Source organism: Odontesthes bonariensis, chromosome 10 (assembly GCF_027942865.1).
Source record: "Odontesthes bonariensis isolate fOdoBon6 chromosome 10, fOdoBon6.hap1, whole genome shotgun sequence".
Classification (NCBI taxonomy): domain Eukaryota; kingdom Metazoa; phylum Chordata; class Actinopteri; order Atheriniformes; family Atherinopsidae; genus Odontesthes; species Odontesthes bonariensis.
In genome coordinates, this window is record NC_134515.1 from 823,003 (window position 1) to 887,426 (window position 64,424).

The following is a 64,424-nucleotide window of genomic DNA, read 5'->3' on the forward strand; positions in this document are numbered from 1 at the left end:
CTGAGAAGAGAAAGAAAAGGTTTCAGTTTAGTTATGTGACCGGTCTCAGTCCTCTGTGGTTCTGTTCACCTGTAACTGTGGTTCTGTTCACCTGTAACTGTGGTTCTGTTCACCTGTAACTGTGGTTCTGTTCACCTGTAACTGTGGTTCTGTTCATCTGTAACTGTGGTTCTGTTCACCTGTAACTGTGGTTCTGTTCACCTGTAACTGTGGTTCTGTTCATCTGTAACTGTGGTTCTGTTCACCTGTAACTGTGGTTCTGTTCATCTGTAACTGTGGTTCTGTTCACCTGTAACTGTGGTTCTGTTCATCTGTAACTGTGGTTCTGTTCACCTGTAACTGTGGTTCTGTTCACCTGTAACTGTGGTTCTGTTCACCTGTAACTGTGGTTCTGTTCACCTGTAACTGTGGTTGTTACTGATCGTTGTTCTGCTGTTACTGATCATTATTCTGCTGTTATTGATCATTGTTCTGCTGTCACTGATCATTGTTCTGCTGTTACTGATCATTATTCTGCTGTTATTGATCATTGTTCTGCTGTTATTGATCATTGTTCTGCTCTTACTGATCATTATTCTGCTGTTACTGATCGTTATTCTGCTGTTATTGATCATTATTCTGCTGTTATTGATCGTTATTCTGCTGTTATTGATCATTATTCTGCAGTTACTGATCATTGTTCTGCTGTTACTGATCGTTGTTCTGCTGTTATTGATCATTGTTCTGCTCTTACTGATCATTATTCTGCTGTTATTGATCGTTATTCTGCTGTTATTGATCATTGTTCTGCTGTTACTGATCGTTGTTCTGCTGTTATTGATCATTGTTCTGCTGTTACTGATCATTATTCTGCTGTTATTGATCGTTGTTCTGCTGTTACTGATCATTGTTCTGCTGTCACTGATCATTGTTCTGCTGTTATTGATCGTTGTTCTGCTGTTACTGATCATTGTTCTGCTGTCACTGATCATTGTTCTGCTGTTATTGATCGTTGTTCTGCTGTTATTGATCATTGTTCTGCTGTCACTGATCGTTGTTCTGCTGTTACTGATCATTATTCTGCTGTTATTGATCGTTATTCTGCTGTTACTGATCGTTGTTCTGCAGTTACTGATCGTTGTTCTGCTTTTACTGATCATTGTTCTGCTCTTACTGATCATTATTCTGCTGTTATTGATCGTTATTCTGCTGTTATTGATCATTGTTCTGCTGTCACTGATCATTGTTCTGCTGTCACTGATCATTGTTCTGCTGTCACTGATCATTATTCTGCTGTCACTGATCATTGTTCTGCTGTCACTGATCATTGTTCTGCTGTCACTGATCATTATTCTGCTGTCACTGATCATTGTTCTGCTGTCACTGATCATTGTTCTGCTGTTACTGATCATTATTCTGCTGTTACTGATCATTGTTCTGCTGTTACTGATCATTGTTCTGCAGTTACTGATCATTGTTCTGCTGTTACTGATCATTGATCTGCTGTTACTGATCGTTGTTCTACTGTTATTGATCTGCTGTTACTGATCGTTGTTCTGCTGTTATTGATCTACTGTTACTGATCATTGTTCTGCTGTTACTGATCATTGTTCTACTGTTATTGATCTGCTGTTACTGATCGTTGTTCTGCTGTTATTGATCTACTGTTACTGATCGTTGTTCTGTTGTTATTGATCATTGTTCTGCTGTTACTGATCATTGTTCTACTGTTATTGATCTGCTGTTACTGATCATTGTTCTACTGTTATTGATCTACTGTTACTGATCGTTGTTCTACTGTTACTGATCATTGTTCTGCTGTTACTGATCATTGTTCTACTGTTATTGATCTGCTGTTACTGATCGTTGTTCTGCTGTTATTGATCTGCTGTTATTGATCATTGTTCTGCTGTTACTGATCGTTGTTCTGCTGTTACTGATCGTTGTTCTGTTGTTATTGATCTGCTGTTACTGATCATTGTTCTGCTGTCACTGATCATTGTTCTGCTGTTACTGATCATTATTCTGCTGTTACTGATCATTGATCTGCTGTTACTGATCATTGTTCTGCTGTTATTGATCTGCTGTTACTGATCGTTGTTCTGCTGTTATTGATCTGCTGTTACTGATCATTGTTCTACTGTTATTGATCTGCTGTTATTGATCATTGTTCTGCTGTTACTGATCGTTGTTCTGTTGTTATTGATCTGCTGTTACTGATCATTGTTCTGCTGTTACTGATCATTGTTCTGTACCACAGTTTTTTACCTGTACTCGGCAGTTCTACTGAGATCTGTCCGGTTCGATCTTCGTCTCCCCGTTTGGTTTATCTGTAAACGATTGTGCAGCCTGGACGACAGCCTGCAGCAACACAACAGTAAATCAACACAGTTCCTGTCAGCCAAACAGCAGACGTGCAGCAGCAGACGGATTCGGACCTTGACGCTCCTCTTCCTCTTCTGGACGTTCTGCTCCGGGTGGAAGATGATCACGTAAACTTTGGGCATGTAGAGCATCCCGAGTGAGACGGATGCACTGAGGGACATGGAGACCGTCAGAGTGGCCGTCTGGATGAACATCTGTGGAGACCAAGAAAGCCTCTGTTATAATGTCGATGTCGCATCACAAAGTCTACGTACATCCTGAAGAACCAAGAGTAACTCCATGGGAGTCATTGGGTATGGCAGCTGCCACACCTTGGCTCCAGGGGAAAATGTAAATGTTCATTTTTCTTGTGTCAATTTGTATTGATTATTCTATTATTTAATACATATAAATGAACTACAAATGAAATTCTGAACAACACAATCAATTGATCTAAGTATCATCTTCCCTTTTGAAATGTGGTATCTCCCAGCCCCCCCCCCCACGAGATGACGGAGTCTGGAGGTCAAAGCTGATGTTATTAGCGGGATTTGTTGTTTGCCAATTAATGTAAAATATGAAAAGAAAGCAGAAAACTTTAGATTTATTCATAACCAAAAAAAGGGCAGGTGATGATGGGTCCAATGTTGCCCCAGCGGCGGAGGAAGGAGGACCAGGTAGTGAAGGCGGGACTCAGGCTGTTAACGAGGCTGTCCACGTCAGCACCTCCGCCGCTAATGCTAATGCTAATGCTAACAGGGAGACGAGTCCATTGTTATGTTAGCGGCTATGTGAGTGAGACTGCATTTGCACACAGATAAGCTACATAGCAGACTTTTGTGGTGATTATTGTATATTTATTGATTTCTTGATACTGGAGTCATGTGACTATAGTGACCTTGCCTTAGCTTAGCTTTGGCTGAATTGACGCCGCTGATTAACTCCACAGTGCATTTCAGTTCGGCTGGTGTTCTGACTCACATCATGTTCTGTATAAAACCTCCAGCGCTGTACAGTAATGTTGCATCTGTGATGTATAATTCACATCCAGAACACACGTTCAGTGCTAATCCTTCTGCAGGTGTTTGTGTTCTGTTATTATTTTCTGCTCCAGGACTCGTGTGAGGGGGAGAAAGACTGAATGTTATCAGGGAGCCACAGGACGGGAAGGTGGAAGGATTTTAATTCTATTTTTAGGGACCGAGCAGTGAAACTGCAAGGACCCTATTGTATCTGTAAGCTTTCTTATTATTCCGTCTTCCGTCTTATTCTTTGCAAAAGGTGCTTGAAAACTCTTGAAATTTTGCGAGCGCCACCTGCCAGTCGACGACATGAAAGAATCTAAACTTTATATTTTTGGGAGTCGCTCATTGACTCTGTAGCGCCCCCTATAATGCTTAAAAATGGTGCCCGCAATGGGGTTAGTTTTGCGTGGGACAACGAAATTCAGTACACTCATTCATCTTGCCCAGACGCACAAAAAAGTCTCATGCCGCCATGGGCCCACGTCCACAGGAGGTGGCCATTTTGAATGGAAAGTGCATTTTTGCATTGTCATTGTGCATTGTTATAGTGACATCCACCTATAGCGCCACCTGCTGGTGGTTGGAAACGTCTTTTTTTTCCCACAACTCGCATTTGATCGAACTCCTCCTACAGATTTAATGCTACAAGCTCCAAACTTGGCCAGGTTACTCTTAAGACATGGGGGGAAAAAATCATGGAGAAACTTTTCCAAACTCTGCACGGTGTGGGGGTGGCCAGGCAGTGAAAATCGTGTGATGGCGTTTGTGGTTTGAAAGCCTTATCATCATCTCAAGGTAATGAAACTTGGCACACACGTCCACCCTGACGACCTCGTACGTATGTAAAGGGTATCGTGTGTGGGCAGAGCAAAATGGCTCAGTGGCGCCCCCTAGAAATGTTCAAAAACCCCTCCGCATTGGGGTTATTATGTGCTCGTACGTACGCAGAGGGTATCGTGCGTGTGGGCAGAGCTGCGCGGCTACGGTGTCCAGCGCATGCCCAACGTGCGCACATCTGGGTCCCGCATACAGCTGCTTGCAGCTTTCTAGTTTATAGTTGTTGTTCCCCAACAGTTTCTGAGCTGCTTTAAACCACAACTGAGGATCAAAATAAACTGAAAGAATCAGATTTAGTTGGTGCTGTTTCTTTGTTTCAGGGGTTAAAGGTCACACTGAGGTCGGATGTCCCCTGTAGACTGAGCGGTTCATAAAGTGTGAGAAATAACCGAACTGTAAACTTTCTGTTGGCAGGATAGTTTAGAGACTTTGAACATGGGATTTACACATTTTACCGAACAGTATATTCTACATGATTATTTTCTTAATGTGACTGTGAGAACTGTTTCTGAACATCTGAATGAAGCCTCCTGAAGGTATTTTTGCAGGTTGTGGAGACGATACGCTGAGTCCTAAATGAGATTTAATCTTAAAAACGATTAAATAGGAACACGTGAGGATGATCTGCTCTGTATGTTTTCATTTTGCCTTCCAAAAGCCTCTTATCTGTCTCTGTTCGCTGTTCTCAGTTAAATCTGTTTCTGTCTGACACTGCTGTTTCCTTCATGATATTTCTGGCTTTTATTGTGTCTTCCACGTGTTTGTTGGAGCTCTTTTGATTTAGCTACAAACAAAGTTGTATAATTACTGCCTGCGTTGGTTTATAGTCTGTTTAATCCATCTGTTCTCCACTCTCAGACTAATTCTGCATAAACATTAAAGACTCGTTTCTCCCTCAACTCAAACTGAACCACACACACCACAACCTGCTTTTTTTTGGCTGCCTCAGTTTTCTCTTAAAAACAACAGAAACTGAGCTCCGTACTTGTTACTCTTGCCGGTTGCCCAAGTGTTAGGGTTAGGGTATCCCTACCCTACCAGAGCGGTGGGGGTTAGGTTAGGGTATCCCTACCCTAACCCCCACCGCTCTGGTCGCCCTCCCCATCCCCAGAACAGGATTGAAGCCGTGGCTCTCAACACATCCACTGACTGATCATGTGGTTGTATTGTTGTTCTGGTTCATCTCACTGTGGGTTTGCCTGGTTCTTACCTTCTCCGTGGACTTCGCGGTACCAAAGAAGATGGGCACGAAGGCCAGCCAGACAATACAGGTTGTGTACATGGTGAAGCCGATTGGCTTTGCTTCGTTGAACGTCTCTGGAACGCCACGACTCTTCACGGCATACACCGTACATGTTACCTGGCCACAGAGGAAGCAGGTTTTTCTGGTCAATGAAGGGTTTCTTTGCAACATGAGACAGGTGTTCCTAAACAACACTTAAACTCCACTTTGGGAGCGATACCCCCCCAACCATGAATGAGGAATCAACCATTTTCTGACTGAATACCATGTTTTCAGGTGTTAATTCTCATCCCAGGTGCTTCATCCATCACAAGCTCCAGTGCCTGCTTGAGGTCTCTGCTCAACCAACAGGACCAAATCACCTGAAAAAAAATTAAGATGCAATCCTAACTAGGCATGGGAATTGATAAGATTTTTACGATTCCAATTCCATTTTCGATTCTGCTTAACGATTCGGTTCTTTGTCGGTTCCCTTATCGATTCTCATTCGGAGAAAAAGGACAACAAACCGGTCGATTAGCATCAACTTTGTTTAGTTTAGAAGTAACACGAGCCATGACCTCACAAACCCAACAACGGTGAGGTCCACATTGGTCTATCCTGGCCTGGGTAATTTAACTCTTCCTGCTCTGGTGAAAGGAGAAGCTGGAGGTAGAGGTGAACTGGGGGTAGTACCACCAGCCTCTGGCTCTGAGCCAGTCAGGCTCTGTCTCTCATGATTTCATCTAAATGTAATGCCTGAGAAGGCATTCATTTAACCTTAACCGTTACTAACAGCAGCTTTTACAATCAGGCAAATGGTGCTAACATGATAGGCAGTGTTTGTTAGTTAGTTACCTGCAGTGTTAGCCGAGGACATGCTAACGTTGCTAACGTTGCTAACGCTGCTAACATTGCTAACGTTGCTAACGTTGCTGGGTTCAGATTCACCAACGTTAGTCCGGAGCAGATCGAAAACGCGACATTCATTCATAGTTATTGCATGTTGGTAGTATTTCCTCCCTTTGGTGAAATATTCACTTTGCAAGTTTCCCTGTTGTCGTCTTTTTTAGGGATGTGTAATAGAGCCCTGCACTCCCGCGGGAGTCCCGCAGGACTCGCGGGACCCAATGCAAAGCAGTGCGGCGCGGGACACATTTTGAAAGCTCAATGCGGGCGGGAGCGGTGATAAGCTGCAGTCCCGCTAACTAAAAACGTGTTTAATATAAAAGCTATAAATTATTAATTTATGTCTATCACATAGGCTATACAGTAGGAATGCTTTACAAATGCTGGGTTAGCCAAATGTTTTGTATGGCTGAACAATAAATATACAAAATTTCCACTTGGAATTACGCGCTGTCTGTCTTCCCTTCCTCATATTACTACTACTACTATTATTAGGCTATTATTATTATTATTATTATTATTATTATTAGAGAAACTGCCGAATGCATAAGCCAAGACTTTGATCTCCTGCTGCTGAAAACAACTGAGAAGAAATAAAGCCTAACTAAAAGAAGTTCAAAAGCGCGATCCATCCTCTCCTTTCATTCAGAAGATGCACATTGCACAACGGCGAGGGACAGGGCATGGTTAACCTACTTAAATAATAATTGGATTACATGTTACATTTTCAACATTCTGGGTTTAGAAAAGGTAGGGTAATTAATAAAACATATTGTTTTCATTCCTATTGTTTGCATTGTCACAGGCTCAAAGGCTGCAACAAAAATGGGAGACAGACGAAAGCTTCCAAATTTCAAAACAACTTTTATTTACAAAATAATCTAAACTAAGGAAACGTGTAAGTCAGTTGTCAGTAGTGTATGCATGCCTGAGTGTGTGATGTATAAGCGATCAAAAACCAGACAAAACAGCAGCCGCGCTGCAAGTCAGGAGGGTCGAAACTAGCAAGAGGGGAGCGTTTACAGCACAAGCCCCAGGTGTGGCTCAATCAGTCTGACGAGCCTCACCTGGTGTCGTCACAGCATTTAAATCAATGTAACATGAGCTGTAGGGTTAGATATTTATGCTCAAATCCACTCAAAGTAGGGGGCGGGGCTCCATCACGCTGTGTTTAAAATCATATTAACTAAAAATATATACTTTTACTTCCAAGAATGGAAATGTGAGGAGTGGCATATAACATATGTACAATGTATTATTCTTAATATTCACGGTAGATTTTGGTAGGTATGTTGGGCTTATTGCTGTAAAGCCTCAGCTGCTTGTGCCATCTGATGCGCTCCTGCACTATGTGCCCCACGTGAAGGATCGGACAGTGGTGTGCGCAGCTAAGATCATGTTTCTTTCCTCAAGCCAATGACAAGAACTTCCGTGAGAAGTAACGCGAACGTCTGAATCATGCGGGAATTGCGGGCAGGAGCGGGACAAAAAATTCTGTCCCGCGCAGGCCTCTAATGTGTAACCAAACTTTCGAGCGTTTGTACCACTTGGGCGCCATTCCTGTTGGCTGCTGGCTGCGCTGGACTCGCCACGCAACGTTGCGTGGTGACTTCATTCGCGCCCACTGGAATCGATAAGGGAATGGTTTGCAAAATCGCCAAAACGATTCCAAGCAATTGAAACACTGGGAACCGGTTCTCAATAAAAACCGGTTCTTGATTCCCATCCCTAATCCTAGCCCAACTGAATTGGATAGCCTCTGTTCAAGTACAGCCAAACTACCTTCATCAACACCAAAACGAGGCTGGAACTCAGCTCACAGGAAGCAGCAGGGGGTAAGAAGATGTTCATAAATTATGTTGCTGATATGGGATGTCATACAGCTTCATGTCAAAAGAGGCGAACTATCCCTTTAAATCAAGATCTGCTGCTGCCAGCTGTCTTCAGAAGTCTCATAATTAAGTCCACCTGTGTCCAGTCTAAGGCTGTGTTCGAAACCGCGTTCTTCTCCTACTACTCCCACTACTCCTACTAACTTTTTTTAAGTTCCCGGATGCATACTAGATTCTCCTAAATGTTGGGTATGCATCATGAGGTTCCTACTCATACTCAAACTACCCAAGATGCAACGTAACGTGACGTCGCCGATCGTCATTTCTTGTCAAAACGGCAGTTTCAAGCTAGCTACAACGAGGGTAGGTTCACTTCCTGTTTTCAAAACAAAAGCACCAATTGTATGGTAATGGCTTTCCCTGTGATGAAAGGCAACGGGTATTTTATTTTGTGAAAATAACAGGAAGTGCGTTAGCTAACTGCGGCTAGCTTTAGTAGCGCCAAATTCGTGGGAACAAAATTGTAAACAGCCGGTATTTTGTCAGGTTTTCAACACGTTGGGGATCTAAACGACTACTTTCTCTCCTGAAAATGTTTCAAATGTTGCTAAAGTTTACAGAGTTTAGAGCTTAAGGGAAATCAGCTTCAGGCCGGCTGATTTCAGCTCGGGCAGGAGCCAAATGCATTGTGGGTAAACACTCTGCATACTGTCTGATCGATGAGTATGTAGTATTTAGTATGCAGTATGTAGTATGTAGTATGCAGTATGCAGTATGCAGTATGCAGTATGTCGTTTGTAGTATGCAGTATGTAGTATGTAGTATGTAGTATGCAGTATGCAGTATGCAGTATGTCGTATGTAGTATGCAGTATGCAGTATGTCATTTGTAGTATGCAGTATGTAGTATGTAGTATGTAGTATGCAGTATGTAGTATGTAGTATGTAGTATGCAGTATGCAGTATGCAGTATGTCGTTTGTAGTATGCAGTATGTAGTATGTAGTATGTAATATGCAGTATGTAGTATGCAGTATGTCGTATGTAGTATGCAGTATGCAGTATGCAGTATGTCGTTTGTAGTATGCAGTGTGTAGTATGTAGTGTGTAGTATGTAGTGTGTAGTGTGCAGTATGTAGTATGCAGTGTGCAGTATGTAGTATGCAGTATGCAGTGTGCAGTATGTAGTATGCAGTATGCAGTGTGCAGTATGTAGTATGCAGTACGCAGTGTGCAGTATGCAGTATGGTGTATGCAGTGTGCAGTATGCAGTATGTCGTATGCAGTATGCAGTATGCTGTATGTAGTGTGCAGTATGCAGTATGCCGTATGTCGTATGCAGTATGCAGTATGCCGTATGCAGTATGCAGTATGCAGTATGCCGTATGTCGTATGCAGTATGCAGTATGCCGTATGCAGTATGCAGTATGCCGTATGCAGTATGCAGTATGCCGTATGCAGTATGCAGTATGCAGTATGCAGTATGCTGTATGCAGTATGCAGTATGCCGTATGTAGTGTGCAGTATGCAGTATGCCGTATGTCGTATGCAGTATGCAGTATGCCGTATGCAGTGTGCAGTATGCAGTATGCAGTATGCCGTATGCAGTGTGCAGTATGCAGTATGCAGTATGCAGTATGCAGTATGCAGTATGCAGTGTGCCGTATGTCGTATGCAGTATGCCGTATGCAGTATGCAGTATGCAGTATGCAGTATGCCGTATGCAGTATGCAGTATGCCGTATGTCGTATGCAGTGTGTAGTATGCAGTGTGCAGTATGTAGTGTGCAGTGTGCAGTATGCAGTGTGCAGTGTGTAGTATGCAGTATGCAGTGTGCAGTATGTAGTATGTAGTATGCAGTATGGGGTATGCAGTATGTAGTATGCAGTATGCAGTATGCAGTATGCAGTATGTCGTATGTAGTATGCAGTATGCACTATGCAGTATGTCGTATGCAGTATGTAGTATGCAGTATGCAGTATGTAGTATGCAGTATGTAGTATGCAGTATGCAGTATGCAGTATGCAGTATGTAGTATGCAGTATGCAGTAAGCAGTATGCACTGTGTAGTATTCAGTGTGCAGTATGCAGTATGCAGTATGTAGTATGCAGTGTGTAGTATGCCATATGTAGTATGCAGTATGAAGTATGCCGTATGTAGTGTGCAGTATGCAGTATGCCGTATGTCGTATGCAGTATGCAGTATGCCGTATGCAGTATGCAGTATGCAGTATGTCGTATGCAGTATGCAGTATGCCATATGTAGTATGCAGTATGCAGTATGCCGTATGTAGTGTGCAGTATGCAGTATGCCGTATGTCGTATGCAGTATGCAGTATGCCGTATGCAGTATGCAGTATGCAGTATGCAGTATGCAGTATGCCGTATGCCGTATGCAGTGTGCAGTATGCAGTATGCCGTATGTAGTGTGCAGTATGCAGTATGCCGTATGTCGTATGCAGTATGCAGTATGCCGTATGCAGTATGCAGTATGCAGTATGTCGTATGCCGTATGCAGTATGCAGTATGCCGTATGTCGTATGCAGTATGCAGTATGCCGTATGTAGTGTGCAGTATGCAGTATGCAGTATGCCGTATGTCGTATGCAGTATGCAGTATGCCGTATGCAGTATGCAGTATGCAGTATGCAGTATGCCGTATGTAGTGTGCAGTATGCAGTATGCAGTATGTAGTATGCAGTATGCAGTATGTAGTATGCAGTATGCAGTATGCAGTATGCAGTATGCAGTATGTCGTATGCAGTATGCAGTATGCCGTATGTAGTATGCAGTATGCAGTATGCCGTATGTCGTATGCAGTATGCAGTATGCAGTGTGTAGTGTGTAGTATGCAGTATGTAGTGTGCAGTGTGTAGTGTGCAGTGTGCAGTATGTAGTGTGCAGTATGTAGTGTGCAGTGTGCAGTATGTAGTGTGCAGTATGTAGTGTGCAGTATGCAGTATGCAGTGTGTAGTATGTAGTATGTAGTATGCAGTATGCAGTATGTAGTATGCAATATAAAGTATGCAGTATGCAGTATGCAGTATGCCGTATGCAGTATGCAGTATGCCGTATGTCGTATGCAGTGTGTAGTATGCAGTGTGCAGTATGTAGTGTGCAGTGTGCAGTATGCAGTGTGCAGTGTGTAGTATGCAGTATGCAGTGTGCAGTATGTAGTATGTAGTATGCAGTATGGGGTATGCAGTATGTAGTATGCAGTATGCAGTATGCAGTATGCAGTATGCAGTATGTCGTATGTAGTATGCAGTATGCACTATGCAGTATGTCGTATGCAGTATGTAGTATGCAGTATGCAGTATGTAGTATGCAGTATGTAGTATGCAGTATGCAGTATGCAGTATGCAGTATGTAGTATGCAGTATGCAGTAAGCAGTATGCACTGTGTAGTATTCAGTGTGCAGTATGCAGTATGCAGTATGTAGTATGCAGTGTGTAGTATGCCATATGTAGTATGCAGTATGAAGTATGCCGTATGTAGTGTGCAGTATGCAGTATGCCGTATGTAGTGTGCAGTATGCAGTATGCAGTATGCCGTATGTCGTATGCAGTATGCAGTATGCCGTATGCAGTATGCAGTATGCCGTATGTAGTGTGCAGTATGCAGTATGCAGTATGTAGTATGTAGTATGCAGTATGTAGTATGCAGTATGCAGTATGTAGTATGCAGTATGCAGTATGCAGTATGTCGTATGCAGTATGCAGTATGCCGTATGTAGTATGCAGTATGCAGTATGCCGTATGTCGTATGCAGTATGCAGTATGCAGTGTGTAGTATGCAGTATGCAGTATGTAGTGTGCAGTGTGTAGTGTGCAGTGTGCAGTATGTAGTGTGCAGTAAGTAGTGTGCAGTGTGCAGTATGTAGTGTGCAGTATGTAGTGTGCAGTATGCAGCATGCAGTGTGTAGTATGTAGTATGTAGTATGCAGTATGCAGTATGTAGTATGCAGTATGCAGTATGCAGTATGCCGTAGGTAGTATGCAGTATGCAGTATGTAGTATGTAGTATGTAGTATGCAGTATCCAGTATGCAGTGTGCAGTATGCAGTATGCAGTGTGCAGTGTGCAGTGTGCAGTATGCAGTATGTAGTATGTAGTATGCAGTGTGCAGTATGCAGTATGCAGTATGTAGTATGTAGTATGCAGTATGCAGTGTGCAGTGTGCAGTATGCAGTATGTAGTATGCAGTGTGCAGTATGCAGTATGCAGTATGCAGTGTGCAGTGTGCAGTATGCAGTATGCAGTATGCAGTATGCAGTGTGCAGTATGCAGTATGCAGTATGCAGTGTGCAGTGTGTAGTATGCAGTGTGCAGTATGCAGTGTGCAGTGTGCAGTGTGCAGTGTGCAGTATGTAGTATGCAGTGTGCAGTATGCAGTATGTAGTATGTAGTATGCAGTATGCAGTGTGCAGTATGCAGTATGCAGTATGCAGTGTGCAGTATGCAGTATGCAGTATGTAGTATGTAGTGTGCAGTATGCAGTGTGCAGTATGCAGTATGTAGTGTGCAGTGTGCAGTGTGCAGTATGCAGTATGTAGTATGCAGTGTGCAGTATGCAGTATGTAGTATGTAGTATGCAGTGTGCAGTGTGCAGTATGCAGTATTCAGTATGCAGTGTGCAGTGTGCAGTGTGCAGTATGTAGTATGCAGTGTGCAGTGTGCAGTATGCAGTATGTAGTATGCAGTGTGCAGTATGCAGTATGCAGTATGTAGTGTGCAGTGTGCAGTGTGCAGTATGCAGTATGCAGTGTGCAGTGTGTAGTATGCAGTGTGCAGTATGCAGTATGCAGTGTGCAGTGTGCAGTATGCAGTATGTAGTATGTAGTATGCAGTATGCAGTATGTAGTATGTAGTATGCAGTATGCAGTGTGCAGTATGCAGTATGCAGTATGTAGTATGCAGTGTGCAGTATGCAGTATGCAGTATGTAGTATGTAGTATGCAGTATGCAGTGTGCAGTATGCAGTATGCAGTATGTAGTATGTAGTATGCAGTATAAAGTGTGTAGTAAAGTATGTAGTATGTAGTATGTAAGTATGTAGTATGTAGTATGCAGTATGCAGTATGTAGTATGTAGTATGCAGTGTGCAGTATGCAGTATGCAGTATGTAGTATGCAGTGTGCAGTATGCAGTATGTTGTATGCAGTCTGCAGTATGCAGTATGCAGTATGTAGTATGTAGTATGCAGTATAAAGTGTGTAGTAAAGTATTTAGTATGTAGTATGTAAGTATGTAGAATGTAGTATGTAGTATGTAGTATGTAGTATGTAAGTATGTAGTATGTAGTATGTAGTATGTAGTATGTAAGTATGCAGTATGTAGTATGTAGTATGCAGTATAAAGTGTGTAGTAAAGTATGTAGTATGTAGTATGTAGTATGTAAGTATGTAGTATGTAGTATGTAAGTATGTAGTATGTAGTATGTAGTATGTAGTATGTAAGTATGTAAGTATGTAGTATGTAGTATGTAGTATGCAGTATGCAGTATGTAGTATGTAGTATGCAGTATGTCGTATGTAGTATGTAGGCGGTTTCGAACACAGTCTAAGAGTTAAATTAACTCAGGTACTCAGGGCCCTGACCGAGCTCAAGTGTCTGAATGGGCTGTAACACTAACGTAACGTGGCAGGCAGTGAGTGTCACTGAGACATACAGACATTAATGTTTGGACAGGATGAAGACAGATCAGTGTGTCACCATTAGAACGATGCTGTAGCTGAGGCAGCAGATGATGGACAGGTCGGACATGTCACACTTCAGGATTCCTCGGGCCAGGTCAGGGTTCGGGGGGCGGAGCTCTTCGTAGTCAATGATGGTGTGAGGAGGTACGACGCCAAACCACACGAACACACCAAAGACCTGACGAACACACGGAACGTTCAGCAGAGAAAACCACAGAAACACACCAAAGACCTGACGAACACATGGAACGTTCAGCAGAGAAAACCACACGAACACACCAAAGACCTGACAAACACACGAAAAGTTGAGCAGAGAAAACCACACGAACACACCAAAGACCTGACGAACACACGGAACGTTCAGCAGAGAAAACCACACGAACACACCAAAGACCTGACGAACACACGGAACGTTCAGCAGAGAAAACCACATGAACACACCAAAGACCTGACGAACACACGGAACGTTGAGCAGAGAAAACCACACGAACACACCAAAGACCTGACGAACACACGGAACGTTGAGCAGAGAAAACCACAGAAACACACCAAAGACCTGACGAACACACGGAACGTTGAGCAGAGAAAACCACACGAACACACCAAAGACCTGACGAACACACGGAACGTTGAGCAGAGAAAACCACACGAACACACCAAAGACCTGACGAACACACGGAACGTTCAGCAGAGAAAACCACACGAACACACCAAAGACCTGACGAACACACGGAACGTTGAGCAGAGAAAACCACAGAAACACACCAAAGACCTGACGAACACACGGAAAGTTCAGCAGAGAAAACCACACGAACACACCAAAGACCTGACGAACACACGGAACGTTCAGCAGAGAAAACCACACGAACACACCAAAGACCTGACGAACACACGGAAAGATCAGCAGAGACGTCGCACCTGGAGCCGACATCACGTGGCGTCTGCGGACTCACCTGGACGGAGATGAGGATGAAGGTGATGGCGAGCTGGGAAGTGGGGCTGATGAATTTGGGCGGGGTGACGGACCTCTTCCCCTGCTCAAAGATCCGGTAGATGCGGTTGGTTTTGGTCAACATGGCGGAATAAGTGATGGCCATGCCGAGGCCCAGCAGGAGGCGGCGGAAGGCGCACGCCACCACGCCCGGCTCTGCGATCATCAGGAAGGTTATGAGGTAGATCAGGAAGATTCCTGCGGAGACAGCACAGACCGGGAATGAAACGGTACAGATTGTACAGTATTTTTTACTAACGATCTGCCTTTTGTACTTGAAAAATCTACAGCTCTTTATATGCTGATGACACAACTGTGTACACTGCTGCAGCATCAGTTGAAGAGCTGAACACTGTGTTGAACAAGGAGCTCGAATCTGTGGTAAACTGGGTGCAACAGAATCAGTTGGTGTTGAATGTGGCAAAGATTAATTGCATTTTAATTGGTTCAAGACATTCGTTAAGTTTTCAATTCAATTAATTTTTATTTATATAGCGCCAAATACAACAAATGTCATCTCAAGGCACTTAGATAATAAAGTCCAATTCAAGCCAATTGGAATTCAATTAATTGTAATCATAATTATTCATAAAATAATCCAATTCGTTCATATAGAGCCAATTCAAAAACACTTTCCTAGCTAAGAAAACCAACAGATTGCATATCAATTTATTTTTATTAAAGTATTTTTATGCCTTTTATGATAGGACAGTGTGAGAGAGACAGGAAGCAGGGGGCAGAGAGAGGGGGAAGACACGCAGCAAAGGGCCGTTTGGTGCGGGAGTTGAACCGGGGCCAGCTGCATCGAGGACTAAGCCTCTGTACATGGGGCGGCTGCTTAACCCACTACGCCACCGACCGCTCCTGCATATGAATTTTTACTAAAAAATCCTAAAGTTAAGTAAAAATCCTGAGTTAAATCTAATGATAAATGATGAGCATATTAAACAGCTGCAGGAGACCAAACTGCTGGGCATCACAATAGATAACAGACTGACATGGAAGCAACATGTTAATAAGATCTGCCGCAAAATGGCTGGTGTGTTATCCTCCGTGAATAGATGTGCTTATTTTTTTAACCAAAACTCACGTAAAACGATCACTCAAGCACTGCTATTATCTAACTGAGATTACTGTTCCACGGTTTGGTGAAATGCAAATGCAGATCTGATAGAAAAACTTCAGAAAATACAAAATAGAGCAGCACGTTTGGTCCTGAGACGAGGATATAGTGCAAATGTTGAATAAATGTATTCAAACTTAAACTAGTTATTTGTGAAGGACCAACTGTAAATTTTATTAGACATGTTTCGGTAACACAGAATCCACTCATGTTATACAAACATCTGGAATTTAGTAACAGCGAGCACATGTATGACACCAGACATGCAGCGGGAAAGTATTTTACATTACATAAAGTGAGGTCAAATGCTTTAAAAATAACAGTGATTTATAGGGGCATGCAGGAATGGAATCAGCTTCCAAAAGCCATTTCACAAATTGATGGTAAATCTTTGTTTAAAAAGACCTTAAAAAAGTACCTGTGTAACGATAAGGGCCTTGTGGACTGATTTAGTATGTGTGGAACTATCATGACTGGAAAAGATGGAAGGAAACTGTGTATTTATGTTCTGGATTTTATGTCATTTGTAATGGAATTGTGAATTTTGATTAAAGCTATAATGTGTAATATTTCACGGACAATGAATGTCTCCATGTCGCTCCGCCATTTTAAAACTACGGGATTTGTAGAAGGACATGTCATCAGCTTCGCATTTTCCGTTTCCAATGTGTAAACGGAAAATGCGAAGCTGATGACATGTCCTTCTACAAATCCCGTAGTTTAAAAATGGCGGAGAAACATGGCGACATCCATTGGGGTGTAACACTCTTATGTACATTCGCATGCTGAATATAAAGAATATAAGAACACTGCACTTTTGTGATGGAGGTAATTAATAACGATTGAGGTAATACTTGTGAATGATAAGACTCAAATTTGTTAATAGACAACGTGAAATATTACACATTATGGCTTTAATGCATTATATAATGTACTCAATGCCATGAAATTATTTTTTGTAAAGTACTTTATTTGTAATGTATTTTTGATGAGGTCCCCAGGAAGAATAGCGGCAGCTTGCTGCAGCTAATGGGGCTCCTAATAAACAATTAAACAATTAAAAAAAGCAAATAAACAAATAAACAAAACACTAAAATAAACAAATAAACAAATAAACAAAAACAAATAAACAAATAAACAAATCCCCCCTGCTGGCGGTGCAGGACTGCCCCATACTCACCTGTTAGCAGAACGTAGCTGAGTTCCCTCCCTGACGCCCTGACGATGGGAGTGTCGTTGAACCGGATGAAGGTTATCACCACGGCACTGGTTGCCAGGATACCGAGCATAGCCAGAGAGGCGGGCACTAGGGCAAAGGGGGAGTTCCACTCCAACTTGATGATCGGGGTCGGCCGACAGGCGGTCCTGTTGGGGGCCGGGCGCATGTCCGCCGGACAGATCTCACAGTTAAACTCATCCAGCTGGTACTGGTACCCGTCACAAAGCTGCAGGAGTCAGAGACATTCTGTTAAAGTTAACCCTTTAACCCTTTAACCCTTTACCTCATTAACCCTTTAACCCTTTAACCCTTTACCTCATTAACCCTTTAACCCTTTAACTCGTTAAACCTTTAACCCTTTAACTCGTTAAACCTTTAAGCCTTTAACCCTTTAACTCGTTAAACCTTTAAACCTTTACCTCATTAACCCTTTAACCCTTTAACTCGTTAAACCTTTAACCCTTTAACCCTTTAACTTGTTAAACCTTTAACCCTTTAACTTGTTAAACCTTTAAGCCTTTAACCCTTTAACTCGTTAAACCTTTAAACCTTTACCTCATTAACCCTTTAACCCTTTAACTCGTTAAACCTTTAACCCTTTAACTCGTTAAACCTTTAAGCCTTTAACCCTTTAACCCTTTAACCCTTTAACCCTTTACCTCATTAACCCTTTAACCCTTTAAATCGTTAAACCTTTAACCCTTTAACTCGTTAAACCTTTAACCCTTTAACTCGTTAAACCTTTAAGCCTTTAACCCTTTAACTCGTTAAACCTTTAAACCTTTACCTCATTAACCCTTTAACCCTTTAACTCGTTAAACCTTTAACCTTTTAACCCTTTAACTCGTTAAACCTTTAACCCTTTACCTCATTAACCCTTTAACCCTTTAACTCTTTAACTCTTTAACCCTTTAACCCTTTAACTCGTTAACCCTTTAACCCTTTAACTCGTTAAACCTTTAACCTTTTAACCCTTTAACTCGTTAAACCTTTAACCCTTTACCTCATTAACCCTTTAACCCTTTAACTCTTTAACTCTTTAACCCTTTAACCCTTTAACTCGTTAACCCTTTAACCCTTTAACTCGTTAAACCTTTAACCTTTTAACCCTTTAACTCGTTAACCCTTTAACCCTTTAACTCGTTAAACCTTTAACCTTTTAACCCTTTAACTCGTTAAACCTTTAACCCTTTAACCCTTTAACTCGTTAACCCTTTAACCCTTTAACTCGTTAAACCTTTAACCCTTTAACTCTTTAACTCTTTAACCCTTTAACCCTTTAACTCGTTAACCCTTTAACCCTTTAACTTGTTAACCCTTTAACTCGTTAACCCTTTAACCCTTTAACCCTTTAACCCTTTAACCCTTTAACTCGTTAACCCTTTAACTCGTTAAACCTTTAACCCTTTAACCCTTTAACTCGTTAAACCTTTAACCCTTTAACCCTTTAACTCGTTAACCCTTTAACCCTTTAACTCGTTAACCCTTTAACTCGTTAAACCTTTAACCCTTTAACTCGTTAACCGTTTAACTCGTTAAACCTTTAACCCTTTAACCCTTTAACTCGTTAAACCTTTAACCCTTTAACCCTTTAACTCATTAACCCTTTAACCCTTTAACTCGTTAACCCTTTAACTCGTTAAACCTTTAACCCTTTAACTCGTTAACCGTTTAACTCGTTAAACCTTTAACCCTTTAACCCTTTAACTCTTTAACCCTTTAACTCTTTAACCCTTTAACCCTTTACCTCATTAACCCTTTAACCCTTTAACTCGTTAAACCTTTAACCCTTTAACCCTTAATCCTTTAACCCTTTAACTCATTAACCCTTTAAACCTTAATCCTTTAACCCTTTGACTCATTAACCCTTTAACCCTTTAACCCTTTAACCCTTTAACTCATTAACCCTTTAACTCGGTAACCCTTTAACCCTTTAACTCGTTAACTCGTTAACCCTTTAACTCGTTAACCCTTTAACTCATTAACCCTTTAACTTGTTAACCCTTTAACTCATTAACCCTTTAACCCTTTAACTGTCATGCCCATGGACTCTTGTTTTTAGTTTCATGTTTTAGGTCACGTTTTTGGTTCTTAGTCCATGTTTAGTTTTTAGTTTTGCCATGTTTTAGTTTCCCTTCACTTACCAGTTCATTAGTTCACTCACTTCACCTGTGTTTTTTCCCTCAGCTGCACTCACTCTCCAATCACTCTCACTCCCTATTTAGTCTCCTGTCTCCCCTGTCTTGTTGCCGGATCTTTGTTTGTCACCCATGCCATGACACCCGTTTACACCATGTTCCTCGATTGTTCCATGTTTATCGTTTTCCAAAGTTAAGTATTTATTTATTTATTCCATGCCATGTCCTTTTGTTAGTTTAAGCTACGTTTTTGATTTCGCCGCGCTTTATGTTGATACTTTGTTTTTTGCTTTAATAAACCAAGCCTTTATTTTTAAAGTCCGCATCCGTGTCCTCCCTTCACCCTCAATTCACCATCCCTGACATTAACTCGTTAACCCTTTAACTCGTTAACCCTAACCCTTTAACTCGTTAATTCTTTAACTAATTAACCCAGCCGCAGCGAGGACTACCGCCCCTTCACATGGTTAACCCTTTAACCCTTTAACTCGTTAACCCTTTAACCCTTTAACTTGTTAACCCTTTAACCCTGTTACAGAGAGGCCTGAACATGACTCTAACTCTCTGTTACAGTTATCCCCAAACTGTTAGAGACCTGACAGAAAACGAACAACATGCTGAATGGGAGGCTGTACCTCACAGTGCCAGCAGCAGGGAACCCCCTTCACCATCTTCTTCCTCTCTCCGGGTTCACAGGGGAAGCTGCAGATGGACTCTGGGACGGATCGGTCTCCTCCGGACCACTGCATCTCCTCCAGCTGCAGGTGGGCACATACCGTCAGTCAGACCTGAAACTGCTGCTGCTACATTATTTCTGTTAACAATCAGCATCTTACGTTGAGCCTCAGGTTGTTGGTCCACTGACCGATCACATGATAGCCAGGATGGCTGTGATTGGTCATCTGAAACTGGAAGATGTCATACCGTCCTGGAGCGTCTCCGTTTTCATTGAACAAAACGCTCGTACCGGCACTTCCTGTTGGACACAGAGACACACGAGCAGAAAACCAGCTGTCATAGACCCCCAAACCAGCTATCAGAGACCCTTAAACCAACTGTCAGAGACCCCAAACCAGCTATCAGAGACCCTTAAACCAGCTGTCAGAGACCCCTAAACCAGCTATCAGAGACCCCTAAACCAGCTGTCAGAGACCCCTAAACCAGCTATCAGAGACCCTTAAACCAGCTATCAGAGACCCCTAAACCAGCTATCAGAGACCCCTAAACCAGCTATCAGAGACCCCTAAACCAGCTATCAGAGACCCTTAAACCAGCTATCAGAGACCCCTAAACCAGCTGTCAGAGACCCCTAAACCAGCTATCAGAGACCCTTAAACCAGCTATCAGAGACCCCTAAACCAGCTGTCAGAGACCCCTAAACCAGCTATCGGAGACCCCTAAACCAGCTGTCAGAGACCCCTAAACCAGCTATCAGAGACCCCTAAACCAGCTATCAGAGACCCCTAAACCAGCTATCAGAGACCCTTAAACCAGCTATCAGAGACCCTTAAACCAGCTATCAGAGACCCCTAAACCAGCTATCAGAGACCCTTAAACCAGCTATCAGAGACCCCTAAACCAGCTATCAGAGACCCTTAAACCAGCTATCAGAGACCCCTAAACCAGCTATCAGAGACCCCTAAACCAGCTATCAGAGACCCTTAAACCAGCTATCAGAGACCCCTAAACCAGCTATCAGAGACCCTTAAACCAGCTATCAGAGACCCCTAAACCAGCTATCAGAGACCCTTAACCAAGCTAGGTTCTCACCGTTAAAGTTGACCGCCCTGATGTAGTCCAGCAGCAGAGACCCAGAGACGGGGTCCATGTTGCTGCAGACGCCGCTGCTGCTGGGGCAAAGGTCCTGGTGCATGTTTTGCAGAGCGTGTGCGACGGCATAAACGGCGTCGATCACAAACTGGACTTTCCCTTCCTGCTCATAGGATGAATCCCGCCCGATCCTCTCGTCACCTGCAGAGACAAAACGTTACCCAACGTTACCCAACGTTACCCAGCGTTACCCAACGTTACACAAAATTACCCAGCGTTACCCAACGTTACCCAGCGTTACCCAATGTTACCCAGCGTTACCCAACGTTACCCAGCGTTAACCCAGCGTTACCCAACGTTACCCAGCGTTACCCAACGTTACCCAACGTTACCCAGCGTTACCCAACGTTACCCAGCGTTACCCAACGTTACCCAGCGTTACCCAACGTTACCCAACGTTACCCAATGTTACCCAGCGTTACCCAACATTACACAAAATTACCCAGCGTTACCCAACGTTACCCAGCGTTACCCAGCGTTACCCAACGTTACCCAGCGTTACCCAACGTTACACAAAATTACCCAGCGTTACCCAACGTTACACAAAATTACCCAACGTTACCCAACGTTACCCAGCGTCACCCAACGTTACCCAGCGTTACCCAACGTTACCCAACGTTACACAAAATTACCCAACGTTACCCAGCGTTACCCAACGTTACCCAGCATTAACCCAATGTTACCCAGCGTTACACAAAATTACCCAGCGTTACCCAACGTTACCCAGCGTTACCCAACGTTACCCAGCGTTACCCAACGTTACACAAAATTACCCAGCGTTACCCAACGTTACACAAAATTACCCAGCGTTACCCAACGTTACCCAGCGTTACCCAACGTTACACAAAATTACCCAGCGTTACCCAACGTTACCCAGCGTTACCCAACGTTACCCAGCGTTACCCAACGTTACCCAGCGTTACACAAAATTACCCAGCGTTACCCAACGTTACCCAGCGTTACCCAACGTTACACAAAATTACCCAGCGTTACCCAACGTTACCCAGCGTTACCCAACGTTACCCAGCGTTACCCAACGTTACCCAACGTTATCCAGCGTTACCCAACGTAACCCAACGTTACCCAGCGTTACCCAACGTTACCCAACGTTACCCAGCGTTACCCAACGTTACCCAGCGTTACCCAACGTTACCCAGCGTTACCCAACGTTACCCAACGTTACCCAGCGTTACCCAGCGTTAACCCAATGTTACCTAACGTTACCCAGCGTTACCCAACGTTACCAAGCGTTACCCAACGTTACACAAAATTATCCAGCGTTACCCAACGTTACCCAGCGTTACCCAACGTTACACAAAATTACCCAGCGTTACCCAATGTTACCCAGCGTTACCCAACGTTACACAAAATTACCCAACGTTACCCAGCGTTACCCAGCGTTACCCAACGTTACACAAAATTACCCAGCGTTACCCAACGTTACACAAAATTACCCAACGTTACCCAACGTTACCCAGCGTTACCCAACGTTACCCAGCGTTACCCAACGTTACACAAAATTACCCAGCGTTACCCAACGTTACACAAAATTACCCAACGTTACCCAGCGTTACCCAACGTTACCCAGCATTAACCCAATGTTACCTAACATTACCCAGCGTTACCCAGCGTTACCCAACGTTACCCAACGTTACCCAGCGTTACCCAACGTTACCGAGCGTTACCCAACGTTACACAAAATTACCCAGCGTTACCCAACGTTACCCAGCGTTACCCAACGTTACCCAGCGTTACCCAACGTTACCCAACGTTACCCAGCGTTACCCAACGTTACCCAGCGTTACCCAACGTTACCCAACGTTACCCAGCGTTACCCAACGTTACCCAGCGTTAACCCAACGTTACCCAGCGTTACCCAACGTTACCCAATGTTACCCAACGTTACCCAACGTTACCCAAAGTTACCCAAAGTTACCCGGCGTTACCCAACGTTACCCGGCGTTACCCAACGTTACCTGGCGTTACCCAACGTTACCCGGCGTTACCCAACGTTACCCAACGTTACCCAACGTTAACCCAACGTTACCTAACGTTACCCAGCGTTACCCAACGTTACCCAATGTTACCCAACGTTACCCAACGTTACCCGGCGTTACCCAAAGTTACCCGGCGTTACCCAACGTTACCCGGCGTTACCCAATGTTACCCAAAGTTACCCAAAGTTACCCGGCGTTACCTAACGTTACCCGGCGTTACCCAACGTTACCCGGCGTTACCCAACGTTACCCGGCGTTACCCAACGTTACCCGGCGTTACCCAACGTTACCCGGCGTTACCCACCGTGGGGTAGTTCACACAAAGGGCCCTCAGGTGTGGGGGTACCTGTGCACTTCTTCTTGTCCGGGTCCAGTTTGACTCCAGGACGGGTCAGTTTGCATCTGAAGTCGTCCTCCCAGAACTCATTGAACCAGATGTTCCTGCGGTTGTTCTCCAGAGAACGGGACATGAAGTACTGATCGAACCCTGCAGAACACATGCAGATACGCACATCAGCGCGGTGACGGGTTCATTTCGGGGATGGTTGTGACGGGTTCAGGTGGGGGATGTTTGTGACGGGTTCAGGTGGGGGATGTTTGTGACGGGTTCAGGTGGGGGATGGTTGTGACGGGTTCAGCTCGGGGATGTTTGTGACGGGTTCAGGTGGGGATGTATGTGACGGGTTCAGGTGGGGGATGGTTGTGACGGGTTCAGGTGGGGGATGTATGTGACGGGTTCAGGTGGGGATGTATGTGACGGGTTCAGGTGGGGATGTATGTGACGGGTTCAGGTGGGGATGTATGTGACGGGTTCAGGTGGGGGATGTATGTGACGGGTTCAGGTGGGGGATGTATGTGACGGGTTCAGGTGGGGGATGGTTGTGACGGGTTCAGGTGGGGGATGGTTGTGACGGGTTCAGGTGGGGGATGGTTGTGACGGGTTCAGGTGGGGGATGGTTGTGACGGGTTCAGGTGGGGATGTATGTGACGGGTTCAGGTGGGGATGTATGTGACGGGTTCAGGTGGGGGATGGTTGTGACGGGTTCAGGTGGGGATGTATGTGACGGGTTCAGGTGGGGGATGTATGTGATGGGTTCAGCTCGGGGATGTATGTGACGGGTTCAGGTGGGGGATGGTTGTGACGGGTTCAGGTGGGGGATGTATGTGACGGGTTCAGGTGGGGGATGTATGTTACGGGTTCAGGTGGGGATGTTTGTGACGGGTTCAGGTGGGGATGTATGTGACGGGTTCAGGTGGGGGATGTTTGTGACGGGTTCAGCTCGGGGATGTATGTGACGGGTTCAGGTGGGGATGGTTGTGACGGGTTCAGGTGGGGATGGTTGTGACGGGTTCAGGTGGGGGATGTATGTGACGGGTTCAGGTGGGGGATGTATGTGACGGGTTCAGGTGGGGGATGTATGTGACGGGTTCAGGTGGGGGATGTTTGTGACGGGTTCAGGTGGGGATGTTGTGACGGGTTCAGGTGGGGATGGTTGTGACGGGTTCAGGTGGGGGATGTATGTGACGGGTTCAGGTGGGGATGTATGTGACGGGTTCAGGTGGGGATGTATGTGACGGGTTCAGGTTGGGGATGTTTGTGACGGGTTCAGGTGGGGGATGTTTGTGACGGGTTCAGCTCGGGATGGTTGTGACGGGTTCAGGTGGGGGATGTATGTGACGGGTTCAGGTGGGGATGTATGTGACGGGTTCAGGTGGGGATGTTTGTGACGGGTTCAGGTGGGGGATGTTTGTGACGGGTTCAGCTCGGGGATGGTTGTGACGGGTTCAGGTGGGGATGGTTGTGACGGGTTCAGGTGGGGGATGGTTGTGACGGGTTCAGGTGGGGGAGTATGTGACGGGTTCAGGTGGGGATGTTTGTGACGGGTTCAGGTGGGGATGGTTGTGACGGGTTCAGGTGGGGGATGTATGTGACGGGTTCAGCTCGGGGATGTTTGTTCAGTCGTACCATCGATGGAAGCCCGTTTCGGCAGGATGGTGACGGCGCCCTCTGCAACATCTTCCAGCTCTGTGATCGGCGAGCTCTTTGCCCCCCAACTGTCCGACCCAACGAACAGGAAGTGCCCGGTCAGATTGGCACGCTTCGCCGCCTCCAGGACACGCCTACCGGAAGCAGGTGGAATGAACCAAATGACTCATGTGATCGTACAAACCAATCAGCTGCTGTCAGTTTGGATGTTTTTAGTTTGTGTTTTACTTGATGTCGTCCTCGTTGGCAAAGATGATCACCCCTCTGGCGTTACTCGTCTCCATCAGACGTTTGATGATCTTGTCGAACTCTCCTTCCGTCGGCTCACGAGGAATCTTGACAGACTGAGCGATGCACACCCCACCTGAAGGAAAGACGGAAGGTGTGAGAAACCGAACGAGTTCAGAATCATCGGTCACGACCCAACAGACGTTTAAAAAATGGAGAACCGAAGTTTGGTGATGGGCTGCAGGATAGGGAGGTTCTGTTTGTGGGACAGCCCAAAAATAAAGAATTACAGCAGACCAATCCTGAAGGAACAGATGCATGGAGCAGTTTTTCTGCATCACTCTGAGACAGGATGTTCCTGATTTTAACAATATTACGAAGGTGAAAGAAGGCAGTCCTAGAAACCTGTTTCATATGTGAGTCAGAGGACAGATCCTGGTCAGAAACACAGATGATCGGGGGTCATAAAGGGTCTCAGTACCGGCCTCTCTGGAGATCTGCATGAAGGCGTCCACGCCGCTCTCGCCGTAGTTTCCCTCGGACGCTAGCGTGGAGACGTAGTTCCAGCCCAGAGCTTTCACGATGTCCAGCATGGTCTGGGCCTGGTACGAGTCTGGCGGCACCACCCGGGAGAAGAAGTCGTATCGATTGTTGTCGCTGAGCTCCGGAGCGGTTGATGCATAGCTCACCTGAGGGATCTGATCAATAATCAATAATCACTGAGCGGAACAAACCCAACGGACAGATCTGACCCAAACCCAAACGTCAAAGGTCAGAACCAGAGCAAACCGCATCGTGACAGTCAAAGCTCAAGTTAAACAAACACACACACACACGCAGGATTATCGTTGTGTAACAGCTGAATGTCTGTCAGAGCTTTAATAAACTGAAGAACAATCACATTACCACAGTGTGTGTGTGTGTTACTGTGTTTGTGTGTTTTACTGTGTGTGTGTGTGTGTGTGTGTGTGTGTGTGTGTGTGTGTGTGTGTGTGTTTGTTACTGTGTGTGTGTGTGTGTGCAGATTAATGGACTCCTCTCTGAGGGCAGACCTCGTTATAACCGCCATCATAATCAACATCAGAGATGCTTCAGTGGAGCAAAGCAAAGCTGAACATTGGAGAGTTCACATTAGTCAAACCTCCAATCACCTGATCACACAGTCTCTGTGTGGCCCTGTGATGGACTGGCGGCCTGTCCAGGTGAACCCCGCCCAATGACCGCTGGGATAGGCTCCGCCCCCCCACCTGACCCGACCGAGGGATCCACCGGGCATAGAAAATGGATGGATTTACATACATTTAAAGACAAAAAGAGCTCATTGTCTTTGGAGCCAAAGAAGAACAGTCAAACATCTGAGTTCAACTTTAGTCTGTGATGTTGAAAACCACAAACCAAGTCAGAAATCTTGGTTGTTATGGACTCTGACCTGAACCGTAACAGGTCAGTTATGAAGTCAGCCAACTTTCATCTGGAGAATATTTCCAGTATCAAAGGACTAATGTGTCAGAGTGTTTTAGAAAACCTGCTCCAGGCATTTATCTCCAGCAGACCTGATGACTGTAACAGAGTATTTCCTGGTCTGCCTTAAAGATGACCAGACAGCTGATTCAGTCCTCATTGAGAGCAGAAAAGTGGATCATATTCCTCCATCCTGAGGTCTCTACAGCAGGGTTTTAAACCCTAATGTTGTTTTTTTTTTAGAGATTTAGGAAAAGGTTTGCTATCCTCAGAGTTAGAACCAAACATGGAGAAGCTGCTTTCAGTTTTTATGGAGCATCTCTGTGGAGCCCTAACTCTGTGGAGCCCTAACTCTGTGGAACCTAACCCTGTGGAACCCTAACCCCGTGGAACCCTAACTCTGTGGAGCCCTAACCCCCGTGGAACACTAACTCTGTGGATCCCTAACCCTGTGGAACTCTAACCCTGTGGAACCCTAACTCCGTGGAACCCTAGTTCTGTGGAACCCTGTGGAACCCTAACTCTGTGGAACCCTTACCCTGTGAAACCCTATCCCTGTGGAACCCTAACTCTGTGGAACCCTGTAGAACCCTAACCCTGTGGAACCTTAACCCTGTAGAACCCTAACCTTGTGGAACCCTAACTCTGTGGAACCCTAACTCTGTGGAACCCTAACTCTGTGGAACCCTGTAGAACCCTAACTCTATGGAACCTTAACCCTGTAGAACCCTAACCTTGTGGAACCCTAACTTTGTGGAACCCTAATTCTGTGGAACCCTGTGGAACCCTAACCGTGTGGAACCCTAACTCTATGGAACCCTAAGCCTGTGGAACCCTAACCGTGTGGAACCATAACCCTGTGGAACCCTAACCCTGTGGAACCCTAGCCTTGTGGAACCCTAACTCTATGGAACCCTGTGGAACCCTAACCCTCTGGAACCCTAACCTTGTGGAACCCTAACTCTATGGAACCCTAACCCTGTAGAACCCTAATCCTGTGGAACCCTAACTCTGTGGAACCCTAATCCTGTGGAACCCTAACCCTGTGGAACCCTAACCCTGTGGAGTCCTAACTCTGCTGAACCCTGTAGAACCCTAACTCTATGGAACCCTAACCCTGTAGAAACCTAAACTTGTGGAACCCGAACGCTGTGGAACCCTAACTCTGTGGAACACTAACCCTGTGGAACCCTAACCTTGTGGAACCCTAACTCTATGGAACCCTGTGGAACCCTAACCCTGTGGAACCCTAATCTTGTGGAACCCTAACCCTGTGGAACCCTAATCCTGTGGAACCCTGTGGAACCCTAATCTTGTGGAACCCTAACTCGGTGGAACCCTAACCCTGTGGAACCATAACCCTGTAGAACCCTTACCCTGTGGAATACTAACCCCGTGGAACCCTAATCCTGTAGAACCTTAACCCTGTAGAACCGTAACTCTATGGAACCCTAATCCTGTGGAACCCTTACCCTGTGGAACCCTAATCCTGTAGAACCCTAACTCTGTGGAACCCTTACCCTGTGGAAACATAATCCTGTGGAACCCTAACTCTGTGGAACCATAACTCTGTGGAACCCTAACTCTGTGGAACCCTAACTCTGTGGAACCCTTAGCCTGTGGAACCCTAATCCGGTGGAACCCTAACCCTGTGGAAACCTAACCTTGTGGAACCCTAACTCTATGGAACCCTAACCCTGTGGAAACCTAACCTTGTGGAACCCTAACTCTATGGAACCCTGTGGAACCCTAACCCTGTGGAACCCTAACCTTGTGGAACCCTAACTCTATGGAACCCTAACCCTGTAGAACCCTTACCCTGTGGAACACTAACCCTGTGGAACCCTAATCCTGTAGAACCCTAACTCTATGGAACCCTAATCCTGTGGAACCCTAATCCTGTGGAAACCTTAACCTGTGGAACCCTAACTCTGTGGAACCCTAATCCTGTAGAACCCTAACTCTATGGAACCCTAATCCTGTGGAACCCTAATCCTGTGGAACCCTAACTCTGTGGAACCCTTACCTTGTGGAACCCTAATCCTGTGGAACCCTAACTCTATGGAACCCTGTGGAACCCTAACCCTGTGGAACCCTAACTCTATGGAACCCTAACCCTGTTGAACCCTAACCCTGCGGAACCCTAACCCTGTGGAACCCTAACTCTGTGGAACCCTGTAGAACCCTAACCTTGTGGAACCCTAACCCTGTGGAACCCTGTGGAACCCTAACCCTGTGGAACCCTAACTCTGTGGAACCCTAACTCTATGGAACCCTGTAGAACCCTAACCTTGTGGAACCCTAACCTTGTGGAACCCTAACTCTGTGGAACCCTAACTCTGTGGAACCCTAACTCTATGGAACCCTGTAGAACCCTAACCTTGTGGAACCCTAACCTTGTGGAACCCTAACTCTGTGGAACCCTGTAGAACCCTAACCTTGTGGAACCCTAACCCTGTGGAACCCTAACCCTGTGGTCTGTTAGATCAAAACTGAACTTTCCTGTTCACTGCATTTAATGAACTGATTTTGGACTGAAGGACTTTGATTAATAACTTTACCTCTACCTAACTTTAATAACTTTCACTGTTTGACTTTTTTAACCATAAATATAGTTTTTAATCCTTTTATATTCTATGTTAAGCCCCTTGAATGGCCTCGCTGTATAACTAAATGTGCTTTGTCTTCTTACCTGTTGCAGGTCTAACTGTTCTTACCTCAAACAGACGCAGGATGTTGGCCACCATGATGGACACCGAGCTGGCGGACGCCCCGATCACGCCCACCACCCTCTCAGGTTTGCGGATGAGGGGCGGCTCGCCGTTGGAGCAGCGGATGTCGGACGTGTCCTTCTGGATCAGCGCCTGGACGAAGGTGAGCGACTGTTCAAGGGCGTAGGTGTCTCTGGAGCAGGTGTCCAGGATCCGGGCCCCCAGCGTGATGTTCGGCAGCAGCTCGTCGTCGCTGTTGATCTGATCCAGAGCGTACAACATGGCCTCCATGCGGTGGATCCCCTTCTCCTTCTTCAGCTCGCCACAGTTTACGCCGTGGGGACCACGGGCATGAATGGGAAACAGCCCCCCCAACGTGATGTCACCGGGTATCTTTATGGAGTGGGGGTGGATGTGCTGGTGGGAGGAGCTCACCTCCACCACGTGCTCACCAATCCAAAACCAGAGGGACAGCAGGAGGCGTGGCCACAGGGGGCGTGGCCACAGGGGAGCCTGGCGGCTGGCGCAGAAGACACGGAGGTGACGAAGGTGATGGAGGGGGGGCGGCTCGGGGTCTGATGATGTCATTATGTTCAGATTGGAGCTTTCATCCTGCTCTGGACACCTGAGGAGACATCGATCAATCAGTCAATCACTCAGCTGATGATGTCACAGAGGAGAAACCGTCTCCTTTTCTACACTGTCAAAACCGGGTTTGAATAGTTACTGAGGGATCATAGGCCTTTGACCATTCAGTGTTTTGTTTACCACAGCTTCCCCCAGACAGGGTGGGGTGAATGGCTGTTTTGGGAGCATGGGGTACCAGAGTGGCTTTTGCAAGCTATTCATTCCCTGTTTAACCAAATCAGGAGCATGTTGGACTCCACCAGTCCTGTGGCAGTTTTAGTGGCAGTTACCGGGTCCTGTGGCAGTTTTAGTGGCAGTTACCGGGTCCTGTGGCAGTTTTAGTGGCAGTTACCGGGTCCTGAGGCAGTTTTAGTGGCAGTTACCGGGTCCTGTGGCAGTTTTAGTGGCAGTTACCGGGTCCTGTGGCAGTTTTAGTGGCAGTTACCGGGTCCTGAGGCAGTTTTAGTGGCAGTTACCGGGTCCTGTGGCAGTTTTAGTGGCAGTTACCGGGTCCTGAGGCAGTTTTAGTGGCAGTTACCGGGTCCTGTGGCAGTTTTAGTGGCAGTTACCGGGTCCTGAGGCAGTTTTAGTGGCAGTTACCGGGTCCTGTGGCAGTTTTAGTGGCAGTTACCGGGTCCTGTGGCAGTTTTAGTGGCAGTTACCGGGTCCTGAGGCAGTTTTAGTGGCAGTTACCGGGTCCTGTGGCAGTTTTAGTGGCAGTTACCGGGTCCTGAGGCAGTTTTAGTGGCAGTTACCGGGTCCTGAGGCAGTTTTAGTGGCAGTTACCGGGTCCTGAGGCAGTTTTAGTGGCAGTTACCGGGTCCTGAGGCAGTTTTAGTGGCAGTTACTGGGTCCTGAGTTACAAATACGGTTGTTTCTTATGTAAGCGCTGACTGGAATGACATAAAACCTCCTGGATTGGTGAGATGTGTGCATCTCTGAGGACTCACACAGCTTGTTAAGATGTTTGTTGCATAGTTCTACAGAATACTGTTTCCTGTGTTGACAGAGTTCTATAGTTCTGTTTTTCCTTATTTGTATTTTTATGGTTATTTAAATAGTTTCCAATACTTGAATACTTGTATCAGTTGAACATACAGTGTTTACTACTTAATCTGCTATTTCTGTAGGAATCATTGTACAGATATGTTCTGTTATGTTCGTGGGATTTTTATTAGTTTGTGTTATTTGTTTAATATTCGGTGGCATTGTTCTACGCTGTGGTTTTACTGATGTTGGCTTGTATCTGGAACTCTGCTTTGAGAACATTGATAGCATTTTGTATAAATTGCATCATTAAAACCCCCAAATATCTATATCCTAATTCCAGGTTGTGGGGACATAAAACAGGAGATTTCTTCCTTTGTGTTTACTCAGTTTTGTGTTTTTGGGTTTAATCTGTCCTGAAGGCAGCAGAAAGCTGTGATTCCTGTAAAAACTCATTCAGAACTCCTCCTATCTCCTTTTTCTGCTTTTTCTGCTTCGGTTCTACGGTTCTGAGTTCTGTTCAGAACATTTCGGTGTGGATGTTGGACATGTTTGGAGCTTTAGTTCCTGTTGAATCTGCAGCACATAAATCTGACTGATGAGGTGTCTGTAAGTTTCAGTAAATCCAGTTTAAGGGGCAGATTTCATTATTAGATATACATACATATTATTACATATTGTTTGTATTTGAATCAAATCAAAATCAAATCAAATTTATTTATATAGCACATTTCATGTACAAACAATTAAAAGTGCTTTACATAAAATAAAAGCATTGCAGCAGGAGTGGAAGAAGCATTAAAATACATAAAATAATATAAAGAGAAACAAATAAAATCATTTAAATGAATTTAAAAACAAGCAACAGTCCAGATAAGTTCAAAGATATCGTGCAGATTTCATGCATGGACACATGAGAACAGAAATGTTTTTAATGTCTTCAATGAAGGTGCATTGATCTTTCTGTAGACCATCCGGGTGGTGATTAAACAGCTCTCACTGATGCTCCATTTAATGTCAGAAAATGATCAATATTAGTTACCAATGCAGAATGTAAAGAATCCAACTCAAACTGACATTTGTATTGATTGATTTTCTTTGTAAACTAGTACATGTAGTCATAAAGTTTCTTTGCTGTTCTTCAGATTAAGATGACAGTAGGATTATTGATACTGATTGATTATTGATTATCAGTAAAAAGCAACAGTAATCAATGTGTTTATTGGAGCTGAAAAGATTCTTTAATGAGCAACAAATGTTAATAATTCATGCAGTCTGAAGTGTTTCCAAGGTTTCATTCAGAACTCACCGACGGGGTCCGTGTCTTCCCGGTTCTGATTCAGTCCGGATCCGCTGGATCTTCTCCGGGAAACCCGCCGCTCAATGTCCCGCTGGTTCGATGAGACTCTCCGGTTCAGCTGCTGCTGCCGGCGGATGGCTGCTCACCTGTCTGTCTGCCTGTTTAATTACACTTAATTTTTATTTATTTATTAAACTCTCTAACGCTCCACTTTGTGTCTGCGGGTGTTTGTATCTCTCTGAGGACCCGCAGTGGACTTTCCGCCCCTGTGAGGACACCGTCGGCTTCCCTGGGAATCAGGCTGATGTTACAGTTTCATTATGTTAATGAGGTCATCGCAGTCACATCAGAAGCTCTCTCAGGGATCTGCGGACCGAAAAAAAAAAAAAAAAGTTTCAGTGCAATCTGTTGGTTTCCTTAGCTAGGAAAGTGTTTTTGAATTGGCTCTATATGAACGAATTGGATTATTTTATGAATAATTATGATTACAATTAATTGAATTCCAATTGGCTTGAATTGGACTTTATTATCTAAGTGCCTTGAGATGACATTTGTTGTATTTGGTGCTATATAAATAAAAATGAATTGAATAGAATTGAATCAATGACAGCGCCCCCTGCCGGTTCCCGTCCACACATGGAACATGTTTGATCTGATCAGTTTTTTTTTTAAGGATTTTGTGGAAACTTTTATTCTAAAACCAGCTGGACTCACCTGCACCTCGACAGGTGAGATCATTCTCTGCTCCTGAAGCCACATTAACAGATCTAAGATCTGCTTCAAACTTAAATCTAAATCCCAGTAGATCTTAATCCCCCCCCCCCCCCCCCCCATCCTTTCCCGTCCGCCTGCTATCAAACAAACACTTAAAAAAAAACTAAATAAAAACACCCAGCCCTGAACTGTTAAAGCAGCCGGAGTTTCTGTTCAGATGTTTCTCTGAGACTCACCTCGTTTGTGTTTGATAAATTAAAAGTTTGAAACAGGTGAAGATGATCACCTGTAAAATGATGGTTGTATAAAATTAAGATAAATATGTCTGCTGATACTTCAGCCAACTCAAGACCGGATGATGTCATATTCAGCTTAACAAAACTTTATTAATCCTTGAAGGGAAATTAAACTGTTGCAGTATTAATTATTATAAAAGATATGCTGTTGTTATAGTGATGTGGTGTGTAACCATGGCAACAGGAAAGCTGTTAACCTGTCGGAGCAGCTAACTGAGCTTCCCAAAGCCCAAGTAATGCCTGGAGACCCTAAATCAAGAGTTGAAGAGGAGACGTTTAGGATGCAGAGCAGGAACAAAATGGAGGAAAAGGAGGAGGAAGTTTAAACCATTTCTTCCCCTGATCATCAGGGATACAGCAGGAATATCAGGCAGAGACTATCAGGTAATTTTAGCTAACAGTAAGATTGGTATAACTATAACAGAGCTAAAGTAAATTTAGCTAACAGTAAGATTGGTATAACTATAACAGAGCTAAAGTAAATTTAGCTAACAGTAGGATTGGTATAACTATAACAGAGCAAAAGTAAATTTAGCTAACAGTAGGATTGGAATAACTATAACAGAGCTAAAGTAAATTTAGCTAACTGTAGGATTGGTATAACTATAACAGAGCTAAAGTAAATTTAGCTAACAGTAAGATTGGTATAACTATGACAGAGCTAAAGTAAATTTAGCTAACAGTAAGATTGGTACAACTATAACAGAGCTAAAGTAAATTTAGCTAACAGTAAGATTGGTATAACTATAACAGAGCAAAAGTAAATTTAGCTAACAGTAAGATTGGTATAACTATAACAGAGCAAAAGTAAATTTAGCTAACAGTAAGATTGGTATAACTATAACAGAGCAAAAGTAAATTTAGCTAACAGTAGGATTGGTATAACTATAACAGAGCTAAAGTAAATTTAGCTAACAGTAGGATTGGTATAACTATAACAGGTAATTTGAGTAAACTAACAAAAGCTAACAAACATGGATAAATTTTCCTCTAAGAGGAGGCATTTAAAAATATAGCTAATAACAGAACGGTTGATATAATGAATGATAACAAATCTTTAAAAGACTTTCATCTGAGAGGAAATATTAAGGTTGATAAGTTTTCCTCCTCGTGAAGCATTAATAAGACAAATCTATTTGATAAGGGTAGAATGACAGAAGAAATACCACATTAGGGGAGAGGAGGAGAAAAACCTCAGCACAAAAAAGAAAAGGCAACACATACACACACCATCAAGCATTTAGAGGAGGTGTGGGAATTACATATGTTAATCATTGAGCATGTGTGTGCGTGTGGAAGTAAGTCCATGAAGCACTGTCTCAGAGGCCATTGTCCTTGATAATGCGATGGAAAGTTTATCAACCAGCCTAAACAGTTTCTACAGGAGTCCTCAGGAAGGGGAGGGAGCACATGGGGCAGAGCGTCTTATTTACATAGCATCCGGGAGAAGCTGCAGCTGGCAGCCAAGGCCAGCACAGGGGAGCCAGATTGAGATTGTCAGGGTTGGGTGTGGGGATGGTGAAGGTAGGACACGGATGTGGACTTTTCAAAAAAGGAAACTGGATTTATTCACAGAAAAACAAAGTACAACAAAAAGCGCGGCTGAGCCGGATTCAAAAATGTAGCTGAGAAAAACAAACAAAAGGACTTGGCATGGCTTGGGATAGAATAAATAAATACTTAGCTTGGAGAAGACAAGGAACATGGGAAAAAACAGGTGACAAGGCAGGTAAGACATGCAGGGCAAAGATCCGGCAAACTGAGAAGGGAGGCTGGACACTAAATAGGGAGTGAGTGATTAGTGAGAGGGTGCAGCTGGTGGGGAATGAACTAAGTGAAGGGAAACTAAAACATGGCAGAACTAAAATCTAAGACATGAACTGAAACCAAAATGTAACCTAAAACATAGAGTCCCATGGCGTGACAGAGATAACAAAACTGTTTGGGTCAGGCAGACTCTTAATTTTTCCGCCTGCCTTGAAGTCTTTGCTGGTGCGTCTCAATGGCGAATCCAAACAGCCAAACTGTGGAAATTGCAGACAGAGACTGCAGACAGAGCGGTAACAGGAAAGGAGGAGGATCACAGAGCTGGTTACCAACAGATGCTGTAATCCTGGACCTGGCTGCAGGAACAGCTCTAACAGCTCTCTGCTCAGCTCTAAGACTATCCGGGCAGACAGAGACCGCAGACAGAGACTGCAGACAGAGACTGCAGACAGAGACTGCAGACAGAGCGGTAACAGGAAAGGAGGAGGATCACAGAGCTGGTTACCAACAGATGGTGTAATCCTGGACCTGGAGTCTCTGCAGCCCAGATGTTGAACGGCTGGCTGGGAGCTTCTGTCCATGTTGTCTGCTGACAGAGTTCACCTGAGTTACCTGCTGACGCTGTGTGTGACATCATTAGCTGAGTTGTTGCTAAGCAACAGAAACAACAGCCCAACCCACTGATGGAGACCTCTGAAGGTTTCTCCCACACCTTCCTCTCTGCTGCACTTCAGCTGGTTTATGTTTTATCTTGTTCTCTGTAGCAGCTGATCTTTGATGATAATTAATGCTGCAGGGATATAATTTACCTTCAGGGATCATTAAAAGTTTTATTGAATTGAATTGAACTGGGTTGAATTGCAACACAGTAAAGTAAAACCTGTCTCATTGTTTCTGCCTCAGGTGTCAGACAGGTGTTACCTCACTTTGATCTTTATTCTGCTGTCTGTGTGTGTTAACCACAGCTGTTGCCGTGGGAACGGCAGAGGTAAATATTCACAGAATTCACAAACAAAAAGTTTCTTTTCAGTTCTTCAATCAGAATGATGATGATGCACAGATGCATGATGGGAGACTGTTTATTGTTCAGCAGCTGGAACACAACTGCCACACGGAGCCATCAACAACGATGTCATAAACTTTATTCAAGATGCTGAGATGGAAAATTCTTATTTGTCCCTTTGGTTTTAAAAGTCTGACTCGTCTATGACCCCCTTCACCCTGTGATCCCTGGGAAATCCGATTCTAAGCTCATCAGGGGAGCTTTATGGTTGAAGTCATAAAGGCGCACCTCGTAAACTGTTATCTCAGATCCTGAACAGAGCAGGGCGCCATTTGTTTTTTAAAGATAACCCCGGTTTGGAGGATAAAAATGAACGTGTGACGTTTCCTCTTCTCTTACTGTGCTGACACCGTGCACACGGGGGACTGTTCAAATGCTGTTTTGCCTTTGAATAAAATATAAAGAAAGACTAAATCTGGATTTTCTCTTATTATTATTATTATTTGAGTAGCCTTCTTACCCACTCTGATAAAAAAAAATCACAACAATGCACATTAAAAACATTCATCATCAGAACACCTGAGACACACCTGATCACCTGCTGAGAGGTGGAGGTGAGCAACCATCACAATCATTTCAGTTCACCTGTTCACCTTCAGCTGCAGGGGGCGGGGCCAGGAGGGGTGGGAACAGGTGAACAGGTGAACAGGTGCGACATAAACAGAGTGCGTGAGCACCTGAACACTGAACACCTGTAACTTTGAAACGAGTCTGTTTACCTGACAGACATCATTAGCTGCTGTTCATCAACCATAAAGCAAACTCAGCATCTGACTGGCTAAAACTCTCTGACCAATCAGCAGCTGGCATTAGCTGGGCTGGGAGCTGATTGGTCAGGGTGTGTTCGAGACCTTTTGCTCTGCGGCCGCTCTGATTGGTCGGCATCTCGGAAGCCCTCGGAGGTGATCTGGTAGTGGACGCTGGCATCCATGTGACTTGGAGATTTAAAGATGGCCGCCAGCCGCCGTGACCCCTCCCACTGTAGGAGGAGCCTGATGGCAGGGGCGTGGCCCCATCTCTCCCCCAGGGCCGGAACCAGCTGGGATCGGCCGTCCTGCAGCCGTGTGGTCATCTGGTTGCTGATCACCACGGCGATGTTGTGGCTTGTTGCCATAGCGATGAGCTGCTGGCCAAGGCTCTGGAGGAGGCGTGTCCTCTGCGAGAGGTCATCGAACTGCAGCCGGAACGGGAACGCCACGCTGTCGATCACCAGGAGGCGGACCCTCGGTCGGTCCTGCAAGAAGTCGCGCAGCAGCTGGAGCTCTGCGAGCAGCTCCACGTAGTCATGGCAACGCACCTGAGAGAGAACAGCCAATCAGAATCCTTCTACTCTGCGGAGATAAACCACAGGAGCGCTCGTCCTCACCAGGAAGATGTTCGCCAGGATGGAGTCCACGGTGAAGGCCGTCATAGCGGCTCGCTGCTCCTCGTCCTCGGCCAGCAGGGAGCAGTGTCTGACGGCGGCGGCGGCGACGTCCCCGACCCGCTGGAGCAGGAAGCCGCCCTCCGTGTCCACGAACACCGCCTGAGCCTCAACGCCACCGAAGCACTGCGGCACCTGGACGTCCACGGCCAGCTGCAGGCTGACAGGGTCAGGGTCAGAGTCAGGGTTAGGGTCAGGGTCAGAGTCAGGGTTAGGGTCAGAGTGTTAGGGTTAGGGTCAGGGTCAGAGTCAGGGTCAGGGTCAGAGTGTTAGGGTCAGAGTCAGGGTCAGGGTCAGAGTGTTAGGGTCAGAGTCAGGGTTAGGGTCAGAGTCAGGGTCAGGGTCAGAGTCAGGGTTAGGGTCAGAGTCAGGGTTAGGGTCAGGGTCAGGGTCAGGGTTAGGGTCAGGGTCAGGGTCAGAGTCAGGGTCAGAGTGTTAGGGTTAGGGTCAGGGTCAGAGTGTTAGGGTCAGAGTCAGGGTCAGGGTCAGAGTGTTAGGGTCAGAGTCAGGGTCAGGGTCAGGGTCAGGGTCAGAGTCAGGGTCAGAGTGTTAGGGTCAGGGTCAGGGTCAGAGTGTTAGGGTCAGAGTCAGGGTCAGGGTCAGGGTCAGAGTCAGGGTCAGGGTCAGAGTGTTAGGGTCAGAGTCAGGGTCAGGGTCAGGGTCAGAGTCAGGGTCAGGGTCAGGGTTAGGGTCAGAGTCAGGAAACTAGGGTTTGTCCGTTCCTCCAACGAGGAAGCGGAGGGGCACTCTCAGCCCTGCCTTTCGCTACAATGTCCCTATGAAAAATAAATTGGGTTAACATAATCAGATATAAATTAAACTTTCTCTTTCCCTTACTTCCGTCTAATTAGGTTCACATTTTCGCATTCTTTAGCTTAGTTATTGTTCTTTTCACACCTCCTTCACAACGTTTCGACATATTTTTGTCTTCATCAGGTGTTAGGTGCGTTCTATTCCCTATTTTCCTTTTTCCGAACATTTCGTTGGATTCGTAACGCATTAATTTAGCTTAGGCACCCCCTTCACTATGCACAGCCATCTACCTCCTTATATTAGGGTTGGGAAGTGGGCGGGGCTTCGGTTAGGGTTAGGAATTGGGCCTCCATTGAGGTTAGGTTTAGGGTTGGGGCCCAGGTTAGGGTTAGGATTAGGGTCAGGGTCAGGGTTAGGGTTAGGGTCAGAGTCAGGGTTAGGGTCAGAGTCAGGGTCAGGGTCAGGGTCAGGGTTAGGGTCAGAGTCAGGGTTAGGGTCAGAGTCAGTGTTAGGGTCAGAGTCAGGGTCAGGGTCAGGGTCAGAGTCAGGGTCAGGGTCAGGGTCAGGGTTAGGGTCAGGGTTAGGGTCAGAGTCAGGGTTAGGGTCAGAGTCAGGGTTAGGGTCAGAGTCAGGGTCAGAGTGTTAGGGTCAGGGTCAGGGTTAGGGTCAGGGTCAGAGGTATTATATTCACTCTGAGGTATTTTAGTGATGTGACCAGCCTGCTTCTGTGTTTCTGTATAATAAACATGTTTTTACCACAGCTGTGTTTTTCCGACTCCTGGAGCGCCACAGATCTCCGTCAGCTTCCCGACAGGAAGTCCTCCGTGCAGGATGCGGTCCAGCTGTGAGGAGAAGGTCACGATGCTCCTGAGCTCCTCCTCCTTCTGCAGGAGCTCCAGAGCCGTCAGAGAAGCTCCGCCTCCTCCGTCTGACCTCACGACCTCCAGCGCCTCCTGGGCCTCCTGCGGCGACACTCCGGCCTCTGAAACCCAACCGACGTTTAGGGTCAAACGTCTGAGCGTTACCGTGGTGACGGCTGAGTCTCTGAGGCTGCTGTGTGTGTGTGTGTGTGTGTGCACGTGCCCGGTCTGTGTCATTAGGTCAATTTAAATGAAAATAATAGAACTGATTTCTGGGACAATAATGATGAAGGGTTGTTGTTTATTCCTCACTGATGATGATAAATGTCACCTGTCAGCGGCTCACCTGTCAGCGGCTCACCTGTCAGCGGCTCACCTGTTTCTGACCCGTCTGTTTTCTGTTTAATCATTTTACGTCATTTCTGCCCACCGGATCAGATAACTCATTCGGTCTTCTTTTGCCGTTAAAAACGTGATTTTCTGCCCGGACTCTGGAGCCTGAAAGCAGGCTGTATGAGGATATTCTGTCTGACTCTTTACCAGATAAAACCCGGGATATTCAGTCTGTTTAGCAGCTAAAACCCGGGATATTCTGTCTGTTCACCAGCTAAAACCCGGGATATTCTGTCTGTTTAGCAGCTAAAACCCGGGATATTCAGTCTGTTTAGCAGCTAAAACCCGGGATATTCTGTCTGTTTACCAGCTAAAACCCGGGATATTCTGTCTGTTTACCAGCTAAAACCCGGGATATTCAGTCTGTTTAGCAGCTAAAACCCGGGATATTCTGTCTGTTCACCAGCTAAAACCCGGGATATTCTGTCTGTTTACCAGCTAAAACCCGGGATATTCTGTCTGTTTAGCAGCTAAAACCCGGGATATTCAGTCTGTTTAGCAACTAAAACCCGGGATATTCTGTCTGTTTACCAGCTAAAACCCGGGATATTCAGTCTGTTTAGCAGCTAAAACCCGGGATATTCAGTCTGTTTAGCAGCTAAAACCCGGGATATTCTGTCTGTTTAGCAGCTAAAACCCGGGATATTCTGTCTGTTTACCAGCTAAAACCCGGGATATTCAGTCTGTTTAGCAACTAAAACCCGGGATATTCTGTCTGTTTACCAGCTAAAACCCGGGATATTCAGTCTGTTTAGCAGCTAAAACCCGGGATATTCAGTCTGTTTAGCAGCTAAAACCCGGGATATTCTGTCTGTTTAGCAGCTAAAACCCGGGATATTCTGTCTGTTTAGCAGCTAAAACCCGGGATATTCAGTCTGTTTAGCAGCTAAAACCCGGGATATTCTGTCTGTTTAGCAACTAAAACCCGGGATATTCAGTCTGTTTAGCAGCTAAAACCCGGGATATTCAGTCTGTTTAGCAACTAAAACCCGGGATATTCAGTCTGTTTACCAGCTAAAACCCGGGATATTCAGTCTGTTTAGCAACTAAAACCCGGGATATAGGGCTCGGGCACACGCGTTGCATTCTGGGATATGGTCGCCATATTGGAGGCACAATCTATCGTAAATAAACCGAGGCAAGACAGAGATCAAGGAACAAACAGTGAGAGAAAAGCATGTTAAAATGGAAGAAAGGATGTGGGATATACCGGGATACATTACAGAAGGAAGCCAGAGATCGGTACATACAGAAGATTGGCGTTATAAACGGACTGGACCCTTATGAAATACCGAGCAAGGAACGGAGTGTCGACGAAGATTTACTGCCTAAGTTCACCCTTTCAGACATAATTGCGTATATAGTATGTGGTGTCAGTGCTTATACTTTGCAACAGTTTCAATTCTAATGACACTTTACACTTTTGTCATGTTACTCTACTTGTAAATAAATAATGAAACACACACACTTGGCTGTATCTCAAAGCATATTTATTTCAGATGACTTCAACTTTGCACAACACTCCGGCTCATGGTGGTCAGAGTACAACATACAGACACAATCTTGTCAAAGAATGTTTTGTCTTCACCTTCGCATGGCAAAACTATGTTGATAGGTACTTTTGCTGACAAAAAGGTGTTTCTGACAGTTCCAATCGCCCTTTCCATGTGAATTTGGAGATGGGCAATTTTCCTTGTATTTTCCACATTAAATTAAGATTAAGATCAGATTTATTGTCATGTACACATGCATACACACGAAATTTGTCCTCCGCTTTTAACCCATTGAGACGTCCCTTGCTTCCAACTGACAGTGTCCTCTTGTGAAGGCGGGGATCTTTACCTCAGCACACAAAAGTCTGTAACTTACCAGAATGAAAATGCAGAGAACACACTCTCATCGACACCGGGATTGAGTGGAACGTTATGCTTGGTCGTCTTACAGCAGCGATCCATGCTAGTCGACGACGCTTTGTTATCTCGGACACTTCCGTGGGTGCGCCTCCAAGCAGGAAACCGGTAAAAAGATAAACCATTTACGATTCCCCCCCATTCCTGTCACGGCTTACGCTATTGCACCCCACGACACAGCAACGTGCGACCATAGTGGCAAAGACAATAAGTAAAATAGATAAACCAACGAAGAAAGTTCCGAGACCAGGCGGGAGTACGTCTGCGCGCAGTGGAAAACAATGTAAACAAAACAGTTCTGAGCCGCCAGTATGGCCGCCGCTCACGTAGTGACGTCACGTGCCCGAGCCCTATTCTGTCCGTTTAGCAACTAAAACCCGGGATATTCAGTCTGTTTACCAGCTAAAACCCGGGATATTCAGTCTGTTTACCAGCTAAAACCCGGGATATTCTGTCTGTTTACCAGCTAAAACCCGGGATATTCAGTCTGTTTACCAGCTAAAACCCGGGATATTCAGTCTGTTTAGCAACTAAAACCCGGGATATTCAGTCTGTTTAGCAACTAAAACCCGGGATATTCTGTCTGTTTAGCAACTAAAACCCGGGATATTCAGCGGGACTCTGGCGGTGGGTGTGTCCGTACCTTCAGTGAGCTGCGCCGGGCTGAGCGGCCGCAGGTCGGCGGTGAACTGGAGCCCGGCCCGGAGCAGCTTCAGCCGGACTCCGGCACTCAGGTTCAGGCTGGATAACGGCCGCAGCATCCTGGCGGCTTCAAAACATCCGCTTTCTGCAGATTTCCCAGGATGCCTTTCACCTCTAACCGTTTCCGTCGGAACTTTTCAAAGTAAGAGTCTCTTCTTTAAACTGATGAAAGTTCGGTTAAATTAACTCCTCAGCTTCACATTTATTCCATTTATTTTTATTTTATGTAAAGCACTTTGAATTGTTTGTACATGAAATGTGCTATACAAATACATTTGATTTGATTTGATTTGATTTATATCCTCCCTCACGGTTTTCCACCATTATTCTGAAAACAATAACCGGAAGGATCGGTTAAGCCTAATGACGCGCAGCTACGTCATCCATGCGCGACTGTTTACGCACGTGAAGCTCCTCACCGAAGCCAGATTCAGCCTGTTGTGTTTTTTATTTTTACTTTCTAAAAGGTCCAAAGTAAAGGAACCGGAACCGGAACCGGACCGCAGGGATTACGTCATCACCAGGTGAAGACAGGTAGATTTTTTTTCTAGTTTTAAATACCGAAGTTTACAGATTCTTTCCGAGCTGCACACCAGGTTCTGTTAAGCCAAACAGAATCAGTCTGATCCCAAATGATTTAAGAACATCCGGACTGAGGTAACTTTAACAGGTGTTCAGACAGGTTAACAGCAGGGCCATTTTTTAATGTAATGATGCATTTGTGCGGAGAAAAGCTGCTTTTAAACCAATAAAGGGTCAACTTTATATGTTAAAAGAACTCTAAAGGACAAGTCTCAGCTTTTTATCAATGATTAGATGAAAACTTTCTCCACTTTTACTCATCAGTTCCTGGGTGGTGACGTTTTCTATGGTTGGAATATTACAGAAACAGCTTCTGCAAATTAAGACACAGTGCAGAAGCTACAGACGAGGGTTCTATTGTTAGCGATAGGAACGTGGTTAGCATCTTTTTAGAAATAAAGTAGTATCATCATTATTAACGATGAAGCTCAGCTGAAGCCTCCTGGTTCTGTTTAAACTGCATCAGTTTACAGAGTCCAGTGAACACTGAGTAAAGCTGCAGGATATACATCTGGATCACCTCCTTTCTCAAGTTTTTCACCACATCAAAGTTGCAGGTTCAATAATACAGTGATCCTGATTCTCACTCAGTAGGATTAAATACCTCCATGTTGTCCTTTTGATAACTTCTTATGAAGCCTGAGCGGGTAAATGTTGTCAGTCAGTTAATTTATAGAGAAATACTGAGCTTCCAGAAGAAGAAACAACTATATTTCACTCAGTTTTTGTTCTGTTTCACTTTTTGTTCTGTAGGTGAATGAGCTCTAAAACTCATCCGGCCGCCATCTTTGTTGTAAAAACCAAACAGAAGCAGATCAACGGAGTGACTGAGGGATGAAGATGGAGGAGGAAGACAGAAAGACCACTGCTCAGAGACCGGAGGAGGAGGAGGTGGAGGAAGAAGAGGAGGAGGAGGAGGAGGAGGAGGAGGAGGTGAAGGAGGAGGAAGAGGAAGAAGAAGAAGAAGAGGAGGAGGAGGAAGAAGAGGAGGAGGAGGAAGAAGAGGAAGAGGAGGTGAAGGAGGAGGAAGAGGAAGAGGTGGAGTCTGCTGCCTGGAGAGGTGATGGTGGTGATGATGATGAGAGGGAGACAACCAAAAACCAAGATGGTGGTGATGAAGATGATGCTGTGATGAAGAAGAAGACTTCCTGTGGGGACAGGAAGTGTGTCCCAGGTATCATCTACCTGGGTCACATCCCTCCGAGGCTCCGCCCCAAACACCTGAGGAACATGCTGTCTGCGTACGGCGAGGTGGGCCGGGTGTTCCTGCAGCCCGAAGGTACGAGTTCGCCCGGTGTTAGTCATGTGACCAGCTGTTAGTCATGTGACCAGCTGTTAGTCATGTGACCAGCTGTTAGTCATGTGACCAGGTGTTGGTCATGTGATCAGCTGTTAGTCATGTGACTAGCTGTTGGTCATGTGACCAGGTGTTAGTCATGTGACCAGCTGTTAGTCATGTGACCAGCTGTTAGTCATGTGACTAGTTGTTAGTCATGTGACTAGCTGTTAGTCATGTGACCAGGTGTTAGTCATGTGACCAGCTGTTAGTCATGTGACCAGCTGTTAGTCATGTGACTAGTTGTTAGTCATGTGACCAGCTGTTAGTCATGTGACTAGCTGTTGGTCATGTGACTAGCTGTTGGTCATGTGACTAGCTGTTAGTCATGTGACCAGCTGTTAGTCATGTGACCAGCTGTTAGTCATGTGACCAGCTGTTAGTCATGTGACCAGCTGTTAGTCATGTGACTAGCTGTTGGTCATGTGACTAGCTGTTGGTCATGTGACTAGCTGTTAGTCATGTGACCAGCTGTTAGTCATGTGACTAGCTGTTGGTCATGTGACTAGCTGTTAGTCATGTGACTAGCTGTTGGTCATGTGACTAGCTGTTAGTCATGTGACCAGCTGTTAGTCATGTGACCAGCTGTTAGTCATGTGACTAGTTGTTAGTCATGTGACCAGCTGTTAGTCATGTGACTAGCTGTTAGTCATGTGACCAGCTGTTAGTCATGTGACCAGCTGTTAGTCATGTGACTAGCTGTTAGTCATGTGATCAGCTGTTAGTCATGTGATCAGCTGTTAGTCATGTGACCAGCTGTTAGTCATGTGACCAGCTGTTGGTCATGTGACCAGCTGTTAGTCATGTGACCAGGTGTTAGTCATGTGACCAGCTGTTAGTCATGTGACCAGCTGTTGGTCATGTGACCAGCTGTTAGTCATGTGACCAGCTGTTAGTCATGTGACCAGCTGTTGGTCATGTGACCAGCTGTTAGTCATGTGACCAGCTGTTAGTCATGTGACCAGGTGTTAGTCATGTGACCAGCTGTTAGTCATGTGACCAGCTGTTAGTCATGTGACCAGCTGTTAGTCATGTGACCAGCTGTTAGTCATGTGACTAGTTGTTAGTCATGTGACTAGTTGTTAGTCATGTGACCAGCTGTTAGTCATGTGACCAGCTGTTAGTCATGTGACTAGTTGTTAGTCATGTGACCAGCTGTTAGTCATGTGACCAGCTGTTAGTCATGTGACTAGCTGTTGGTCATGTGACTAGCTGTTAGTCATGTGATCAGCTGTTAGTCATGTGACCAGCTGTTAGTCATGTGACCAGCTGTTAGTCATGTGACTAGTTGTTAGTCATGTGACCAGCTGTTAGTCATGTGACCAGCTGTTAGTCATGTGACTAGCTGTTGGTCATGTGACTAGCTGTTAGTCATGTGACTAGCTGTTGGTCATGTGACTAGCTGTTAGTCATGTGACCAGCTGTTAGTCATGTGACCAGCTGTTAGTCATGTGACTAGTTGTTAGTCATGTGACCAGCTGTTAGTCATGTGACTAGCTGTTAGTCATGTGACCAGCTGTTAGTCATGTGACCAGCTGTTAGTCATGTGACTAGCTGTTAGTCATGTGACCAGCTGTTAGTCATGTGATCAGCTGTTAGTCATGTGATCAGCTGTTAGTCATGTGACCAGCTGTTAGTCATGTGACCAGCTGTTAGTCATGTGACTAGCTGTTAGTCATGTGACCAGCTGTTAGTCATGTGATCAGCTGTTAGTCATGTGATCAGCTGTTAGTCATGTGACCAGCTGTTGGTCATGTGACCAGCTGTTGGTCATGTGACCAGGTGTTAGTCATGTGACCAGCTGTTAGTCATGTGACCAGCTGTTGGTCATGTGACCAGCTGTTAGTCATGTGACCAGCTGTTAGTCATGTGACCAGCTGTTGGTCATGTGACCAGCTGTTAGTCATGTGACCAGCTGTTAGTCATGTGACCAGCTGTTAGTCATGTGACCAGCTGTTAGTCATGTGACCAGCTGTTAGTCATGTGACTAGCTGTTAGTCATGTGACCAGGTGTTAGTCACGTGATCAGCTGTTAGTCATATGATCAGCTGTTGGTCATGTGACCAGGTGTTTATAATGTGACCAGCTGTTAGTCATGTGACCAGCTGTTAGTCATGTGACCAGCTGTTAGTCATGTGACCAGGTGTTAGTCATGTGACCAGCTGTTAGTCATGTGACCAGCTGTTGGTCATGTGACCAGCTGTTGGTCATGTGACCAGCTGTTAGTCATGTGACCAGCTGTTAGTCATGTGATCAGCTGTTAGTCATGTGACCAGCTGTTAGTCATGTGACCAGCTGTTAGTCATGTGACTAGTTGTTAGTCATGTGACCAGCTGTTAGTCATGTGATCAGCTGTTAGTCATATGATCAGCTGTTGGTCATGTGACCAGGTGTTTATAATGTGATCAGGTGTTAGTCATGTGATCAGCTGTTGGTCATGTGACCAGGTGTTTATAATGTGATCAGGTGTTGGTCATGTGACCAGGTGTTGGTCATGTGACCAGCTGTTTGTGACCTGTTCTTCCTGTTTGACCCTGCAGACCACCAGGTGAGGAAGAGGAGGAAGAAGTCGGGGTCGCGGCGGTGTGAGTTCACTGAGGGATGGGTGGAGTTCAGAGACAAGCGAGTGGCCAAGAGAGTGGTGGCGTCGCTGCACAACACGCCGATGGGAACCAGGAAACGCCAGCGCTTCTCCTCCGACCTCTGGTGCATCAAGGTTGGTCCTCCTCTCCTGCAGTGCATGCTGGGAGTTTGTGTGAGTGAGTTTGGGTTGTGTTACAAACTGATTCTGTTTCATTAGATTAATTTACTTTAAGTCCCAGGAAAAGCTGCAGTTTCCTCTGTTGCCATGGCGTCTGAGGTTTGAGGGGCCGATTTACTCGATCGTAAATCTTTTTCATGCTTTACTCCAGACTGGTGTGTGAACGGTGCTTTAGAAATAAACTATACTATAATGGCACCTCTTTATTCGTCTATGCTGTTGGGAAACTGTCTTTGCCTCTAAAAGAGACAGTTCTGGGCTGAATGGGAGCGTGGGGGAGGAGCTCTATAATCCTCTTATTCAGTCCAGGATGCTCGACTGTCTGAGCAAAGAAGCTTTGTGATGTCTGGACTGACCAAACTGGCGGGGTCAGTGGAAAACTGTGGTGTTCAGCCAGTAAACGGGCAGCAGGTCATTGCATCTGTTGGAGAAGCTGTTGGAGGAAGTGTTGGCCAGTGTTTAGCATTAACATTAGATCAGAGCTAAACCCCCCTAACCCAGAATGCCCTGAATGCTGTTAAAGGTTCCTAACAGAGCATCGCTGGCTGGTGTTGGGTTAGAGTTCAGGTGGTGTTTGCACCAGATTCCCTGAGGCAGCTGGAGGTCCCTGCACAGGCCTCCCATTGGAAAAGGTAGTGTGGACCTCCAGTGGAGGGCAGTGCATGGTGGGACGCCTGATCCAAGGATAGGAAATCAGTGCATGGTGGGACGCCTGATCGCTCCTGCCCGAGCCGAAATCAGCCGGCCTGAAGCTGATTTCCCTTAAGCTCTAAACTCTGTAAACTTTAGCAACATTTGAAACATTTTCAGGTGAGAAAGTAGTCGTTTAGATCCCCAACGTGTTGAGAACCTGACAAAATACCGGCTGTTTACAATTTTGTTCCCACGAATTCGGCGCTACTAAAGCTAGCCGCAGTGAGCTAACGCACTTCCTGTTATTTTCACAAAATAAAATACCCGTTGCCTTTTATCATAGGGAAAGCCATTACCATACAATTGGTGCTTTTGTTTTGAAAACAGGAAGTGAACCTACCCTCGTTGTAGCTAGCTTGAAACTGCCGTTTTGACAGGAAATGACGATCGGCGACGTCACGTTACGTTGCATCTTGGGTAGTTTGAGTATGAGTAGTAACCTCATGATGCATACCCAACATTTAGAGAATCTAGTATGCATCCGGGAACTTAAAAAAAGTTGTTAGTAGGAGAAGTGGGCGGTTTCGAACACAGCCAGGAATTACTGGTTCTGAGTTTCTGAAGATGTTTTCTGGTTGTGTGAAGATGGATGAGGGTGGTAGATATCTGCAGGTTTTTGTATTTTTAGTTCTGTGTTTAGCTACAAATATAAATTTGAGTTATTAAAGGACAAGTAAAAGGTCAAAGGTCGTCCTCTGCCTCCAACTTGAAAAACGGCTTCAGGCCTTTTGTATTTCTCACCTCTTTGCTGAGTTCCGTATGAATTTGTTTTACAAACCTTTCAGACCAACATGTCTTCATCAGTGACGAACACACCTTCACCCACCTGTGTTTGTCTGCAGTACCTGCACAGGTTCCAGTGGACTCACCTGAGCGAGCGGCTGGCCTACGAGCAGACGGTGCTCCAGCAGCGGCTCCGGACCGAAGTTTCTCAGGCCAAGAGGGAGACTAACTTCTACCTGAACAACGTGGAGAAGAGCGCTCACCTGGACAAGCTGAGGAAGAAGAGACAGAGAGCTGGAGAACAGGTAAACCGAGCAGGAACCCTGTTAAACGTTCACCTGTTCACCTGTTCACCTCAGGTAAACCGAGCAGGAATCCCGTTATACGTTCACCTGTTCACCTCAGTTAAACCGAACAGAAACCCCGTTAAACGTTCACCGGTTCACCTCAGTTAAACCGAGCAGGAACCCCGTTAAACGTTCACCGGTTCACCTCAGGTAAACCAAGCAGGAACCCCGTTATACGTTCACCTGTTCACCTCAGGTAAACCGAACAGAAACCCTGTTAAACATTCACCTGTTCACCTCAGGTAAACCGAGCAGGAACCCCGTTATACGTTCACCTGTTCACCTCAGGTAAACATTCACCTGTTCACCTCAGTTAAACCGAGCAGGAACCCCGTTATACATTCACCTGTTCACCTCAGGTAAACCGAGCAAGAACCCCGTTAAACGTTCACCTGTTTACCTCAGGTAAACCGAGCAGGAACCCCGTTATACGTTCACCTGTTCACCTCAGGTAAACCGAACAGAAACCCCGTTAAACGTTCACCTGTTCACCTCAGGTAAACATTCACCTGTTTACCTCAGGTAAACCGAGCAGGAACCCCGTTATACGTTCACCTGTTCACCTCAGGTAAACCGAGCAAGAACCCCGTTAAACGTTCACCTGTTTACCTCAGGTAAACCGAACAGAAACCCCGTTAAACATTCATCTGTTTACCTCAGGTAAACCAAACAGGAACCCCGTTAAACGTTCACCTGTTTACCTCAGGTAAACCGAGCAGGAACCCCGTTATACGTTCACCTGTTTACCTCAGGTAAACCGAACAGGAACCCCGTTATACGTTCACCTGTTCACCTCAGGTAAACCGAGCAGGAACCCCGTTATACATTCACCTGTTCCCCTCATGTAAACCGAGCAGGAACCCCGTTATACGTTCACCTGTTTACCTCAGGTAAACATTCACCTGTTCACCTCAGGTAAACCGAGCAGGAACCCCGTTATACGTTCACCTGTTCACCTCAGGTAAACATTCACCTGTTCACCTCAAGTAAACCGAGCAGGAACCCCGTTATACGTTCACCTGTTCACCTCAGGTAAACATTCACCTGTTCACCTCAGGTAAACCGAGCAGGAACCCCGTTAAACGTTCACCTGTTCACCTCAGGTAAACCGAACAGGAACCCCGTTAAACGTTCACCTGTTTACCTCAGGTAAACCGAACAGAAACCCCGTTAAACATTCATCTGTTTACCTCAGGTAAACCAAACAGAAACCCTGTTAAACATTCACCTGTTCACCTGTTCACCTCAGGTAAACCGAGCAGGAACCCCGTTAAACATTCACCTGTTCACCTCAGGTAAACATTCACCTGTTCACCTCAGGTAAACATTTACCTGTTTACCTCTGGTAAACCGAACAGAAACCCCGTTAAACATTCACCTGTTCACCTCAGGTAAACCGAGCAGGAACCCCGTTATACGTTCACCTGTTCACCTCAGGTAAACCGAGCAGGAACCCCGTTATACGTTCACCTGTTCACCTCAGGTAAACCGAGCAGGAACCCCGTTAAACGTTCACCTATTTACCTCAGGTAAACATTCACCTGTTTACCTCAGGTAAACCGAACAGAAACCCCGTTAAACATTCACCTGTTCACCTCAGGTAAACCGAACAGAAACCCCGTTAAACATTCACCTGTTCACCTCAGGTAAACCGAACAGAAACCCTGTTAAACGTTCACCTGTTCACCTGTTCACCTCAGGTAAACCGAACAGAAACCCCGTTAAACATTCACCTGTTTACCTCAGGTAAACATTCACCTGTTCACCTCAGGTAAACCGAACAGAAACCCCGTTAAACATTCACCTGTTCACCTCAGGTAAACCGAACAGAAACCCTGTTAAACGTTCACCTGTTCACCTGTTCACCTGTTCACCTCAGGTAAACCGAGCAGGAACCCCGTTAAACATTCACCTGTTCACCTCAGGTAAACCGAACAGAAACCCTGTTAAACATTCACCTGTTCACCTCAGGTAAACCGAACAGAAACCCTGTTAAACATTCACCTGTTCCCCTCAGGTAAACCGAACAGAAACCCCGTTAAACGTTCACCTGTTTACCTCAGGTAAACATTCACCTGTTCACCTCAGGTAAACCGAACAGAAACCCCGTTAAACGTTCACCTGTTCACCTCAGGTAAACATTCACCTGTTCACCTCAAGTAAACCGAACAGAAACCCTGTTAAACATTCACCTGATTACCTCAGGTAAACCGAACAGGAACCCCGTTAAACATTCACCTGTTCACCTCAGGTAAACATTCACCTGTTCACCTCAGGTAAACCGAACAGGAACCCTGTTAAACGTTCACCTGTTCACCTCAGGTAAACCGAACAGAAACCCTGTTAAACGTTCACCTGTTCACCTGTTCACCTCAGGTAAACATTCACCTGTTCACCTCAGGTAAACGTCTCTTTGTCGTTGTCAGGTTCAGGAGAAGTTGTGGGACTTCACTCAGCATCAGACGGAGGAGGAGATCCAGATGAAGAAGAAGAAGAAGGAGGACTCAGTTACCCAGAAGCACCGGGACAAGACCCGCCTCCTACAGCAGAAGAGCCAATCAAATGTCTCGCTGCTTGCCAAGATTTTCAACTCCAAGCAGTCAGAGTGAACAGCTGTTGGAACAGGACAGGATTGTTTCCGTGGAAACGATACAGAAAGGAACTGACCGCTAACCCCCCCGGTGGGTTAGGGTTAGGTGGGGGGGGAGTTCTCCACAGGACACCCTGACTCCCACCCCCCCACAGGACACCCTGACTCCCACCCCCCCACAGGATGGCTTTTTCATGCTTTTTTGGACGTTTGAAGTTGTGAATAAAGTTGATTAAAACTCGAGTGGCCTCACCTTTGACCTTTGACCTCTGTGCCTGTGGCTGTTCACCTGTACCGGGATGGACCGGTTTCCTTAAACTCAGTGCTTATAAGTTTGAGTTTTTCCTGTTCGGGTGCATCAGGCCGTTTGGTTCTGATCCGTCTGTCAGATATCAGCCCAGCTGCAGGAATCTACGCGGAATATTTGGTTGTAACTTCCGTTTTGATGCTCAAACACGTTCAGTCTTGTTTTTCCAGCTTCTAAAAATGTCAGAAATCAGCTGATAGACAGTTCTACAGCTTCTGTCTCTTCTGTCCTGACTTCTGTCACTCACTTCACTACATTCTGTTTGTCACGTTTAACGCAGTGAACCCTAACTCTGGGCCACCTAACCCAGTGAACGCTGCTTCATTAACGTACAGCTGCAACGTGTTATCTGAGCGGCTGTTCCACAGCAACCTGCCACATCCTGTGACCTCACACACAAGAGAGAGTTCATCTCACTGAGAGTTCATCTCACTGAGAGTTCATCTCACAGAGAGTTCATCTCACTGAGAGTTCATCTCACTGAGAGTTCATCTCACTGAGAGTTCATCTCACAGAGAGTTCATCTCACTGAGAGTTCATCTAACAGAGAGTTCATCTCACAGAGAGTTCATCTCACAGAGAGTTCATCTAACAGAGAGTTCATCTAACAGAGAGTTCATCTCTCAGTGAGTTCATCTCACAGTGAGTTCATCTAACAGAGAGTTCATCTAACAGAGAGTTCATCTCACAGAGAGTTCATCTAACAGAGAGTTCATCTCACAGAGAGTTCATCTCACAGAGAGTTCATCTCTCAGTGAGTTCATCTCTCAGTGAGTTCATCTCACAGTGAGTTCATCTAACAGAGAGTTCATCTAACAGAGAGTTCATCTCACTGAGAGTTCATTTCACAGAGAGTTCATCTCACAGAGAGTTCATCTCACAGAGAGTTCATCTCTCAGTGAGTTCATCTCACAGTGAGTTCATTTCACAGAGAGTTCATCTCACAGAGAGTTCATCTCACACAGAGTTCATCTCACACAGAGTTCATCTCACAGAGAGTTCATCTAACAGAGAGTTCATCTCACAGAGAGTTCATCTCACAGAGAGTTCATCTAACAGAGAGTTCATCTCACAGAGAGTTCATCTCACAGAGAGTTCATCTCACAGTGAGTTCATCTCACAGAGAGTTCATCTAACAGTGAGTTCATCTAACAGAGTTCATCTCACAGAGAGTTCATCTCACAGTGAGTTCATCTAACAGTGAGTTCATCTCACAGAGAGTTCATCTAACAGAGAGTTCATCTAACAGTGAGTTCATCTCACAGAGAGTTCATCTCACAGAGAGTTCATCTAACAGAGAGTTCATCTAACAGTGAGTTCATCTCACAGAGAGTTCATCTCACAGTGAGTTCATCTAACAGAGAGTTCATCTAACAGTGAGTTCATCTCACAGAGAGTTCATCTCACAGTGAGTTCATCTCACAGAGAGTTCATCTCACAGTGAGTTCATCTCACAGAGAGTTCATCTAACAGAGAGTTCATCTCACAGAGAGTTCATCTCACAGAGAGTTCATCTCTCAGTGAGTTCATCTCACAGTGAGTTCATCTCACAGAGAGTTCATCTCACAGAGAGTTCATCTCACAGTGAGTTCATCTCACAGAGAGTTCATCTAACAGTGAGTTCATCTCACAGAGAGTTCATCTCACAGAGAGTTCATCTAACAGTGAGTTCATTTCACAGAGAGTTCATCTAACAGTGAGTTCATCTCACAGTGAGTTCATCTCACAGAGAGTTCATCTCACAGAGAGTTCATCTCACAGTGAGTTCATCTCACAGAGAGTTCATCTCACAGAGAGTTCATCTCACAGTGAGTTCATCTCACAGAGAGTTCATCTAACAGTGAGTTCATCTCACAGAGAGTTCATCTCACAGAGAGTTCATCTAACAGTGAGTTCATTTCACAGAGAGTTCATCTAACAGTGAGTTCATCTCACAGTGAGTTCATCTCACAGAGAGTTCATCTCACAGAGAGTTCATCTCACAGTGAGTTCATCTCACACAGAGTTCATCTCACAGAGAGTTCATCTCACACAGAGTTCATCTCACACAGAGTTCATCTCACACAGAGTTCATCTCACAGTGAGTTCATCTCACTGAGAGTTCATCTCACAGTGAGTTCATCTCACAGAGAGTTCATCTCACAGAGAGTTCATCTAACAGAGAGTTCATCTCACAGTGAGTTCATCTCACAGAGAGTTCATCTCACAGAGAGTTCATCTAACAGAGAGTTCATCTCACAGTGAGTTCATCTCACAGAGAGTTCATCTCACAGAGAGTTCATCTCACAGTGAGTTCATCTCACAGAGAGTTCATCTCACTGAGAGTTCATCTCACAGTGAGTTCATCTCACAGAGAGTTCATCTCACAGAGAGTTCATCTAACAGAGAGTTCATCTCACAGAGAGTTCATCTAACAGAGAGTTCATCTCACAGTGAGTTCATCTCACACAGAGTTCATCTCACAGAGAGTTCATCTCACAGAGAGTTCATCTAACAGAGAGTTCATCTCACAGAGAGTTCATCTAACAGAGAGTTCATCTAACAGAGAGTTCATCTCACAGTGAGTTCATCTCACAGAGAGTTCATCTCACAGAGAGTTCATCTCTCAGTGAGTTCATCTCACAGTGAGTTCATTTCACAGAGAGTTCATCTCACAGAGAGTTCATCTCACAGAGAGTTCATCTCTCAGTGAGTTCATCTCACAGTGAGTTCATTTCACAGAGAGTTCATCTCACAGAGAGTTCATCTCACACAGAGTTCATCTCACACAGAGTTCATCTCACAGAGAGTTCATCTAACAGAGAGTTCATCTCACAGAGAGTTCATCTCACAGAGAGTTCATCTAACAGAGAGTTCATCTCACAGAGAGTTCATCTCACAGAGAGTTCATCTCACAGTGAGTTCATCTCACAGAGAGTTCATCTAACAGTGAGTTCATCTAACAGAGTTCATCTCACAGAGAGTTCATCTCACAGTGAGTTCATCTAACAGTGAGTTCATCTCACAGAGAGTTCATCTAACAGAGAGTTCATCTAACAGTGAGTTCATCTCACAGAGAGTTCATCTCACAGAGAGTTCATCTAACAGAGAGTTCATCTAACAGTGAGTTCATCTCACAGAGAGTTCATCTAACAGAGAGTTCATCTCACAGAGAGTTCATCTCACAGAGAGTTCATCTCTCAGTGAGTTCATCTCACAGTGAGTTCATCTCACAGAGAGTTCATCTCACAGAGAGTTCATCTCACAGTGAGTTCATCTCACAGAGAGTTCATCTAACAGTGAGTTCATCTCACAGAGAGTTCATCTCACAGAGAGTTCATCTAACAGTGAGTTCATTTCACAGAGAGTTCATCTAACAGTGAGTTCATCTCACAGTGAGTTCATCTCACAGAGAGTTCATCTCACAGAGAGTTCATCTCACAGTGAGTTCATCTCACAGAGAGTTCATCTCACAGAGAGTTCATCTCACAGTGAGTTCATCTCACAGAGAGTTCATCTAACAGTGAGTTCATCTCACAGAGAGTTCATCTCACAGAGAGTTCATCTAACAGTGAGTTCATTTCACAGAGAGTTCATCTAACAGTGAGTTCATCTCACAGTGAGTTCATCTCACAGAGAGTTCATCTCACAGAGAGTTCATCTCACAGTGAGTTCATCTCACACAGAGTTCATCTCACAGAGAGTTCATCTCACACAGAGTTCATCTCACACAGAGTTCATCTCACAGTGAGTTCATCTCACAGTGAGTTCATCTCACAGAGAGTTCATCTCACAGAGAGTTCATCTCACAGAGAGTTCATCTCACAGTGAGTTCATCTCACAGAGAGTTCATTTCACAGAGAGTTCATCTAACAGTGAGTTCATCTCACAGAGAGTTCATCTCACAGAGAGTTCATCTAACAGAGAGTTCATCTCACAGTGAGTTCATCTCACAGAGAGTTCATCTCACAGAGAGTTCATCTAACAGAGAGTTCATCTCACAGTGAGTTCATCTCACAGAGAGTTCATCTCACAGTGAGTTCATCTCACAGTGAGTTCATCTCACAGAGAGTTCATCTCACAGAGAGTTCATCTAACAGAGAGTTCATCTCACAGTGAGTTCATCTCACAGAGAGTTCATCTCACAGAGAGTTCATCTCACAGTGAGTTCATCTCACAGAGAGTTCATCTCACTGAGAGTTCATCTCACAGTGAGTTCATCTCACAGAGAGTTCATCTCACAGAGAGTTCATCTAACAGAGAGTTCATCTCACAGAGAGTTCATCTAACAGAGAGTTCATCTCACAGTGAGTTCATCTCACACAGAGTTCATCTCACAGAGAGTTCATCTCACAGAGAGTTCATCTAACAGAGAGTTCATCTCACAGAGAGTTCATCTAACAGAGAGTTCATCTAACAGAGAGTTCATCTCACAGTGAGTTCATCTCACAGAGAGTTCATCTAACAGAGAGTTCATCTCACAGAGAGTTCATCTCACAGAGAGTTCATCTAACAGAGAGTTCATCTCACAGAGAGTTCATCTCACAGAGAGTTCATCTCACAGAGAGTTCATCTAACAGAGAGTTCATCTCACAGAGAGTTCATCTAACAGAGAGTTCATCTAACAGAGAGTTCATCTCACAGTGAGTTCATCTCACAGAGAGTTCATCTAACAGAGAGTTCATCTCACAGTGAGTTCATCTCACAGAGAGTTCATCTAACAGTGAGTTCATCTCACAGAGAGTTCATCTCACAGAGAGTTCATCTCACAGAGAGTTCATCTCACAGTGAGTTCATCTCACAGAGAGTTCATCTCACAGAGAGTTCATCTCACAGAGAGTTCATCTCACAGTGAGTGCACGTAAGAGTGAGTTCCAGTGGCGGCTCCTGACATTTTTTTTAGCTAGTGCAATTTCCCCCCGTTATTTCCATAAGTACCATAAAAGTCTATAGTACTGAGGTATATTTGTCTAGGTAGCAAGACCATTTCCCTAACTTGTTTGTGCCTATAAATTCAGATATCAGATATCAATTTTAGGCAATATCTCTTTTGTCCACCAGATGGCAACACTGAACCAGTAAAAAGTGTCAAACTAGGGAAGTTAGATTGTGAAACCTTCAAAGCAAAACATTTACCAGTTAAGAATTTGCCAATCAGTTAATATTACACCTTAACCATTATTTATTGAAATAAGTAAACACATAAGCTCTTAATGATAAAATTAATTAAATTTCCATTGTAAAGAATGTAATTAAAATGACAGCATATAAATCCAAGTCAAGTGTTTATTGAAGTTTTGGAAAATACGACTTAGAAAAGCATAACCAGTTGTCAAACATGGTTAAGTGCAGCTTACTTATGTGAGATTTCTCTCTTTTTTAAATATAATACTGCACCATTAACAATGAATGTGTCATTATACATTCTGCTATTATTGTCAACATTATATAAAAGATTTAAATCATTACAAGTCAATGACTGAGCACAAAAGGTGAAGTTATTTAGCTACATCAAATACTACATAAGGCTTCATGGCCAGTGGGAATGAACTATATGCATTGGATCCAGCAGCACTTTATAATTATCATCATCTTATCACCATTCTTATTTCATTCATTCTGCACTAAAAAACTGGACATGTGCTTAATTCACAGGAATTGAGAGAGAACTTGAGGCTACTGAAATGTCACAATCGACCCAGGGATTGAACCCGAGTCTCTAGCGTAGCAGACGTTTACCACGAGACCAAAGGGTTAGGGTTACAGAGGCAGACAAGGGAGGTCAAGTTCAAATGTTTTTACTGAGTCAAAAAGGTGTTTGAACAAAGGCCCGATGGTAGACCAGCAAGGTAAAAAAAAAGGATGTCCAGAATCCAATTGTGCCGCAAAATCCACAACACCTCGAAAAATATACCAGGGTTGGTGGAGCCCTCGGTTTCAGCTCGAAAATCCTGCAAAACTTCACAAACTGGATGAGCCGATTAAGTATGTGTCGGTTCTTGCTCACCTCGTCGTTGTGACGAAGGACTGCTAGCCGATAGCCCTCATCCAGCTGAGTGGCGATGTTCACTCTTCCTAAGGATGAACATTCAGACCATGTGCTTCTTTGCCTTCTCAGAGAGATGTTGCATGTCTGTTACTCCTTTTATTGTCCACGCTGTACCGTCTGCCGTGTAGTTTTCTGGGTGGAATATAAGGCAAGGGTAGCAAAAAAGAGCATTGGCTACATCACAGCCGGCTAGCCAGGTTTTTCTGCGGTACCAGTTCTTGTTGAAAGATGGTGTGTCGGCCTTCTCCCCTTTCGTAGACACTTGCTTGATGTTTAAATCAGATCTCCGAGCTGTTTGATTGCTGCCTTCTGCGCATTAGTACGACGACTAAAGGGTATTTCTTTCAGAGACACTACCGTACTAACACCCATCTACCACCCACCCATCCATCCATCTATCATCCATCCATCCATCCACCCATCCGTCATCCATCCATCCATCATCCATCCATCCACCCATCCACCCATCCATCCATCCATCATCCATCCATCCATCATCCATCATCCATCCATCCATCCACCCATCCACCCATCTGTCATCCATCCATCCATCATCCATCCATCCATCATCCATCTGTCATCCATCCATCTATCATCCATCCATCCATCCACCCATCCGTCATCCATCCATCCATCATCCATCCATCCATCATCCATCCATCATCCATCCATCCATCCATCATCCATCCATCCATCCATCCATCTATCACCCACCTACCCATCCATCCATCCATCCATCCATCCATCCATCCACCCACCCACCCATCCATCCACCCATCCGTCATCCATCCATCCATCATCCATCCATCCACCCATCCGTCATCCATCCATCCATCATCCATCCATCCACCCATCTACCACCCACCCACCCACCCATCCATCCATCCATCTATCATCCATCCATCCATCCATCCATCCATCCACCCATCCATCATCCATCCATCCATCATCCATCCATCCATCCATCCATCCATCCATCCGTCATCCATCCATCCATCATCCATCCATCCATCCACCCATCCGTCATCCATCCATCCATCCATCCACCCATCTACCACCCACCCACCCACCCATCCATCCATCCATCTATCATCCATCCATCCATCCACCCATCCGTCATCCATCCATCCATCATCCATCCATCCATCCATCCATCCATCCACCCATCCGTCATCCATCCATCCATCATCCATCCATCCATCCATCCATCCATCTATCACCCACCCACCCATCCATCCATCCATCCATCCATCCACCCACCCACCCATCCATCCATCCATCCATCCACCCATCCATCATCCATCCATCCATCATCCATCCATCCATCCATCCACCCATCCGTCATCCATCCATCCATCCATCATCCATCCATCCACCCATCTACCACCCACCCACCCACCCACCCATCCATCCATCCATCCATCTATCATCCATCCATCCATCCACCCATCCATCATCCATCCATCCATCATCCATCCATCCATCCATCCATCCATCCATCCATCCATCCATCCATCCATCCATCCATCCACCCATCTACCACCCACCCACCCACCCATCCATCCATCCATCCACCCATCCATCATCCATCCATCCATCCATCCATCCATCCATCCATCCATCCATCCATCCACCCATCTACCACCCACCCACCCACCCATCCATCCATCCATCCACCCATCCATCTACCACCCACCCACCCACCCATCCGTCATCCATCCATCCATCATCCATCCATCCATCCACCCACCCACCCATCCATCCATCCATCCACCCATCCGTCATCCATCCATCCATCATCCATCCATCCATCCATCCACCCATCCGTCATCCATCCATCCATCCATCATCCATCCATCCACCCATCTACCACCCACCCACCCACCCATCCATCCATCCATCTATCATCCATCCATCCATCCACCCATCCATCATCCATCCATCCATCATCCATCCATCCATCCATCCATCCATCCATCATCCATCCATCCATCCATCCATCCATCCATCCATCCATCCATCCATCATCCATCCATCCACCCATCTACCACCCACCCACCCACCCATCCATCCATCCATCCATCCACCCATCCATCATCCATCCATCCATCCATCCATCCATCCATCCATCCATCCATCCATCCATCCATCCATCCATCCATCCATCCATTCAATTCAATTCATTTTTATTTATATAGCGCCAAATACAACAAATGTCATCTCAAGGCACTTAGATAGTAAGTCCAATTCAAGCCAATTGGAATTCAATTAATTAATAATAATCATAATTCATAAAATAATCCAATTCGTTCATATAGAGCCAATTCAAAAACAATTTCCTAGCTAAGAAACTTTTTGTTTTTCGGTCCAATCTCCCGGCCTGAGCGTGCCTGAGGCGACTGTGGAGAGAAACGACTCCCTTTTAACAGGAAGAAACCTCTGGCAGAACCAGACTCAGGAAGGGTGGCCATCCGCCTCCACCAGCTGGGGTTTGAGAAGACAGAAAGGGGGGGGGGGGGGGGATGGGGGGGGGGGATGGGGAGGGGGGGGGGGGCCACCGCGACGGCGGCACTGTAACACCATTCAAAGGATATCTGTTGGAACAGGGAAACACGAGTTAATGACCACAATAATATCACATATACATAAAGAGAGTAAAGTGAGGAAAGGTGTGACAGATGAGGCCCCCCAGCAGTCTAGGCCTATAGCAGCTTAACTATGGGATGTTTCAGGATCACCTGAGCCATCCCTATTCAAGGTAAACACAAGAAACTTGTGCTAACGAAAATAAATAAATAATAAAATAAAGGACCAGACTCAGTGAGTAATTCCCTATACTCCCTATATAGATCTGCTCCTCACACCACAACAACCATCTTTTTACAGCCACAAGCTACCTCAGCCTCTCACCAACTGCACACCAGTCACAGCGGGGTGGGGATGCAAACCCTGGTTCGGGTAGGGGGAGAAATAAAAGAGGTAAGATAAGCGGGAATGGGATTCAAACCCTGGTTCGGGTAGGGGGTAATGAAAGTATAGAGGGTGCCAGAGGTGGAGGCAGAACAAGACACACTAGCAGATTCAACAGACCTAACTATAAGCTTTATAAAAAAGGAAAGTTTTAAGCCTGGTCTTAAAAGTGGAAAGGGTGTCTGCTTCCCGGACATTTACTGGCAGCTTATTCCACAATAGAGGGGCCTGATAACTGAAGGCTCTGCCTCCCAAACTGGCAGCTGGTTCCACAGAGAGGGGCCTGATAACTGAAGGCTCTGCCTCCCAAACTGGCAGCTGGTTCCACAGAGAGGGGCCTGATAACTGAAGGCTCTGCCTCCCAAACTGGCAGCTGGTTCCACAGAGAGGGGCCTGATAACTGAAGGCTCTGCCTCCCAAACTGGCAGCTGGTTCCACAGAGAGGGGCCTGATAACTGAAGGCTCTGCCTCCCAAACTGGCAGCTGGTTCCACAGAGAGGGGCCTGGTAACTGAAGGCTCTGCCTCCCAAACTGGCAGCTTATTCCACAGAGAGGGGCCTGATAACTGAAGGCTCTGCCTCCCATTCTACTTTTAGAAACTCTGGGAACCTCAAGTAAACCTGCAGTTTGGGAACGAAGTGCTCTGTTGGGAAAATATCTTACAATGAGATCTTTAAGATATGATGGAGCTCGGTCATTAAGAGCTTTATATGTGAGGAGAAGAATCTTAAATTCTATTCTGAATTTAACAGGGAGCCAATGAAGAGAAGCTAAAACTGGAGAAATATGATCTCTCCTGTTAGTTCTCATCAGAACTCTGGCTGCAGCATTTTGGATCAGCTGAAGGCTTTTCAGAGAATATGTGGGACAGCCCAATAATAAAGAATTACAGCAGTCCAATCCTGAAGTAACAAATGCATGGAGCAGTTTTTCTGCATCACTCTGAGACAAGATGTTCCTGATTTTAACAATATTACGAAGGTGAAAGAAGGCAGTCCAAGAAACCTGTTTTATATGCGAGTCAAATGATAAGTTCTGGTCAAAAATAACTCCAAGGTTCCTCACTGTAGAACTAGAAGCCAAGGAAATACCATCTAGAGTAACTATATAGCTAGACAATTTCTCCCTGAAGCGCTCAGGTCCAAAGATAACGACTTCAGTTTTGTCTGAATTTAGAAGCAGACAGTTCTGAGTCATCCAGGTCTTTATGTCTTTAAGACATGCTTGTAGTCTGACCAACCTATTGGGTTCATCTGGTTTTATAGATAAGTACAGCTGAGTATCATCAGCATAGCAATGGAAATTTATGCCATGCTGTCTAATAATGTTACCTAATGGAAGCATGTATAAAGTAAAAAGAATCGGTCCAAGCACAGAACCCTGGGGAACTCCATGACTTACTCTGGTGTGTGAGGAAGATTCTTCATTTACAAGAACAAACTGAAATCTATCAGATAAATATGATTTAAACCAGCCTAATGCAGTTCCTTTAATCCCAATAACATGTTCAAGTCTGTGTAATGAGATACTGTGATCGACCGTATCAAATGCAGCACTGAGATCCAACAGGACAAGCACAGACACAAGTCCGCTATCAGAGGCTAAGAGGAGATCATTGGTAACTTTCAGCAGTGCAGTTTCTGTGCTATGATGCACTCTGAATCCTGACTGAAACTCTTCAAACAGATTATTTCTGTGTAAGTGATCACAAAGCTGAGCTGCAACTATTTTTTCAAGAACTTTAGACATAAAAGGGAGATTGGATATAGGTCTATAATGAGCCAACACTTCTGAATCAAGAGTAGGTTTTTTAAGTAAAGGTTTAATTACAGCAACCTTAAAAGGCTGAGGTACATATCCTGTCAACAAAGACAGATTGATCAAATCCAATATGGAAGTGTCAATTAATAGGAAAACCTCCTTGAACAGTCTGGTTGGGATTGGGTCTAAAACACAAGTTGATGGTTTAGAAGAGACTATTGCTGTTGTTAGTTCAGAGAGATCAACTGGGCAGAAGCCGTCTAAATACAAATCAGGTTCTAAAGATACTTCTAAAGCTGCTGTACTTGATGATACATCACTGATAATAGTGGGAAGGACTCCATCAATCTTCTCTCTGATAGAAACAATTTTATTAATAAAGAAGCTCATGAAATCATCACTGCTGAGAGTTAAAGGAATACCTGGCTCAGCAGAGCTCGGACTCTTAGTCAGACTGGCTACAGTGCTGAAAAGAAACCTGGGATTGTTCTTATTCTCTTCTATCAATGATGAATAATAAGCAGTTCTAGCTTTACGAAGGGCTTTCTTATACGTTATTAAACTATCTTTCCAGACTAACTGAGACTCTTCTAAATTAGAGGAACGCCACTATCTCTCCAGCTTTCTTGCAGTCTGCTTTAAAGCACGCAGCTGTGAATTATACCAAGGAGCCAACCTCTTCTGACTGATTACCTTCCTTTTCAGAGGGGCAACATTGTCCAGTGCTGTACGCATTGAAACTATAGTGCTGTCAACAAGAGAGTCAAGTGCTGCTGGAGTAAAGTTTAGGTAGTCGTCCTCTGTCATATCTGCACATGGCAGTGAAGAAAAGGATGATGGAATTAATTCTTTAAATCTGGTTACAGCATCCTCTGATAGACACCTTCTATATGTAAATTTCTTCTCAGAAACTGTATAGTCAAGTAATGTAAACTCAAAGGTTATCAGAAAATGGTCAGATAAGACAGGGTTATGAGGGAACACTGTTAACTGTTCACTCTCAATGCCATAAGTCAGAACAAGATCAAGGGTGTGATTAAGGCAGTGAGTCGGTCTGTGAACACTCTGAGAAAATCCAATAGAGTCTAATATAGAATTAAAGTTCATATTCAGGCAGTCATTTTCAACATCTACATGAATATTAAAGTCACCCACTACAATGACTTTATCTGTACTCAGCACTAACTGGGATAAAAACTCTGAGAATTCAGACAGAAACTCAGAATAAGGGCCAGGTGGACGATACACAACAACAAACACAAGAGGTTTCTGGGATTTCCACTTTGCGTGGGAAAAACTGAGAATCACAGATTCAAAAGAGCTCAAACTAATCTTGGGTCTGGGACTGATGAGTAACCCTGATCTGAAAATAGCTGCCACTCCTCCTCCTCTGCCTGTGGTTCCAGGAACGTGAACATTTAAACAGTCAGAGGGAGTAGCTTCATTAATGCTAACATGATGCTAACATGATGCTAACATGATCCTCCTGCTGCAGCCAGCTTTCTGTAAGACTAAATATATCAATATGATGATCACAAATCAACTCATTCACTAACAGAGACTTCGAAAGGAGAGATCTGATATTCAGCAAACCACATTTAATAGTTTGATGTTTTTGTTCAGTTAAAGTTTTTGTTTTAATAATTTCTTTTTGCACAAGAGGATTTGCTCCTTTTGTATTAATTGATTGGGTGGGTGGCAGTAGGTGGGAAGCTGCAGAGAAGTGTGTAAGACTACAACTCTGCATCCTGGTCTGAGCCTTGGGTTGTCATGTTTTAGGGTGGCAAATAAATTTATCCATATTTCTAGAAATGAGAGCTGCTCCTTCCAAAGTGGGATGGATGCCGTCTCTCCTCATCAGACCAGGTTTTCTCCAGAAAGATTGCCAATTATCTCTGTAGCCCACGTTGTTTGCTGGACACCATCTAGACAGCCAGCGATTGTAGGACGACATGCGGCTAAACATGTCATCACTGGTCAGA

At 45.0% G+C, this 64,424-nt stretch overlaps 3 protein-coding genes across 5 annotated transcripts; 1 reads left to right on the plus strand and 2 right to left on the minus strand.

Moving 5' to 3' along the window:
* Positions 1-2,262: 2,262 nt before the first annotated feature.
* On the minus strand, positions 2,263-30,137 carry grm6a (glutamate receptor, metabotropic 6a). The gene is made up of 14 exons (XM_075475449.1): positions 29,556-30,137; positions 25,859-26,075; positions 25,378-25,513; positions 25,129-25,283; positions 23,509-23,649; positions 21,106-21,306; positions 20,172-20,311; positions 19,971-20,093; positions 17,159-17,423; positions 14,818-15,053; positions 13,881-14,042; positions 5,416-5,565; positions 2,418-2,558; positions 2,263-2,340 (listed from the first exon to the last, which is right to left on the minus strand). Exons 1-14 carry the CDS (start codon positions 30,135-30,137, stop codon positions 2,263-2,265), a joined length of 2,727 nt encoding a protein of 908 aa, XP_075331564.1.
* Positions 30,138-36,941: 6,804 nt separating this feature from the next.
* Positions 36,942-42,425, minus strand: rad51c (RAD51 paralog C). The gene is made up of 4 exons (XM_075475880.1): positions 42,286-42,425; positions 39,236-39,461; positions 37,670-37,886; positions 36,942-37,600 (listed from the first exon to the last, which is right to left on the minus strand). The coding sequence occupies exons 1-4, from the start codon at positions 42,401-42,403 to the stop codon at positions 37,100-37,102; spliced, it is 1,062 nt and encodes a 353-aa protein (XP_075331995.1). The 5' UTR covers positions 42,404-42,425; the 3' UTR covers positions 36,942-37,099.
* A 307-nt stretch (positions 42,426-42,732) lies between these two features.
* Positions 42,733-51,619, plus strand: abt1 (activator of basal transcription 1). 3 transcript variants are annotated; one of them, XM_075475525.1, is made up of 5 exons: positions 42,733-42,878; positions 43,680-44,205; positions 46,803-46,978; positions 48,559-48,744; positions 51,213-51,619. In XM_075475525.1, the coding sequence occupies exons 2-5, from the start codon at positions 43,761-43,763 to the stop codon at positions 51,393-51,395; spliced, it is 990 nt and encodes a 329-aa protein (XP_075331640.1). In that variant the 5' UTR covers positions 42,733-42,878; positions 43,680-43,760; the 3' UTR covers positions 51,396-51,619. The 3 variants fall into 3 exon arrangements, with proteins under 3 accessions (XP_075331640.1, XP_075331641.1, XP_075331642.1); XM_075475526.1 differs by having other exon boundaries at positions 42,733-42,868; XM_075475527.1 differs by lacking the exon at positions 42,733-42,878 and adding an exon at positions 42,929-43,001.
* The last annotated feature ends 12,805 nt before the right edge of the window (positions 51,620-64,424 follow it).

Bases quoted from the DNA above. Each gene is read 5' to 3' on its own strand.
- abt1 (XM_075475525.1), top strand. From the start codon at position 43,761: ATGAAGATGGAGGAGGAAGACAGAAAGACCACTGCTCAGAGACCGGAG. The intron at 46,979-48,558 runs GTTGGTCCTCCT...GTTTGTCTGCAG, and splicing joins CCGACCTCTGGTGCATCAAG to TACCTGCACAGGTTCCAGTG. The intron at 48,745-51,212 runs GTAAACCGAGCA...TGTCGTTGTCAG, and splicing joins GACAGAGAGCTGGAGAACAG to GTTCAGGAGAAGTTGTGGGA.
- grm6a (XM_075475449.1), bottom strand. From the start codon at position 30,137: ATGACATCATCAGACCCCGAGCCGCCCCCCCTCCATCACCTTCGTCAC. The intron at 20,312-21,105 runs GTGAGAACCTAG...TGTGTCCAACAG, and splicing joins CAGGGCGGTCAACTTTAACG to GAAGTGCCGGTACGAGCGTT. The intron at 17,424-19,970 runs GTACAGCCTCCC...TGACTCCTGCAG, and splicing joins CCTGCTGCTGGCACTGTGAG to CTTTGTGACGGGTACCAGTA.
- rad51c (XM_075475880.1), bottom strand. From the start codon at position 42,403: ATGCTGCGGCCGTTATCCAGCCTGAACCTGAGTGCCGGAGTCCGGCTG. The intron at 39,462-42,285 runs GTACGGACACAC...GTTGGGTTTCAG, and splicing joins CCCGGCGCAGCTCACTGAAG to AGGCCGGAGTGTCGCCGCAG. The intron at 37,601-37,669 runs GTGAGGACGAGC...GTTCTCTCTCAG, and splicing joins TCCTGGCGAACATCTTCCTG to GTGCGTTGCCATGACTACGT.